General features: G+C 34.4%; 4 non-coding genes across 4 annotated transcripts; 2 read left to right on the forward strand and 2 right to left on the reverse strand.

The window, feature by feature from the left end:
• Positions 1–36,735: 36,735 nt before the first annotated feature.
• Trnas-cga lies at positions 36,736–36,817 on the reverse strand. Its single transcript has one exon. It is a non-coding gene; the product is annotated as a tRNA-Ser (tRNA).
• Positions 36,818–40,027: 3,210 nt separating this feature from the next.
• On the reverse strand, positions 40,028–40,109 carry Trnas-aga. The gene has a single exon. It is a non-coding gene; the product is annotated as a tRNA-Ser (tRNA).
• Positions 40,110–40,332: 223 nt separating this feature from the next.
• Trnas-aga lies at positions 40,333–40,414 on the forward strand. Its single transcript has one exon. It is a non-coding gene; the product is annotated as a tRNA-Ser (tRNA).
• A 539-nt stretch (positions 40,415–40,953) lies between these two features.
• Trnas-aga lies at positions 40,954–41,035 on the forward strand. Its single transcript has one exon. It is a non-coding gene; the product is annotated as a tRNA-Ser (tRNA).
• The last annotated feature ends 31,054 nt before the right edge of the window (positions 41,036–72,089 follow it).

Here is a 72,089-nt window from a genome sequence, read left to right on the forward strand (position 1 = left end):
TGTTATTTTCAATGAGGCTTTTGTCATTTTTTTCTTGAAGACACTTATAATCAAGAAACTTAAGTCAATGTATCAGCTACCTATAATCTATTTAAGCAAAATCTATTTTTCGTGCGTATCTAAGTATTTTGTATTTGTTGTGAAATTGATTCCAGTGAATAGTAATGATTTGTACATTTTGTATTGGAATATAAATAAAAATAGTAAAAGATAGAAAACAAAATTAGTTTTCCGATCCAATTCCAATTAAATCGGATAACGAAATAGTGAAACGGGCGATGGTAAAGTTAAAACGATTCTCGTTACAAAAGGCTGCGTGTAAAAGAGACGTAGAATCTGACAGAAGCGCTTCATTAAATTTAATTACTGTTGACAAAATTACTTTTTTGCTTGATTGGATTAAATTGAGTAACGATTAGCGGCTCTTCAAGTTCAGTCATCTGTCAATTTTAGTAATTAGTCATAATTCAAATTGAAAGGGAAATTGGACTTTAAAAACCACTGTTTCCAACATTTCTTCTTTAAAGTTTCCGCTTAATTAGCTTAGAAGTCGTATGTTGTATGTGATATACAGATCTAAGAGGTACATTTGCCGATCTTGAGTAAACATACTGGTCTATATTTTGTCAAATATGTTTTTATTAAAGTTTGCAGGAAAATCCGGCTCCTTAATACTGTTATGAAATTGACTTTAACATTCCTTCTTGCCCTTTTTGTTCTTTATCTTTCCAGGACATTTGACGGTGTTTGGGTTCGACCTTTTTTCGGATGGAAGAACACTTTCTGAGTGAATCGTTATTTTGTTCGAATTGATTCATTTCTTTTTTTTAATTAACTCTATTTTATGTATTAACACAGTGTCAAGATTTAATACTTTTTTTTCGTTCAATTGCCATTTGGTAATCCAAATTAATTGATATTTAAAAACAAGTTCACTCTCTACGATGAAAGAATTAAATTACGTAGTTTTAAAAATAATATTTTTTTTTTCAGATTATGATATTGAAGTAAGTGAACTAGTTTAACGTAATAGGAGAACATTCGTCTTGACATCAAGAGGTGATCTTGAGAGTTGGCCGTCTGCGCTGTACAGCGACCTCTACCGACAACTTTAATTAACTCGACAGACTTCTGCGTACAGACGTTTCGGGTATAATTCATGGAATAATTAAATGCAGCATTTTATCTTTTAGTTTATATGACTGACTCAGTATGTTTTTTTCGCATATATATTTTCTATAAATGTGAGTTTGTATGTAAGTTCCTTTGTGAGTTCCTATAGCCTAAAAGATTGAACCGTTTTTGGTGGGTGAATTGTCTTTCACTTAGTTTTCTTACTCTGAGGGTTACAGGCATATAGTCAGTCTGTTTTTTTAGGTTTTTAATTATCAAATAATCTCTACATTCGTTTTCGTCCTATATTAATTTTATTTACAAAATAAAATAAAAGTAACATGTCAATAAAATAAAAGTGCTTCATTATGACTTACGATACTAAGTAGTCAATGCTGAAATTGCAATAGTGAGAGTTACTAAGCATTCAGCATTTACTGAATGTTATAAAAAATGGTAAAAATCAATTATGTTAAAAACACATGGTATGTACAATGTAACATCGTCTCCACACGACCGCCGCGCCGGCTACTGCAAGGCAGTACCACACTCCGATAGCTTGCACGCATAAAGTTGCACATAAAGTTATATGAGAGCAGGGTTTAAGTGGCATCGCAGGTGCTTTTTGTTTCCCTCCCGATGAAATTGGTTGTTGATGGTAAGGTACTCGTGAGTTGCACTTACATTGTACCCCTTAGTATGCTGTAAAGAAAGAAATCTTTTTCTTCTTGTGAAGTCTTCCGATAGAAATCTGTACGAATTTCTAAAGAAACTTACTTCTTTTTATTTAAAACATTATCAAGCAGCTTTGCTTATAAGCATTTTTGTAGTTTTGTTGCATTTTTTTTACCAACTTTGAAGAAAGTTATATCTCATCTCAATATCTCAACATCTTCAGAGTTAAAATTCAGTATTTCATCACTTTGTAGGTCACAATAAAAGGTCGATCGAAATAACTGAGCTTTTCAAGGCATCAATATCAGATGTATAACAACTTGCAATTGAGTGTGTAAAGTATTTCAAATATTCACCAAGAGCGCTGTAAAAGCTTTTAAACATCGGCGGAAACAATTGATACGGCCTCGGACTTCCGGGAACTGAAATAAAATTCTCTCACATTCCTTTAAACAGAATATTGTGGCCGATAAAATATTATGAACGGACTCGAACTGAACACACAAGTAAGCACTTTATAGTGCCAATGAAATACATTTTATTTCAATGCATTTGTAATTTGTTCGTGTTTAACAAAAAATCCTTTTATAAAAAAATACAACTGTGAATTTGTGAGTATTGGAAATTTTTCACCCTTTTTATTTCACGAAATAACTTTTATTACGAACACGACTGAAGAGGTCCGTGGACAAACGCTGGTAGTTTAAGATGCTTTGTAAAATGTGATCACTTCAGACTATGTAACTATAATGTAACTTAGTGTTACTACGAGTTACTTGTTTAGAAGAATAATTCCAACACAGTTGCTTGCTTGCGATGTTTGAGCAACAGTACAACATTGCATACGATATCTGATTCTGATTGCAATATACTAAACTATCATCTCATGCGTCTGTCATGAATAATGTTATTGCGTTGTGTCATGAGTACGGTTCAATACTCAAAATGATCCAAGTCTTGGCCAAGTCAATTAAGGCTGCACACCGAGATCGCACCGGGGGGAGCAATCACAAAGGTCGCTACTTAATTAGAACGTGCAATTTGTGGCGCTTTGATGACAGCCCTACTCTAAGTTACATAACTAACATTATATACTACATACTATCTTATGTGGCGTTTAGACAAGTTATTTATTATAAAACATTTTTTTTTATTTAGAACATCATTTACAGAGGCTCATATCTGTTATGTATTTTTTTGTACTATTACGCAACGTTCTTTATTTACATAATTACATAAGGACATGTTTAAAAAAAAAACTAATGAAGTTATAAAAAAACGATTCATAAAGATTTAAATAAAAGTAGCAGCGTCGTAGGAAACTTATCGAAGTTGCTTATTAGATGTTCGGACGCAGTTGGACGCCAATTTAGTCTGAGTTCGGAAGCACCTGAAAACTCGCTGACTTCGTAACCAACAAAACCCTAATCGGTAATTAAATTCTAAAACTAGGCGTCGAGAAATTGCCGAGTAGCTTTGGTCGCTACGAACTTTCTTGTGGCTTAGCTTCCGGCGAAGTTATACCTCAGATTGGAATAGATTTAGAAATTCATTCAATGGTGTGACCATAGGAAATGTAGGGATGAAATACGACATATACTAAAAATCAATATGAGGTTATGTGTCTATAGTTCAGTTTGTTCTTTCTTCGGCTATTTTTATTCATCTTAAAGATAAGAAAAAGTATAAATAAGAATTAATGAATAAGTACATTTCGTAATACTGTGGGAAGATTTTGCTTAAATTTGGTCATAAATATAGGCAGACGTGGTGGGGCCGGGGGTTGCGTGGCGGGTCGCGGGAGTCGCGGGGGCGTCATGCAGGTCGTTAGCATGCTCGCGACGTATCGCGTTAATTCTTATCTAATTCGTAAAGCTCGACAGGCACGAGGTGCGGGGTGCGGGGTGCGGGGCGCTGCACGCGGGGGGGGGGGACGCCTTATCGCAGTTCCGTGCGCAGGATATCATTTTGTAACCGTAAATTTTACACAAACACGTAGTGCCGTCGACTAAGTACGCTACGATAAATGCACTTTTGGGAAACATAATTTTTGTTCGAGTGTCATGTAATTTTCATTTTTTTCATATTATAAATCAAGGTAATAATAGGTCCTTACATATGAAATTGGCGTTTTTCGTACTGGCCACTTTAATCACGAATTTCTCCTCTTTGGTAAGGAATTCCAAATTCAAATTTGTACAGCTATAGACTCATGTATTTGTGGTTCGATGACCGTCATTCATTTGTTTTTTTTCCTCTGTTTTTTTCTGTTTGCGTCACTCATTTTACAAAATGGAAAACTTAAAATATCGCATTATTTACGAGTACGAGTTCCGCTGTGGCACTAGTGCTGCGGAAACGATTCGAAGGGTGAATGATGTGTATGGCGGTCGTGTTGCAAAAGAAAACACAGTTCGTTTTTGGTTCCAACGTTTTCGTTCTGGAAATTTCGATCTGCAGAACAAGCCCCGTGGACGGCCTGAGACTCAAGTTGATAATGAAGAGTTGAAGGCTATTGTGGAAGCGGATCCATCGCAAACCACGTCCGAGTTAGCTGCAGGCTGCGATGTTAGTGATAAAACTGTTTTAATTCACTTGAAGCAAATTGGGAAGATTAAAAAGCTTGAAAGGTGGGTACCTCACGAATTGACTGAAGCAAACCGGCAAACGCGCGTCGACTGTTGCGTTACATTACTAAACCGACACAATAATGAAGGTATTTTAAACCGAATCATTACCTGTGATGAAAAATGGGTTCTTTACGATAATCGGAAGCGCTCAGCGCAATGGTTGGATCCTGGCCAGCCAGCCAAATCCTGCCCCAAGCGAAAATTAACCCCAAAAAAGTTACTTGTAAGCGTTTGGTGGACTAGTGCCGGTATTGTTCATTACAGTTTTCTCAAATCTGGCCAGACTATTACGGCTGATGTCTATTGTCAGCAATTGCAAACCATGATGGAAAAGCTAGCGGCTAAACAACCTAGGCTGGTCAATCGCTCCACGCCACTGCTGTTTCACGACAACGCTAGACCACACACTGCGCAACAGACGGCTACTAAATTAGAAGAGCTTCAATTGGAAAGTCTAAGACATCCTCCGTACTCCCCGGACCTTGCTCCAACAGATTACCATTTTTTTCGAAATTTGGATAACTTCTTGCAAGGGAAAAAATTCAACTTCGATGGGGCAGTCCAAATCGCCTTCAAAGATTTTATTGATTCCCGTCCGACTGGTTTTTTTAGTAAAGGGATCAATGAACTACCTATGAGATGGCAAAAGTGCATAGAAAATAATGGTTCATACTTTGATTAATTAAATATATTATATTAAAAAATATTCGACTTTTTGTTCCTCCCATACAAAACGCCAATTTCATATGTAAGGACCTAATATATAGATATATAGATATTATATAGGCAATTATATACAGTAATGTCGATAAGAACGTTACATTAAAAATTAATCACTCTATTGTTATCCATCAGCCATTGAAATACTTTAAATGATATAAAGATAAAAATATTAACATTTAGAAAAAGCTAGGATTTTCGAATGAAAATTTGTTAGCTTAATTAGTGAATACTTTAAATATAAAATTTATTTTTCATTCGCCTCAATAACACGGGTCCTAAAACAAGGTTAGAAGGAACTCGAGAACACAATTCATTAGAGTAAATAGGAGAAGTCAACAATACGCTCATTAGAACCGCCTCAAATTTTCCGTTTTAATTAACATCTGTAAGTAAAATAAGCCGTCAGCTGCTTCTCTCAATTATATTCATTAAAACATCACGAACAAGTTATACATGTATGTATGTATTTATTTTTGTCACTGATCTAGTTACGGCTCGCTTTTTACAACTCGTAACATAGTTAAAAACAATCCTGTCAGAAAAGACAAAAATAAAGAAGAAATATGTCATATTTTTTGTACTTTTACAAATTAAGCACGCATCAAAAAAAAAACTTTTCAACACGATTAAAAAGTTTTCATTAATTGCAGTGACTTGCAGTGACAAGTGACAAGTTTGCAGTCTGCCTTGAATCCGGAACTTTGTTAAGTCAATTAAAGTTGCACGGCGCTGCCCGGGCCGGCGTGGCGTGGGCGCTGGGGACCGCTTACCGCCGAACTGACCTTCTTAAAGCTGCCGACTAACTTCCACAACTGCCGCATCCCACTTCATTATGTATTCAATTAAGTTCTCTATATGCTATACACAAGAACACATGGGGAAGTACAGAAAGTTCCTTAGGACCGTGCATAAAGTAAATATGTTAAAAACAAAATCATAAGTGAAATCCGCATACAGAATAAACTACGACTTGTTTTATATACAAAAGAATAAGTAAACGAAATCGAAAAAGCAATATTTGAAAAAATAACAAAGCCAAGAACGTTTACAACAGATCGTGGATGCCGAGCGAATCATTAAGATTAAATCTATTGCATTTTCAACAGTTCGAACCGTTACCCGAACCGTCCATTTGGAGGCGAGTGCAACCTCGACACGGCTTAACGATTATTTCGGTCTGTGTGGAGACGGCGCCGAGGCCGGGACTAACGCTGCAGGCAGTTACCAGCCCGATAGCTGACCGAAAATCATCGCTTCTATTCGGTTATTGGCCGGATAAATTGTTTTATTCATAAACAATGACTGCTTCGGTATTTAGTCTTCAGTAAAGTGCTCTGTGGTACTGTGGATATCAAACCCTTTTCATTTTGGAAAAGACTAACACAGATTTTAGACACTGTATAAGATGTTTATGTTCTACGGCATTCCTTAGAATCAGAGCTCACATCAAAAAAGTTAGATTGTAGGATTCGAATAAAATCGAAAAAAAAAAAAGGATTTAGAATTGCCCCGGTCTAGCAAACTAAGGTTCCAATTAAAGCGATTACAAATTAGTCAAACGGCTGTCCCGATCGCCCGCGCCGTGGTTGAAATAATTGCCGTTAGAAATGACTACGGTGCGATTTCTAAAGAAAATTTGACAAAAGTGTCTCATTAAATTTAATGGATTTTGCCCGAATTCCTTTTCCAGTTGACTGGAATTAAAATGCCTTTTCCTAAAAAATAGCTTTTATTTGGGATTAACCAAGTGTGAGATATTTACTAATTTGATAATTCAAATTTTAATATCAATTAGGGATTGAAAGCGAAACTTTTGTAAGTGATAAAACAAAATTTATAACCTTTGTTTGGGTGTTTACTTTGACAAAGTGCCGGGAAAAGATAATCTTTAAGTAGCCGGCACTGATCGAAGGCTTGGAGCAATGGCAAAGTTCGGCTAAAATTGAAGTTTGGTGTTTGTATGTTGCCTTTGTTTCATGGTGTTAATATAATTTAAATTTTAATTAAGAAAACGTGTGGTTCTAAATATTGTTTTTCCGCTGCATAGATATTTAAAATTGATATTAAAAAAAATCACGATAATCTCTTGCAAGAGCTACCAAAGTCCACACCGACGCATTAATTTCGAGAAACAAGTTCCAGTTAAAGAGTTTTTCAGCCTTTAGCGTGAAATGAAACGTTACTAAACGTACGTGTGATTAACAGTAACTTCTTTTTAATACATACACAAGCTCTTTTAGATTTCGTGTTACAGAAAATTGGTCACTTAATAAAGCTAGCATACTCGTACAAAATGTGGTTTATGTTTTCAATCTTTGGAAAAGCGTATTTGCTTATTGATTGAAAATAAAAAAAAAATCAAATCCCTTACACGTAGTTAAAATTCATGAGCGATAATAAAATCGAAATTCTTTTATGCATATTTCATTGTGTTCGTAAAGCATTAAGTTATTAAGACAGAGTAGGTGCGGCCGGTATTCTGAATTAATTGCTGCGCTCTCCTGCCTCCTGCCTCCCGTCCCTTGCCGCGCGAATTATTTCACCGTATTTAAAGCGAAATTAATTTCAACTATCTGCCAGCGCTAAGAGAAGTTCTAAATCGTTTATATTTATGAAAAAAAAAAAAACAATTAATGTTCAACAAAAAAAAAATCATTCGTTTAAATTAATGTCAAACTCAAACAAATAAAGATAGCTTAATGTATTTTATTGGTAAAACAGAACTCTGTAAAAAAATTGAATTGCAAAAATTTTGTGGCATCTCTACTTTCAGGAAACTTCTACATATTGTAGTGTCACTTTAAAAATGACAGTCTTTTTTCATTCTAAAATATATACGTGTTTTTGGTCATCGAATATGGTATTGAATATTAAGTTATAATTCAAATAGATTCTACTAGCTTTTACCCGCGACTCCGTCCGCGCGGAATAAAAAAAAAAAGAAAAGAAAACGGGGTAAAAATTATTCTATGTTCGTTTCCTGGTTCTAAGCTACCTGCCCACCAATTTTCAGTCAAATCGATTCAGCCGTTCTTGAGTTATAAATGGTGTAACTAACACAACTTTCTTTTATATATATAGATCTTTTATATATATAGATATAGATTACTTAAGCTTATATAAGTTGTATCATATCTTAAATTAGTTTGTCTTAAAAATTAACTTTATTGCATTCTTTATCTTAGCTTGATTTATCAAAGTTTTTAAAGTTTTGATTGTTTACTCTTGTTTTCGTTTGCTATAAATAAACGTCCCTAAGGCGGACCATTAAGTAGTTCAAACATAGAGTGTCAGAGGAGTTGCGGGCAGGATCGCAATGCAAACTGCTTATCTAACTTTCCAGCAGACCGTGCCGCGTTACTCCTACTTTATTACACTAAGCTGGATCAAGTTATAAATTCTGTTTAGTACTTGGCTATCTATGAATATATAACACACCTCTATAAGCACAATTTAACTTAACATAAATCTAATATCTTCAACAGTTAATAAAACAACCAAGTGACTGAACCTTTATGTGTGCATTTAACAAACAAAACCAAATGAATATTTTTAGTCAATATTTCCTTTGCAAAGTATACACAATATGATAAGAGTACATTAAATTCGTATTATTATGACGTTATCGCATCGTATACTTTCCAATGTACCGGTGTCCCTGTTTAGTATTCAATTTACTTGTTCGTACAATAAGTATAGAAGCCGCCCCTCATTTACATGTGCTAGATTGAAATTGAATTCCCAAAGTATCGACAAAGAACACTTGTTTGTGTGTTGCTATCTCTTAACGATTTCTCCGGCGCGCGAAATTGAATTTTCGCATACGTAATAAAAACATAACAGTTCCTAAGAACGACTTCTCCCTTGCTCCGTTCGTATTGTTTTCAAATTGCCGCAGCTGAGCGTAGAGGGCGCCACAGACTATAAATTCGACAGATTAAAAATGTAAGTGCGAATGCATGCGCGGCGGCATACAGAGAGTATCGTTATGTGGGCGCGTATGTTTTGCGTCATATAGAATGTGTCATAATGTCGGTAGTGTCATAACGGCGCAGTACGAGTCCCGCGGCGCCCGTACACCCGATGCCAACGAATTACTTTTGCGAACGGCGATATCGTGTGATCGGATATGATTGAGATTCTGGACTTGTGACATTGCGATTTATTTTATAGTTCGCTCTTGTACATTTCATCGAAAAGCTTTTATTTTTATTTTTATTGATTGTATTCCGCGGTGATTATTATTTCGAGATTATATAGCTTAACATATTAAACTCCTTAAACAAGTAATAGTTTTATATCAATAAGTAAACAATAATATTTGAATGTGTTTTTCATTAATGACTGTAAACGAAAAGTTTATTTAGTCTGTTGCCAGATTTTTATTAATTATCTGTGAACAGTGAGCGCAGTCGTGAGCGGAGCGGACGGCGCGGCGGCGCGGCGCCCACCCGGAGGCTTTGAAAATTTAATTAGGGCATTCTTCTAAAATGTTACCGTTAATTCAACAAATAAATTAAACTCAGCTTGATTTAAATTCTTTTTGCATACCATACATTTAGCAGGGGGCTGTATTAAAATTAATATCCAAGTAAATTTTACAAAAATTGTATCGCGTGGTTTCTCTTCATCAACACTAGGAAAATAGGCGGAATGATAGTATTAGAAACAGATTTTCTTTATACACCTATTTTTTATGAAGCGTTTTATAGTTTTAATATGAAACCAACTGCAAATTATATTATTTTATATTATACTAGCTTTTACCCGCGACTAAAAAAAATAGAAAACGGGGTAAAAATTATCCTATGTCCTTTTCCTGGTCCTAAGCTACCTGTCCACCAATTTTCAGTCAAATCGATTCAGCCGTTCTTGAGTTATAAATGGTGTAACTAACACAACTTTCTTTTATTTATATAGATTATTTTTAATACGAGTGTAATACGTCGTTATTAAAATACTAGTCCTATAAGAAAACAAAAGAATTCACTTTCGTGTGAAAGTAAGTTAGCGATGTCTAATTTGCGGCCGTGGTTGTGAAAATTTGGCTTAGGCGTTGCTAAATGTAGCAGAAAGATAAGGATTGTGAACGGCAGCTCTGCTCGAGCCAAATCATTTGTATTGGCGCCGAACGGAAACTTGCCGACCTCAAGCTACAAAATATTGTAGTTTTATCTTTTTAATTTAAAGCTCGTGGAATTAGAAATCGATGTTATGATTTATATTTAATAAAAAGTATTTTTATGTCACCATGTTTATTCAGAACTAAGAATATTTAAAAATTTCAGTTAACCCATTTGTTGTATTCTTTTTTTCCTACGGCTATAATTCTTAGACATATTACTTTTGTAAATAAATAATTTGTTTCGCTTCTGGCAGCGGGTTTAAAATATTACACAAAACAGAATCTTAGGATTTCCGCGATTTATCTAAACGGAGGAGAAATAGGTGTAATTTTTCTTGTAACCTTGTGGAGGGAAGGGAGAGGATCGCCGCCGACGCCTCAAGTGAACTATAAACACTGGCCGTGTCTGCTGTAATTGACAGTGTAAAATGCCATGTTGCGATACAAAGAGAAAATATCGCTTAATACTGCACAGTGGTGTACAACATAAGTGACATGTGTAACGTAGCACATTACAAATCTTATACAAGTATCTATTTTATAGTTCTTTGACATACATGTTCTTAACAGAGGTTTTTATAATCTGTACGATTTTGCTTAACACACATGAGACAGATCATCGATCAGATCATTGTCCGCCGCGCTAGTATCTCAACCTTAACTTTCATGTAAAACAAGTAAGTCCTAATCACTCCAATATTCACTAACGTCATGACAACAAAGTGTGCTTGTTACAGATTGCTATCTGTACTATAAAATATTTAAACATACAATAAAATCTGTACTATAATACTTATATCAAAGCGTGTGATTGCAATTTGGACTATAAATTGTAAGTCAGTTGGAGCCTAATTAAGTGGACGTCCATCTAATTGTATTAGGGGCTGCAGTGTGGGAGGTTAGGAGCGAACGGCAGTTTGTTACCCGAGTGTCCGCTCTGCTCTCTTCATTGCTCTGCGCTCTTCACGTCATTGCCCGCCATTTACTTGAACTAATACATCACTAACTTGTTCAATGTTCTAAGTTATGTATGGAACGGAACGTTAACTATTGATAAAATATGAAACATATTTACCTAAAGAATCGAGGATATCCAAGTCCATATAAATGTTTATACTTCTAACCTAAAGGCCCTTAAATAAACTTTGTTTTGCAACCACTGGGTCCCTTTTATTTACCTTGCAAGTTGCTTGTAAATAATTTCGTGCAATTGTACATTTTATTTTACAGAAGTGTGATTACTATATTCACACAAGTGAGAATATTTCATTAAATATTTTCAACAACTTTAATTAAATAAACGCTGCAAACAAATTTAATGTAAAAATATTTTAATTTGGTATTTTTGCGGAATAATGTTAAGTAGTCATTGTAATAACATGTTTGAATAATTATTTAACTATTTAATATAATATAATTACATAAATTATTGTAATTTGTAAGACATGTAAAAATAATATAAACTAATAAATACAGTTAACTTTTAATAGTTATGTTGTGATATCTGGTGTAACTTCAAATGTAACTTTGAATAAGTAAAAAGATTTGTCTAACCATGGGTTTCTAGGACCAAAATCCCCGTATAAAAATATTGTTATCTTTGTTTTGTCAAAGATAATGACAGGGATGACGATATGTTTTATACAGAGATTTTTGTCTCAGAAACCCACAGTAAATGCAGTAGATAGGTAAAATACGAATTATGTAAGAGTTTAACCTACATCGAAAACCGATGACGATTTAAAATAAAGTCCTCGTTGTTAGCGCAGTTCCGAAGTAGTTGTATGAATATTCATGAGTCCGAAGAGTTCCTGCAAAGCTGCTCCAAATCTGTGCTCTCGCTTACTACTGGCCCGCTGCAATTCCTTGAGACACGAAAAATTCACAAATTTAAATATTTTATTTTTGTCGTTTTCTTATGTATGAGATGGCACACGAGCGATCATCTAAATTCACCAAAAACGAAGTAGAATAAAATAGATATCCGTGTTTGCGTTGCCTACCTTTAATCGACAGAGAAGAGGAGTCACAGAAACAAGACATTTCCCCTTAATATGCATCCCTTCCCCTGTCAAATTCATATAAAAATAGGGTGGCAAGGGGAAGACGAACAAAATTAGGCCTCCGGTAGACACACTCATCAGACGAAACATGAAATGATTACACTTCACGCCTGCCTTCTATGTGTTGTCATTGTATTTCACCGGTCGAGCCCAAAGATGTTGTTTTGCAGTCTACCACTGTTAAATAAAAATGCTTATAACTGAAGAGAAATTATTGCTTAGTCAGCGTTTTGTTACTGAAAATTATTAAGATTAGATTTGACAGAAATAAAAATGGATTATTCAAAAGAAATAATATAAATGGGAAACGAGTAAATTAGAGCAGCAGCATTTAGTGCTTTAAATGCAGTCGTAAAAGCAGTTAATTGGAGCATCAGAGTCCCCGGGGGCGGTGGGCGGAGGTGCGGGGTGCCGGGGATTGGGGGGTGCCGGCTCGCAGCGGACAAACTGATCAAAGTCAAGCTTAGACAATAGTGCACTAAACTGTTGTTCATACAGCTCGTGTCTACATTTATATAAAGTATTTTTTTTTTTTCTAATAAAAAGCATCAATTACAGGGTCCATTATTAAGTTACAGACTAATTTCTTTCCGTGGCTTTGTAACAATTTTATAATTAAAATTAAATTAATATAAACAAAAAATGGAAACTTGTAAATTCCGATTTAAATGAGATGTAATATTCCAAATAGAGAAGTATTTCAAATTAATTTCGTATGAAATCATTTAGGTACAAATTGCTATATAGAAGCAGACTTACAAGTAATTGCTATTAACGTAATTTACTTATCTAAGTAAAATGTACTAATCAAGTAAGTATTATGTTATGAACATAATTACGAAAATCATTTTTGCTTTTTCTATGCTACGAGTATATATTCGGTAATGAGATGTACAAATTACTATGTATTAAGTCATCAAAAGAATTCTCTTTTTTATAAGTAGTAGTTTGAAGGATTTACTAATTACCTAATGTTTCATATAAAATATTGCGGGACTGAGAGTTTCAATAATTCGTATTTTTTTATATTTTATACTTCTATTGTGTTATTTTATATGCTATTAAATTACACTTTAACACTATCAAGAGGCAAGTGTACAATTAAAAACACTTTACTTCAAGAAGTGAAATTAATACATCCGTTGTTATGAACTAAGAGCTGCGCTTCGCTAACTTTGTTTCGCTTAGCTTCTCACTTACGTTACTTGAAAAACAATTTAAACTCGAGCGATACTTTTATAATATTTAACTACAGATAGTATTGTAAATATCAGCAGGTCCAAGATATTCTTGCTGAGTTTTAGGCGTTTGGAGAAAACAAGCCTTCTGAGAGATTTTTTTTTCTTATACGAGTATGAATGTGTTTAAATTTTACATTGAAGGGCAGTTTTCCTGTTGGTTTTTTCGAATATTCCATGTACCAAACTCTGCTTAAAAATAAAGTCATCTGTGTTTTGATATCGTTGACGGAGCCTCTGCTTATTTGAGGTCCTAAATAAACAAATGTAAAGTCTTGACAAACTTGGAAGCTATTTGTACTTCCGTGATATTTATAAAAAAAAAACAGCAAAGACATGTCTTTCGTTTTGTTTTTTTTTCTATTTGAACAATAGCGCGGTACACAATAGGCCGGCTATTTATTTGACCTAATTCGATAGCACGTGCGGCGCCGACTAAGTTTGCCTCGCCTCTACTTGTGCAAACTAAATTCAATGTTTTTAAAGTGGTTCATTTTGTATTTCGTTAGTTGTCGATGTCCATTTTTATGTTTGATCGAGTTAATCAGCTACAATTTTTCATGTTTTTCTTTAAATAACACGTTGCAATTATAGTTACAACGCAGCTTGAATGGCCGCTCTCAGTCCGGTCCGGGCTCAATTCTATGTAATTTCCCGGTGCACGCTCCGTTAACTTTAATCGTAACTTTTTTAATCTCACTTTTTGATTCCGATGAATTTTCAAGGCTCTCGGTTAAAGGAGTTCCTGGAGTTTAATCTAAAAATTTGGTTACAATTAATTTCGTTACCCCAACAGTCGTCGTCCAGTAAAAAGGAAAAAATGAGTTTTTTAAGATTTATCATAGTTTATTGCGTTAGACCTAAAGGTTTAAAACGGATAAACTTGATTACTTTTGTCATTTTGTGCCTTCACGATTTGCAAAACTTTTTTATAATTGCAAAACAAACACAACTCAAATTTTATTTAAAGTCTGTTTTTTACGTTTAACAAATTGATTCAAATAATAATTACTGATGTTTGTGAACTTCGCGTTAATGTCTGAACTTTGCACTGTATATTCGTTGGCTGCTTAAGTAATACCGAGTCAAGAAAATTTGCGACTTCAAACAATTTCATAACTTGAATTCATAATCCTATTTCAGTAAGTTATCTCTAATGTCACACCTGCGCCGGGGAATAAACTGCGCGGCGACGGCGGTGCGGTGGCGAGGCGAGGGCGATGCGATTATATGAGAATTATCGAGTCATCTGGTTTGTGACGGTAACATTCAGACGACTGTATCTCTCCAACTCCCTCGCCTCCCTAATCTGACTACCCTCTGCTCACTCGCAGTATTTCATACGATAAAAACAATAAAGCAAAAGAAATTCTCTACTCTATTATTCTCAGTTTATAACTATTTTTCTTATTTTAGTATAATGAAAGTATTCTTAAATGACGCCTTATTGTTCCGCAATTCATTTGGTAGCGGAGTAATTACTTGAGATGTACTGAAATTAATAAAAAAACGAAGTCAAAAGAAATTCTAAAAATCTATCGATGCTTTTACTTCAAAGACTTTGACAAAGTTTTAAATGACCTAACCCATAAATGACCTTTAGGGAGCATCTCTGAAGAACTCTTCGTAGTGATGCATATTCATGAGGCTTTCTTGAAAATTGCATATTAATTAGGCGAATAAGAAAGTGTAATTTTTCCATTCATATTGAGATCATGTAACACCAAGTATAAAGGCTTTTCAACATTATAATTTTGATTTAATTATTTAAAAGGAAACATTTGTGTACACAACTTTCGTCTTCTATCTTACTAATATTATTATCTGGAACGGATTAATGGATCTTGATTTAATTTGATACAGATGTAGAATGTAGTCTGGAAGGAGATAGGCTACATTTACATAGGCTTTTTAAGTTTATTTTTTTAATTTCGTGCGGATGGAGTCGCGGGCGACAGCTTGTCCATTATAAATATTAAAATTGTAAAAATCATTTTCCTAGGTTTCTTTAGTAACGGATACCATATCATATTAAGAATGTAGCTTATTTATGATGTTTATAATATTTTTAAGTGTTTCTTAATCTAATAGTATTATTTTTTTCAAGCTCGACTACATCAATAAAAGTGTATTCTCATATTTTTGTTTCTGTATGTCAAAACAATAGTGTCGTTGTCCGCCGCCGCCGCACAGCCGCAGTGGTGCGCGGTCGCTCCATTGCCAAACGCAGTCGCACGTTACGAATCGCCTCATAAACTTTGCATTCGATCGCAGAATGACAAAACAAATAAAATAGAAAATCCGCACCAAAGATATCGCCGTTTCACATATATCTATACCATGATTCATTTTTATTTCTGCACTGTTTTTAATCTGTTAACAAAGCAATGTTTTGCGGCACGAATTTAAAATCCCTCGTACATTGTAATGTAACAATTTGAGTGCAGCGCCTTACCAAATAAAATATGGATGTATTAATTTTATTTCATTTACAGAATAAATTTTAAATATTTTAAAATATATCTGGAATACTTTTATTGGAATTATTGCTTAGGATTTCGGAAAAAATTTAATGCCCTCTCCTCATATTGAACAAATCAAACATGTGTATACCTATATAATTATATTATTTCAACTAAAATAACTAATATTTTAACGTAAAATGGTATATTATTAAAGCATAAATTAAAATTGAATTTATCAGAAGCTATTTTTAATTTGGATGCAAGGATTAAAATCTTTGGCGTAAAGTGCACGCTAAGAGAAAGGCGCCGTACAAGTAAATTGCATTTTTCAAACTTCTAAGTTTAATACCGTACTGTTTCTCTGTTTAAGTTAAAAATTTACCAGTGAATCAGCTTATTTAGCTCGTAACAATAGTGGCTATAAATATCTTATTAGAATGAAACAAGCTGATTACTGTTAACGTTAAATAATTAACAGTGAACTAATAATTTACTTAGTTTCACAATTATTATGATGTCACTTAATAATTTTTCATTGTTTTTTATGTAAAATGTTAAGTAGAACTGAATTAAAACATAATTTTTGTTTTGCAGATGCGTATTTTAAATTATAAAATGTTCATATTCAAAAATTAATCTTTTCAATATTGTAAGAAGTAAGTAAGCTCGAGAAGTTGTTGTTTCACTCGGGGGTCCCCGGGCGGCGTCTGCAAACAAACTCAAGTCGATATAAGCGCTAAATTATTCATCCGGATCGAACAAACAACTGCGACCCTCGTCTCGTAAATGCGTTAGTTTTATTTTGCCTTTATCCTTTACAAAAGCTTGTTCCGTAACATTTGCCCACTCCTTACGCCAGCCAGCCGAGCCAACTGGGCCGGGCATAGTATGTCTCTCTGTCTGGGGGAGATTTACGCTTCAGAGCAACCAAGCAGAACTTGCAATGTATATTTTTAGCTTTCACTAATAGTTATATTACTAGTTATTATTAGTTATAACATAAATATTATAACGGTCTACGTTTAAACGGGTAGATCACCAGTACTTAAGAACAAAGGTAAATTATTTTATGTACTTTTTTTTTGAAAAAAAAAAAACAATGGAATTTTGTAAAAATACTATGTGCGTGTCATAATGTTCTCGAGCGACTGTTTGTGCCGCTCGCTGCATGTTAGCAAATAAAAATGCAGCGATTTTTCAAAATTGATTGATTCGTCACCTAGCACGTCCGCGCAAATGCAAACAAACCATTTGTTAGAAATTTTATGTTTCTATATACATATGCACGTTAAAAATACTTTAAAAAATTTTAAACTTTTTTTTTCGTGCATCTATCAATGCTAACCAGCTTTTTTAAACATCCTACAGCCCTTTATGCAGTTATCCGTTTCTGTTCCCTCACTCTTTTTAATTTCCCGATCTTTAAGTAGCAGGAACTGCTTATCAGTCTTTTGAATTTATTTAAAGACATCAGTAAAGACTTTCAAAATATTAATCGATAGTGTATTATTGCAGGCCTGAATGAATCACGGTCTCGTAAAGCGGCTTATCGGCGGCGTGTCCGCTTGAACAGCTGTTACGTTTGAGTCAACTTTCCTGCGAGGATTTTCTAATTTTTATTATCCTTAAATTGGTGAGTTAAGATTTCACTATTATTAATTAACCGGTGAAAATAATCAAGGTAAGGTTTATTGAATACAGACAAATATATCTTATATATATCTTCGCTTCATGTACTTTTTTAAAATATTCACGTTACAAAACAGTTGGCAGCACAACGAGCGGACTTCCAAAACGGTTTTTGTTGGTGACAAGGTGGCACGCGCTGTGTAAATACGAAAGCTTCGCCTCACATATACAAAAGAGTTTCAAATAAATATTAACCTTTTGTTTATTCGCCATGTGACATATATATTGATAAAAGTGATCCTTGTATATGAAATGATTCGGTTCTTTGTTGAAAGTAGATCATTAAGTATTAAAGTTATGTTTAGATCCTAGTTGTGAGCCGAATAAAAACCTACAGAGAAGGAAATATTACAACTAAAAATACAACAGTGGTTGTATTTTTAGACCTAAAATCTCCGTATAAAACATATCTTCATCCCTGTCAATGCCTTTGGACAAATCAGGGACAAGAATTGGGACAAACAGGGGATTTTAATCTCAGAAACCCACAGTTAGTCAAAATAAAGTCTGTATTTTGAACTTAAACGGATAATAATCATTAACTGAATTGATTCGAACAGTAATTTACGAGTATAGTGAGAGTGGCAGTGTATAGTGACATAACTTGCAAAACAAAACACAGAAGAGAAAAGTCTCGTAAACAAATAGGATGACTCACATGAAATTCTAAATTCGAATACAACAAAGGCAAAACATACGACATATGAAATGGGATAAAATAGAGAGCTTCAAGTGATAAGCAAGTAGAGGAAGCATAATATTTATCACCTGGCATCTTTTTAACAGCGTCTTCCGAATAATAACTCGGCTAAGCACTTGTTTTTCAGTTTTTAGAATTTTGTGTCCTACACTGTGGGTTTCCACTGTCGCAATACTTGTATAAATATATATTTACATCTCTATCATTCTCTATAATAAGACGAGGACAACAATACAAGCCAAATCATAACAGCCCACAGTTATTTAAACACTTATTTACAACTAGCGATTGCCCGCAACTTTGTCAGAGTGGAATTTGAAAATAAAAAAATAGCCTTCGAGTAAGTCCTGTCAAAATCGGTCCAGCAGTTTCGGAGATTACCGGGTTACACCATGATTAACAAAATATCTTTTTTTTCGATATTAAATACAGAAACTCTCATTTTTCTATTGATATAGATGATAGTAATCAGAGGAACTAAGTTAAAATAATGTATTTTTTGTATTTTTAAGCAGGGAATTATGAGAGAGAATAATATAAAAGGTAGGGATGGGATGATTTTACGCTTCAATGAATTCCGGGATTCTCTAAGGACATGGTAGTTCCGCGCACGAGTCAGGCTTTATTATTGCACCTCTTTATTATGTTATGACAATTGAGTCGTCACAATATTCACAACTCCGCGATAAACAGATTGAGACATGAATTTATAAAGCGTCGAGAGGAAAAACTATCGAGTTTACGAGACGAGTCCCAGTTGTTTGTTCGATACGGATGAATAATTCAGTCTTTATCTCGACTTTACTTTGTTTGCTGAGAGCGGACTCTCATGAACTACATCTTTGCTTTGAGGAGCGGATATTGTGCGGTTTTCACTTCATATAATGAAGTCTTGTTGAGAGGGTAAGTATTGTGTGAGTTCTACATGAACTGACAAACTTATCACATTTTAATCATGTGCTCTTTTCAGATGAATAAATGTGTAACCGTTTTAATTTTGTCAGCATTATGAATCTTATTTCAAAATATAACTAATGGTTTTGGAATAAAACTTTTAAGTAATAAAACAGTAACAGCTAATAAAGAGGTACAATGTTTCAAGGGCGTTTTATTTTACATAACAATTTGTCCCTGCTCAATGGTACAAAATGCGTCGCATCTTGTCGCGAAATCCACGATATCTGCCATCTCCTGTTATTACAAGCTCATATGAATTATGCCTTAACAATAAAGGTTTAACTACTATATGAAGTTATAAAATCCAATCCACTTCGTTGCAGTAAAAATGATCACGACGTAACAACTTTGAACTAGTAAAATCTCACTTCAACTATAGAGTGTCAACAAGGGATCGCAAGTAATGGCGAGTATAAATAAGAATGGCTTTATTTTGTAGTAGTAGGAGGTGCATGTTCTGCGTCATAAATGTGAGCATAACAGTGAGCGAGCAGCGGGCGCCTGGTGCCTGGTGCCTGGTGTCGGGTGGCTAGTGCCGCGTCCCGGGTCCCGAGGCGCGACACATCATTCTGCAGCGCTTTTTATGCGGGAACATTTATTGTTTTAACGGTGCACCCCGCTCATATTTCTCCCGTTTCTTTGTTACGTTTTTTATTTATTATCACATTGGCGCAGCGCAGCGGCCGCGTGAATAAATTTACAACTATACAACCGATTGTTGCCAACCTAGTTTAATGTTAATTTTTTTTCGTAATAGGTACTATTAAATTCTTTAAACTTTTTATGATACTTTTTCCCTTTTTGATTTTTTAATTAAATATTTAATAGTAAATACAATATTAGAGTTGACCACTATCCAGAGTTTTTGTACCGAATAAGGAAAAAAACTCACTTTAAATAAGAAAAGTTGTAACGACAGCAAAGCGAGCAGCGAGCAAGCTTATGTATAAATAACAATAAGAAGCGAATGCTCGTAACTTCCTTTAGTGCTGGTAATGAAACAATTAGAGTGACGTCACAGAGCGAGCCGGCCGCCCGCCCGACCGCCCGCCCGCCCGCTCGCTCGCTCGCGTTCATTTTATTGTCATTAAGTCGCTATAGATGTTTCCGAGTTTAGTTAAAGAGCACTTTTATGTCGCAATTCCTTTTATATATAGTTGAATGCAAATCTTTTAGCGTTTCATTGACAATTTGTCAAATAATTGATTTACATTCCTAGTACAAAAAAGACAAAGGATAAGATTAAAAATATTATAATAGCAAATTTAAAACGTTGTACTAACTTTTATATCTTATCAGAAATCATTAATGTGTAGGAAGTAAGTATAAGTTGAACAAAGAAATGCCCCAAAAAAAATCCGCGCGTTGCGTTGGGCAGATACTATATAATTTGGTAGACTTTCGAAATATTTAAAAAACAAACTAAAATACAAAGTATGTACCGTAGCAGCGAGTACAGAGAAGACAAGTACAGAGATCACTCGATGTGAACACTGAACGCTGTTGTACACTGTACGCTCAAGGCTGAAAACTGAAGGCGAGCAGCGTCAGCGGCGGCGGTGATAAGAGAGCTTTATTTATAAATAACAATAACATTGCGCTCGTAACTTCCCTCAGCGCCGGCAATGAAACAATTAGAGCGACGTCGCACTGCTCCCGCCTCCGTCCTCACGGCCTCTTATTTCATTGTCATAGAATAAAATACTTCCTAGAACTGATATTCAAAGTTAAGTCGGTATAAGAAAACGTAAGTAAATTTCATAAATTTAAGTGTACTGCTGCAGTAATAGAAAATTGTACTACTTATAAAATGTTTTGTCATTGCTAATTTATTTTAATTAATTAATTTCAGATGTTTAGTGGGAGGACTGGAGGAAATTAATCCATCGACAAAGACACCTTAGTACTTAAATTTCCAACAGAGTATTATTACTTAATAAATTAAATGATGTTTTAAAGTCGATTACATAAATCTTTTTGGAAGTTTCAAACCTCATGATGCAGCGTATCGAATTATACCTATTACCACCTCTGTTGCTACACTACTCTCTGACAAGCTCGTTGTTGTTTGTCGCCTCCGAAACAGGAAGTAATAGCGTCTTTATTTTAAATCCCATCCGAATGTAGAGTGGTTCATTTTGTACCGTCCCGCAAGGCTTAAAAGGGTGTCCTTGCGCCCTGGGTCCCTAACTCCCTAATGAGGTGAGAAAAGAAACTCAGGTGGTAACAAAAGATATATATATAATATTACCAAGCACTCAGCGGTAGGCACATAAAATTTATAAGGTCGTGGGGTAACGTGCTATCAGTCTCTGCTTCCGCGGCGTTTATTACTCCCCTGCTTTGGCTGAACTACGGTGGCGTCGCCCAGCGACGGATGAGCGGCGGCAGGCCAAGGAACGGCAGGACAGGAGGTGCACGTCGACCGTAGCTGGGTGCTCCCTAGGCAGCTAAGCGGCGGCCGCAGGAATTCAGTACACGTCGGTGCTGAGGTCGCAACGGCAGGTCAGCTACCGATGTATGAAGCTGGCAAGCGACAGCTTGCTCGGAGATTGCTAGCTTGATTGTAGCTTGCAGTAAAATTCGTACAGTGCTCCTGGAAATTCAAAACACCAGACCGTTAGTTCGGTAAGGCGTTATTCCTCCGCCTGGTATCCACCATCAGCAACTCAAGAAAAGCAATACGTAGCGGCTTGACGATGGTGGAACTATCAGAACGGAGTTTACAAAGCAAAAGCGAAGCTAGCGAAAATTAAAATAAATTTAAATAAAATGCGAAATAACGTATTATAAAGATAAAGGATAAATAATGAAAAATCAGCAATAAGATCTTATGTAAAATAAAGAAAACACAAATTTAAATGTACAAAAGAAATAAGTTAAAGTTTTAAAAATGACCGTTAGCAACAAGAACAAAGAACGTTTAAAAAAATACGGTTATAAAGGACAATTAAATTTAGCAACATTACGTATTTTATTTTATGTGCCATAAAACTTACCCTAAAACGGGAACAAGTACTTAAATTGTATTAGTATTAATGTAGAAAAAAAAATAACTTTAGAACGCCAACGTTAGCCGGAAACGATCACACCAAGACTAAGACGCCGGTGACCGCTCTTCTCAGGAGATTGCAGGCAAGTGACCCGGCACGTATGCAGCGACCCCGCCGAGCCCGGGTCGCCCCTCTAACCCGCGCAGTCCCCGCGGCGCGTGCCCCGGAGTGCACAGACTATGTGACGTTTTAAATACGTTACAGTACCCCCTCTCCGCCCTAAGGATTTTGATTTAATATCAAAATCCTTGAGGTGTGTAGTTTCTCAGAATTAGAAAGCTACACGATCTTTAAATCTTTAATATGCCAGGCACCTAGATTTTTTCCCGACATGTCTTCTAATATGTACACTAAGGGAGAACGCTTCTCCGTTACCCTACACTTAATAAATTTTGGAGCCAGTTTTTTGCTAAAATATTTGTCCTTGTCGCTCAAAATAAAAGTACGTTTATATACGACGTCTCCTACGTTGAACTCGTAATTCTTTCTTCTTAAGTTATATTTTGCCGTATTCTTTAAATGGGCTCGGTATAAAGCCCTCTGTACCTGGTCGAAAACCAATTTAAGCGAACCAAGATTCTCTGCGTAAATATCGCGAGGCAAAAATATAATTTCGTCCCCTAAATCGGAGTCTACATAATGAGAACCACAAACGACTATCTCCCGTCCAAATACTAAAAATGATGGCGTATAACCCGTAGTTTCGTTCACAGAGTTGTTAATTGCAAATTGGACATTGGGTATGAACGTATCCCATGAGCGATGGTCGTTATCCACAAAGGTAGATATACACGTAATTATGGTTCTGTTATAGCGCTCAACGGTGTTTACTTGCGGAGTGTATTTTGGCGTAAAGAATACGTTAGGGATGTTATATTTTCTAAACAAATCGTTGGCTTGGCTACTTATAAACTGGGGACCATTGTCTAGTAAAATGGTTTGAGGGATACCGTGTATTAAGAAAATTTGTTCTTCCAGAATTTGTGCAATAATTCGTGAGGTAGCTTTTCTAAGTGGAAATATGTGACAAAATTTAGAAAAACAACAAGTAATTACCAAGATAAAACTATTCTGTTTACGAGTTATAGGAAGAGGTCCCATGAGATCGATAGATAACATTTGATATGGTCGAGCACACTGTTTAGGGCGACCCATTTCTCCAAGAATGCCATGGTTCTGGGCCTTATATTGGAGGCAAATTGAACATGAGCCCACGTACTTTAATACATCTCGGTACATGTCGGGCCAAAAATATCTAAGAGCGATCCGTCTGTAAGTTTTGAAAATACCCAAATGACCGGCAATTGGCTTGTTGTGATTCTCAGCTATCACAGCCTCCCTAAGTTCGAGAGGAACAACTTCTTTCCAAGAAAATTCTTTTGTAAGATCGCATTTATTCTTTGAAAGGCGGTAAAGGGTTTCATTTTTCACGAAATAGTTAGGGGAACCTGAAGGTTTAGTTAGGGAATCATTATACATTTTCCTATACCAATCATCCTTAGTTGCAGAAAATGATTTGGCCGTTGCAATAGAAGCTACCGGTAAAGCTCTAGATAAAGCGTCAGGTATAATGTTGTCAACGCCACGTCGGTGTTTAATTTCGAAATTAAAAGATGATAAACGTACACCCCAACGAGCTAGTCTACCTGTGGGATTGTTCAAGGAAAGGAACCACTTCAAAGCACTGTGGTCTGTATAGACTGTGAACCTTTTTCCGTTTTCAATATAGCACCGCCAGTGTTCTAGAGCAACTAAAACGGCCAATGTCTCACGCTCCGTGATGCTGTAATTCTTTTCGGCAGCTGTTAGCGATCTGCTCATATACGCTACTGGTCTTTCTATTCCGTTGGTAGCCTGAGTTAGCATCGCTCCAATGCCAAAGTTGCTCGCATCGGTGTGAACCTGAAATGGCTGGTCAAAATCGGGACATGAAAGCACTGGGGCGGAAACAAGACATTCCTTGAGCTTTTTAAATGCCGCATCGGCTTCCTCAGTCCACTGGAAAGGAGGAGCATTTTTTTTGTTTGAAGTTAGCTTATTAAGCGGCCCTGCAATTGTGCTAAAATTAGGAACGAAACGTCGATACCAAGTAGCCGTACCCAAGAATCGTTTCAACTCCTTCCTGCTAGTTGGAGTCGCATAAGTAAGAATGGCTTCAACTTTATCGGGGTCGGTTCGTAACCCGTTCTCATCAACGACATAACCTAAGTACTTGAGCTGACTTCGAAAGAACTCACACTTTTCCAAATTGATGGTTAAGTTCGCTTTACGCAATTTGTCCAACACACGAGATAGCAGAGAAACGTGTTCATCAAAAGTGCTACTAACAATAATAATATCATCTAAATAGGCAAAAATACGATGATCTACATCACCTAGAAGGGCATCGACTAATCGTTGTTGTGTGGCCGGTGCATTTGTTAAACCGAAAGGGGTGACTTTAAATCGAAATGTTCCTCGACCGGGAACGTAAAAGGCTGTCTTGTCTCTATCTTCTTCCGCGATAGGTATTTGCCAGAAAGCCTTGGATAAATCAAGACTAGTAAGAAAACGGGCATCGCGTAAATTGTCTAGGATTTCAGATATATAAGGCAAGTTGTAAGCGTCCTTTTTAGTAACCGAGTTGAGCTTCCGACTGTCAAGACAAAAACGAGGCTTGCCATTTTTCTTAGTAACTAGAAGAACGGGAGACTGCCAGGCACTCTCACAAGGTTCTACTACGTCTAACGCCAACATTTCATCAACTTGTTCGAGTAGAATCCTCTGCTTTTCTGGAGAAAGTCGGTAATATCTTTGCCTAATAGGAGGCGACTCTCCTGTGTCAATATGGTGTGTTATTACGTGAGTCCGGCCTAAACCTTTATGCTCAAACGAAATTTCTTTAAATTTTTCAATTACGGTATCTGCGACTATCTTTTCATTTATATTTAAATGATTGTAAGAACAAATTAAATGTTTCGGTCTATTTTCAGTTAAGTCCATTAGCGGTGTCTCTGTTAAAGTAAGAGAGCCTAAGTACTTCGGACATAATTTGAATGCACGCCAGAAATCTATACCTAAGATCAGTGACGGTTTGACTTCAGGAACAACAAAAGCCTTAATTATGTGAAATTGATTCTCGAATGTTACGGGCAAATTAATATAGCCTATACTATTCAACGTTTGTCCGCCTGCCGCAGTAACCAACAACGGCTCGTCAGTTAAAATTTTAAGGCCATGTTGAAGCAAAACCTTGTGAGCGTGATTCCCTATAACAGTAATTACTGATCCCGAATCTAAGAGTCCTGACGCAGTAATGTCATTAATCTTTATGTTAATATACGGACGGGTATCACGAAATGGTTTTTTTTGTAGAATTGTAGCAGCCTTGTAAAAACTAAAAAATCTATGTACTGTTTTTAACCATTCCTTCCAATCATTAATATCAGTTTTCGGTTTATTACAAGATCTACTACAATTCTTCCTAATTAGTTTTTTGAATTCGTATTTCGGTTACAATTTGGGCAGTCGGGCTTCTTGACACCTTTGTTGCCACATTTAAAGCATAAAATTTCAGTGTTTTTGCAATTTCTAAAAGTATGTGAATGGTTACGACATCGAGGACAGTAAGGAACACTATTATTTACGCTTTGATCACTATTATTTATAACGTGTAGATATTTCTTAACATCATGAGAATAATTTTTGTTGTAATTATGAGAATTATCCATATCGTGCTTTTGTTTACTAAAGGAGGGGTTGGGATCCTGTTTGTACGAAAACTCGGGGGCTAACGTATCATGGGATGCCGCTGGTGGTTCTCGAAAATGTGCTAAGCGAGACTGGACGTTCTCGTAGTTTCTGCATAACATTCTTAACTGTTCGATAGATGAGATTTGTGGCGATGACGCTAATATGTTAGCATAGCAAGGACGTATGTTATGCAAGATAATCTCTAGCTTATCTTCGGCTGTAAGAGGTTTCGTTAAGCGTGAAAACATACCCGACAGAATTGACAAGTATATCGAAATATTTTCTGTTTTCCCCTGAGTTCTAGAACGAATCTCCGCTAATAAACGATAATCGTAATCAGCCTTATCGAAGTCTTGTTTTAAGAGTACGGTTAATTCATCCCAGGTAGATACTTGTTCCTTTACGCTTCTGAACCAATGCAACGCGTCCCCTACGAAAATTTCAGTTCCGAAAGCTAACAACTTTGACCCTGGGATATCGCGTGCTCCACTAAATTCGTGTGCCTGCTGAATAAATGAACGTACGCAGGATTTACCGTCATATTTCAATTTACTAAGTTCGTTTGAAATTTTGCTGCCGCCTTCACACGTTACCGTAACATTGACTGGTAAAGTCGAAGGTCTGCCTGGTTCCTCAGAAAGATCGACATTCTTGGTTTTAAGAGTTAATAATTTGTCGTACGCTTGTCTAAACAAAACATGACACTTTGCATGCTGGTCGGCGAGCGCGTCGCTAACATCAATCCGGCCTAGCCTATGGTAGACGTGATGTAGGTTATTCTCAGTTTTGGCCAAAAAATAATTATCTTTAGAACCTTCAGAGAGATTTGAAATAATCCTTTCTAAAATTTCCACACAGCAATTCAAATCACGTGGAGGTTCCAAATGCGAAACAAGAATATTCTCGGATGGATATAATTGAGATAATTTACTAATCTGCTTCCGTAAATCCGCAACCGTGTTGGCGGGTATTTCGTTTCTTATAGCCACCTCATATTCAAGTTCGCTTTTATTCAGGGCAGAAAAGTTAATTGGATAAACCATATTAATCGAGATACTAAAATATTAAATAAAAAAAATGAACCGGAAGTAGGTAGTTGTAAATGGCACAAAAAATAAAGAAGAAAAGAAAAGAAAAAAAAATCGGAAGATGAAATTAAGTTAAAAAAAATAATAAAAAAATAAATACTCCGTTCTCTTACACTAAATTAATGTAACGCTCTGGTTTCTTAATAAAAATAAAAAATGCAACAAAATTATAAAAGAAAAAAAAATAAAAATATTAAATTGCAACTAGTGTGAACGCAGCCTTATATTCAATTGCGCTTACGCGCGGTAAGATAACGGCGCGCAAGACAAAAACATTTGTCGGTACCTCGAAAATAACAATGTAAACGTAATTCAAAAACAGTAACGGAAAATAAAATAAAACAACGGAAATTCAAAAAAAAAAAAAAAAAAATCACATATAAAATACCTTAGTCTAAAAGTTTTGTTTATTTGCACAATAAAAAGATGACGAATTACTACTTTCACCCTAGTTGCTGCAAACCAAAAAAAATAAAAAGCGTTTTACAAAATCACACATCGCAAAACTAACTACTAACAGCGAAAGGAGAAACAGATTAACCCACGACGAGGGCGCCAATGTACCGTCCCGCAAGGCTTAAAAGGGTGTCCTTGCGCCCTGGGTCCCTAACTCCCTAATGAGGTGAGAAAAGAAACTCAGGTGGTAACAAAAGATATATATATAATATTACCAAGCACTCAGCGGTAGGCACATAAAATTTATAAGGTCGTGGGGTAACGTGCTATCAGTCTCTGCTTCCGCGGCGTTTATTACTCCCCTGCTTTGGCTGAACTACGGTGGCGTCGCCCAGCGACGGATGAGCGGCGGCAGGCCAAGGAACGGCAGGACAGGAGGTGCACGTCGACCGTAGCTGGGTGCTCCCTAGGCAGCTAAGCGGCGGCCGCAGGAATTCAGTACACGTCGGTGCTGAGGTCGCAACGGCAGGTCAGCTACCGATGTATGAAGCTGGCAAGCGACAGCTTGCTCGGAGATTGCTAGCTTGATTGTAGCTTGCAGTAAAATTCGTACAGTGCTCCTGGAAATTCAAAACACCAGACCGTTAGTTCGGTAAGGCGTTATTCCTCCGCCTGGTATCCACCATCAGCAACTCAAGAAAAGCAATACGTAGCGGCTTGACGATGGTGGAACTATCAGAACGGAGTTTACAAAGCAAAAGCGAAGCTAGCGAAAATTAAAATAAATTTAAATAAAATGCGAAATAACGTATTATAAAGATAAAGGATAAATAATGAAAAATCAGCAATAAGATCTTATGTAAAATAAAGAAAACACAAATTTAAATGTACAAAAGAAATAAGTTAAAGTTTTAAAAATGACCGTTAGCAACAAGAACAAAGAACGTTTAAAAAAATACGGTTATAAAGGACAATTAAATTTAGCAACATTACGTATTTTATTTTATGTGCCATAAAACTTACCCTAAAACGGGAACAAGTACTTAAATTGTATTAGTATTAATGTAGAAAAAAAAATAACTTTAGAACGCCAACGTTAGCCGGAAACGATCACACCAAGACTAAGACGCCGGTGACCGCTCTTCTCAGGAGATTGCAGGCAAGTGACCCGGCACGTATGCAGCGACCCCGCCGAGCCCGGGTCGCCCCTCTAACCCGCGCAGTCCCCGCGGCGCGTGCCCCGGAGTGCACAGACTATGTGACGTTTTAAATACGTTATAATTTGAATTCCGGATAAATTACTTAGTGGTCTGAATTTATCCGGCGCCGATAATACCATGAAGAGCTTACTTTGTTACGAATACAAATTATACATTTACTTTGTATAGAGAACTTAATCTATAATTTTTCTTTCATTAACATTTGCTTGATGAAAACTCGTTAAATATGGAAACACGAATTTCTTACTTAGATTTACTAATCTCGCTGCATCTGAAATAACTTATGGCGCCTATTATAGTTTATTTACTATGAGAAGCAGAATTTTTAATTTAACTATTGCAAAGCCCATATCCTCAACTTTCGATGTCGAACAAAATTTGGAAGTGAAATTAAAAAAGTTAGTGTTCGGTTTTCTGACATCCGACTGATCATGACGAAGGAATGCCCTGACCTAATAAATTGTCGACGAAGGAAAATTATTTCATTTTGTGTATTATTTAGTAACGAATAATTATTTTGAACTTGTAAAGTAGTTTTCTAATTAAACTTACAAAGTTTCTTAATTGTTGTTAATCGAAAAGTAATACATTTGTATGTTATTTCTTTAAAGGTCTTAATTCAAAGTTTAGAAGAAAAAACATTGTTATACTAATTTAATTTAACTGTTGCGGAGTAACTCAATTTTAAATATTGACAAAATAATATTCCTTAATTCGCTTACGAAGGTAACTACTTGATTATTTATATACTTTCTAAAACAAAAGAAAAGTAAATGGTAAAATTCCATCGTAGTGTTTCTACTAATTATAAAGGGAAGTAAATGACTACGGAGTATACTGCAGGTTAACAATGTCGCGCTAGTTGTTCCAGCCTCCGTCGTGTCCCAGGAGAGCCGCTAGTTCTTTGTTCTCACTCGCGACAGGGTACCTCATCGCATATTAATTCGACACCGCATCCTGGACAATACACCGGTCTAACTAGTGTTTAACTAGAATTTTTTGGGAAGTACAATTTTTGTTTTTTGTTGCTACTTTGGCAATTGTTTTACTGGACATAACTGTTCACTGCGTCATGAGATAAACATTGGATTTTTACTACAGCAATTAAGTTGGAATGTTGAGATGGCGAGATTACGTTGAGTGCGATCTTAAAAATATCGGCATTAAGAGCTGGACGCAAACAGCACAAAGTAGACCAGAGTGGAGGAATTTACTTGACCAGGCCCAGGTCCACCCGCGGCTCAGATGATGATGATGAATTAAGTTGGAATATGTTTTATTTTATTACCAAACTAATGGCTAGAAATACATATAGGAATAATAAGCCTCTCTAACTTTACCCTACTAAAGCCGCAGAAAGAATCACGTGAACTAATGATGGGGCGTGCTTTTCTATACAATTGCTTTGCCGCGATGCACCTTTGGTACGTAAGTTTTTCTCATTAATTACAAGTCTTGAGGTCAGTGTAAGTAAGGGTAATAAAACATAACTAGTAAATAAAGTTAGACGCTTACTTTGTTACATGCACAGATGCGAATTAATTGTAAAATCCTAAACATTTTAATTGATAAAAAATTCCCTACATTTTTTTTTTAATTGTCTCAGCGATCGAACATCACGTTATCAGGTGTTACTCACTTTTAAATTTTCCCATAGCATAAATAATAAGTATTCTAATATAAGATTTTAGGAAGTCCTATGCGCAAGGTACACTGCAGCACAGTGGACCGAGTTCGTAATCAGGCGCGACACAATGGATGACATTAATTATACTCGCAAAGTTTGCTGTGCGCGACTGTACGCGCGCCGTCGCTCCTGTTTAAGGTAAAAAGTTAACAATATATGAGCTTAGTCGTGACAACTTGAAACACCTCTCCGGGTATTATCTGAATCAGGTACGCTTTGGAATTACACTTTAATTAACTAAGTAACTTTTTACATTGATGTAACAACAGAGGGGTTGTTATCCATGAAACTGTCTTTCTTCATCTACATTCTTGACAATTAACGTAAACTGTGACTTAAAGAAAAGTTCAAGACATAGCCAACGATCTCATGAAGCAGACAATTCTGTAATAAAGTTTTATACATAAATACAGCAACAATAAAAACTTATTCAATTAACATGTCAAAGGATGGATTTATCTTTGATGATGTATTGTAGCGTGCTCATTGCCATTAGGCCAGTGCCTTTCCGCAGTCGCGCCATTATCGCCGCAAGCCGCCGAAGCAACCCGTTTATAACTGGTCTAATAAACCTGGGCAAAAGTTCATGTTAATGATTAATAATTTACTTTAGAACCTAAAGTTATTTACGTTTTGAAGGTTTTGTGACGAATTAACTCAAAAATACTAAGTAAGTACGAAATAAGTTCACTCTTTTAGGATAAAAATTAAATCAAACATTATAACTAATTATACTTGTCCTTTCTTTGCTAAAAGTACAAAAATGTAATATACAAAAGAAACAGGAAAGGGTGAATATAATTTGGAAAGACTTCCTTCTTCTAAGTTCCACTGAAATAATGAGTTAAAAAGTTCCGAGTCGATTTGGGAGCTTACAAGAGCTTTTAATATTCGAATACTTCCTTAAGCACGAATATTTTCAACTTTTTAAGTTTATTCTTCTTTCTTAATTTATTTTCACCGTCTTTATGACGTCATTGGTGTTTGGAAAGAGACCGTATCATGCTTTTTATATAGTACATGAGAAAATTAATATCTTTATAAAGAACTAGCTTTTGCCCGCGATTTCATCGAAAATTTGAAATCGGTCCAGTAATGTTTCAGTTTATGTGAAATATGTATGATAAATTTTAATGTCATTGGACATTAATAATAACATTAACACCATATTCTGTGAAAAAGTTTATCGCATTGTTCGTGCGGGAAGCTGTAGTTGTGCTTTATTGTAGCTCCGCGCGGCGCCGCGTCTCGGGAATTTTTCAATTTCTTTCTTACCACCACAAAATGAAAACTCGCTGCATATTAATTTGACTCGACACAGGGAACGGTTCCAATTTACTTTTCAAATCCCCTTATTCTTTCAATGACTTTTTCCATTATGCTACGGCTGAGAAACTATTGTTTTATATTTGCATTGGTATAATCACCTAAACGTACAAATGGAATATTCGTCTCAGTCAGAATTCTCACATCCTGTAGTTTCGATGCATTACGTTACTCGAGATAAGTATTTAAAATAAACAAATTATTATAACAACCAAAGTATTAATTAAATAAGTGATACCTTTTATTTCATTTTGACAGTGATTGTTAACCGAAACTTTATTTCCTTAAATAAAATCCATGTTAAGAAATAGTACAGGGTAGTAATACCACAGTGCAGGTCGTGCTTTCCTTGTCACGACCTATGATTTATTCGCGCCTGTTTCTTTCATGTTAGCTAACACTACAATTAACTTGTAACGAAACTAACAATTATGCGCCAAAGGCCATTCATTATTGCTATCGGCGCGGGCAAATAGAAAGAGCATCCTAGAGGGCGCGCGAGGCGCGATCGCGTGCGCCGACACTGCCCCCTATCGCACTATCTCTTACAACCCTAGCACCATCTATCTTCACGAACTGCACTCGCCATGCTCTATGATAAAATACATGTTTGCTGATACAACAATTTAAGGTGGAGTAAGTTTACACAACACGTTAACACAATAGTTAAACCCCTGATCGTTGTAATAATAAATAATATCTATTTAAATACAGATTATTTTATATATAAAAGGTAGAAATCACCAAGCAATATTTACTAGTGCAGGTATAATGAGTTTAGTACGGACTTCGTGAATGTAGCGTGTAGTGAGAACTCGGATAGTTGAAGTGGTCGCAGTGTTATATTCAAAAAGAAGTTAGATCGATATGGATTCCTATCTCATTTTCCACTCTTGCAGCATCCAGTGATTTCGAATACAAATGCGTTGAAAAATCGAGAGTTTATAAAGTAAATCATTTTAGTTATGTAAAGTCATATTTTTTATTGTCTTCTTTTGGTCATTAAGGTTAAGTTTTGGAATTAATGTAAATTTTATACTAATTAAATTTACTGTTAACGAACTTGGTGTCTTCATGTCAATTTAAAAGTCTTGTATTTGACGAGGACTTACCTTTTGCAAAGAGTTTCGTGATAATATTAACTTTTTATTGAAGTTTAAAATTTATATAGTTTATTTAACGAAGAGCAATTATATAACAAAAGTTACGAGACTTCTTTGGAATTCTTTTATTTAGTTTGTATTGATGATATAAATGTTAAATTAATAATTATTCAAACATCAATGTGTGATCAAATTGACTAATCCAGTGGTCCAATTGGCAAGACTGGTTTTCAAATTACCGCGTTGTCACGTGCCGATTTCTTAGAAAGCCGTCACGTGACTAAACCCAGCACTTGATTTGTCACTTCGGGCAGAAAAGTACGCTTGTACCCTAGGACCAAGTATATAATACCAAGTCTATTCTTTATCTTAGCTTGTACCTGATGTCGTGCCTAATTAAATGCCGGGCGCTTTATATATGTCTAAATTTAAACTTACTTTGAATAAACTTAAATCGCTAGAATTCTAAGTTTTAATTACAAAGGAAACAACCGTAGCGCGAGAACAAGCGTTGCGTTGTTTTAAAACTACAATTAATTTTAGCTATTGTCCGGCGCGGACACCAGCAATAACGTGAAGACGGTTTTTTTAAATTCTTTGTTCGAAACTCTTTTAACTGTTTGCTATTTTGTTTAAATTTTTGAAGTTATTTTTCTTTTCTTCGTTTATATTTAATTAATAGTTAACAAAGGAGAAGTCTGAATCATTAAGAGGGTATTACTAATTTAAATTTAGAATCCTCTAAGAAATTTCATTTCTCTCTCTCTTTTTCTCACTCTCCCGTTACTTTTTACTTTATTGTTCCATCTTCGAATGCCAACAAACATTAAGGCTATAATAACCTGTATTTACATTATAATTGCAATTGCAAGAAAAGACTGCGTCTATTTATTTGCGGCACAATGGCGCTGGCGTGTTGGTGATAATTAGCGAGGTGAGCGGTCGCGGAGTGCCGCCGCGCTGTCTGGTGTACACCCCGCCCGCCCCCAGCTGTCTAACGAGCAACTCAAATTTCATGGCAGCGTCTAAATGTTTCCGCAACGCGCTGTGCTGATCCGCTAAGTGTTTTTGTGGCGCAGCAACATGCAAGCCTGATTGAAAACTAATTTAATATCTCAAATTAACTTTTTTTTATTGCTGAACAATTGCACGTTTTAATTCTTACGTGATGTTCCTAATTAGGTCTTGACTACAACTTGAGTTCAAGTTGTTTAACTCAGTTTAATAGAGAACTGGTAATAAAATCTATAAAATTAGTTTTTGCTCATTATGTGTATTTTTTTAATTCGTAATCAACGAACAGTTATTTCAGCAAAGATTTTAAATAATCTAATTCAGAAAGAACTCAACAGCATAAATTATAGCAAGTTTCGTTCTCCTCACTGCTCGCAGAAGACGAGAACAAATTATAAAGCTTGAAGTCGATTTAAGACTCATACCTAAAATATATTCCATAACTTTCCAAGGCCGGTGAAACTTTCCAATATTGTTATTTGATCTTGAGTTTGCGCCATTTTTGAATATTTTCAGTATATTTGGTGGTTTTGTGTTAACCATCATTATCATTTAATTTAAAGATTTCTTCATATTCTGGGCTATCCTGATTTGGAATAAGATTTTCGTTGTCTCTTACTGTACCAAATATTTTTAATTATACTATGAATTTTTGACTAAATAAAAAAAAACTAGAGTATAACTTTCGATTTGTGTTAAACTAGAATACAAAATTATATTCTTTGCTTTTATTATTTTGTATTTCCAAATACGTAGCTTGTTGTTATGATTGTAAATTGGCTTCTCAAGCACCCCTCAGTTCCCTCTATTGTTGTCTAATTCGTGAACTTTATTTTAATTTTAATTATCGCCGGAAGCTGAGCGGCGCGTGGCGTGGTTAACAAACTTTCTTGTTTGTTCAACAAAACTCATCTTTTGTTACCGATTCCCATGAAATGTAGTTTCTAGATACTAGATGTTTATTTTCTAAAACACCTAAAATAATGATATCATGATAGGATGCCGAATTTCTTTAAACGTGCGAGTAAAACAATTAGTATAGTAATATTGCAGGAGTCGTTAAAGATCTTGCACATAAGGTATTCTATAGTTATAAGTATCTGTTTTTATATATATAGATTGACTTGCTACTATAGCAATATACGAGTAGTTTAACTTGAAATGAAGAAAAAAATTACATATTAATTAGGTTCTGAATAAAAGATCGATTTTACCTGAATTTATTTCGCCTCGCCTCAAAGTAACGCTCCAAGTTACGTCACAGATATTACTCAAACTTAAAACGCACTTGAGAGCAAAATTAGTAATGTGAAAGCCGCAACTCAGAAGCGCGGCTGCTGCGCCTGTATTAACGATATTTGTAGTCAACCCTAAAATAGTGAATTTTTAGTTTACATTTTTGACAGAAAACAATAAATAACATAATAATACAGCCTTGTATTGTAATTATTATTAAAATGTTGTCGCTTTTTAATCGTACTGATTATTTTGTAAAGCTTCCCAACAACATTACGCGCCATGAAATAAAACAAAGAAAACAAGTGTAAAATAAAGAGGTGTTCTCTGCTGGTGGTCGTGCCCGTGGCGAGGCCAAAACATCGCAATACTGAATTAATGAGACGCGCAGCTGTTCCCATACGTACGTATCCAGAGCACGTCCCAAATCTAGCGAACATTCATGAATTTTCAATTGCAAATGAAATACATTACGCCAGCTAACTTTGTCCTGGAATGCTGTACAAAACTTTGCTCTACATTGACCTTAACTACAGATATATTAACGTTTAAAACTTATAAACAAAATGTAACTTATAAAGTACAAAACTTATAAAGTATGACCTTAATTTTACAACAAATCTTTTACGTGTGAAATTATTATGTCATATGTGTATAAGTTAATAAGTTGAAAAACCTTCTTAAGAATGCAATATAATGCTTGTAACACGACAGTTTTGTGTGCTTGATGCAATAAACGTGTTTCAAAGCTGCGTCTCAGAAAATGTAATAAACTCGCTTACAGAGGAATTTTTCTGTATTTTCCATTAGTTGCGCGGCGGAAATGCACCTTAAGGAATGCACATTAAAACGTCTCCGGCAGTGACACCGTCGGGTCGCCACTCCTTCGTACCTATATTTAATTGCATAGAAATACAGCCTCATATGGATTAAGTCATTTTCTATTTTGTGATAAATTTGTAAACGTAGCTTGGCTCTATAGGATTAAACAGTACCCGAAAATAGAGCGTCCGACAGAGCAGGGTAATGTATTCCGGTTGCTATTGAAAATTCATGATTTCACCTTAGACGTAGCACGTGAGTGGCACGTTCACAGATGCGGTGCGACCGTTGCGATCTACCAATACCTCCTACGGCCATCGCACCAATAACTCCCACTGCTATGTAAGTACTTATATAAAATAATAAAATGAATACCTCTGTTTTTTGATACCTAATATCTAGGTATAATACAATTCAAATAAAACAAGATCAATAATAATGCGTTGTTACAAATGAAAACCACAACAACAAATATGCATAATTTAGAAAAAGTGAACTTAAGTTAAAAAAAGTGATCTTAATTAAGTTCACTTTTTTAAATTACTTATATTACTACGGTCAAGGCAACGTTTGATAGTAGTATTTATAATATAATGTATAACAGAAAGTTACACTGTACGTGTTCCAAAAATGTCAGGCTGGTTCACAAGTAATTTTATTTTATGAACAAAATAATATTTCGCAGCCGGTAGGATTCGAACCTACGCTCCCAGAGGGAATCTGATTTCGAGTCAGACGCCTTAACCACTCGGCCACGACTGCCATACTTTATTATCTGTAAAGGTACACTGAAAGTCTCGCAAAAACATAAAGTAAGAACATCTGATTGTTGGACCACAATTTTTTGTTAACTTTTACCTTTGTCTGCAAAGATACATAATATATAAAGACTATTTTTCATTGTGATGTAACATTCTTTTGATTTTCACCGAAATTACGGATAATTTCCAGCAGAAATTTGGATTTATCTTTGTCATTTCTTGACAGGGGAACGGATGGGTAAAGAAAAGGAAATATTCTTATTTTCTGTTTAGACTCTGGCCACATAAATGGTCGCAACGTTTGGTTTATATTATAATAAATATTCTTCTAGCGTTTTTTATATATTCCAATACTTTAGAATTTTGTCACTATAAAATATGAAATTGATGAAAATTAAGTATACAAAGCGAGATCTAAGTTGAAGTCTGAGAGTAAATACAAAGTAAATTTTAAGTTTTTAATTTTAAGCAAAACCGCCGGAGCGAGAATACGAACGTTGTTTAGTTTGAGAAGTTCATTTAATTTTGCGCTTTGTAGCCCCTCACCTTCCCGCCGCGCCCCGTACAATGCCTCGCTCATTTTTACCAACTAATAACTCTTATTCATTCTTATTATAAATTTAATATTGCTTTGCAATTTTTGAAAGCATTTTTATATATCGAAAGTAATTTTATCTTTTACCTTTACAAAGATATTTTCTATTTAATATAATTTTCATAATTTACTTACATTAAACAGTGATTAAGACCAGATTAATCCAGAAACCAAATAAGGTTTTAGAAAATTAAAAATCGCTATTTTTCAAATGGGAAAAGTACCTAATGTTGATGTAAAAACGTAGGCGATAAATTTCGCTCTATTACTATCTTGGAACTAAGCTAAGCGGCCGCGGCGTGGTGCAATGCCGACATGCCTTAATGCCGTCGCTACCACTCTCTTACCTCGGTCCTTCGCCGTCCTCATCCATGATACTTCCGCAACCTTGACCAGATCATCGGTCAATCTTGAAAAAGGCTTACCCACGCTGCGTCGGAATTGGCAGTCGCGTCGCCCCTATTCTAGGCCTTTGCAGGGCAATTTTTTTTTCTAATAAAGTTACTAACATATTTTAATGCCTAAATGCATTTTTACAAACAAACATAATAAATTAGTAAAAGTTCAAAAGAAAAGAAGAAATCAAAGCAACAAACAGCGCTGATATTAGAATTTGTTTAAGTTTTCTTTGTGCCACGAAATTAATTAACGTAATATCTCATTCGCCAAAATGCTATAAAAAGTTTAAATGTGAGAATAAATTCCATTGTGTCCCTTCTTATTTTGAGTCGTCTCATATTTCACTTTAATGCTTCTGCTTCGCAAGACAAAGTTAATTTTCGCTTGTAATAGGCATTTCGTTGCAGCGTCGCTACGTTCGTGTCTGCTCTAATTTATTACATTTAAATAGCGACCCACTTAATAGCTTTAGCACCTGGGTTTTTGGCCTCCCGATACATTTAACACTGAAAATGCAGACCAAGCGCTATGAAAACGATGTGTATATATAGCCTGAAAACTATAGATAAAAGAAATTAAGTAGTGTTCAAATTCTGCCAGCAAAGTGGATTTAATATTTAGATTTAATTAGAGTAAAAAATAAGCTTGAATAAAATATATTTTTTTGAACGGTGCGGATACTGTACATATGCATAAATATCTCTGAATAAAAGGTCCCAGAATCGCTATAAAGGAAAATTTTATACGAAAATGTTTTTTAAGAAATGGCAAATGTAAGAAGTTGTGGCATTCCGTGTATAAGGAACACGGCGATGCACATGGCACGGAAGAAAACACGCCGCTCAGAAGCGCGCGGTTGTTACCTATTCACGACAAAGCTTGGGAACAATATGAAAAGATTTCATTCGCAAAGTGGAACATATTACGTGATACAAATTTCAAATTTTAATTCAGTTTGTAACGAATTTATTATAACAACCTTTGCTGTATTTATGTATTTGAAGAACTGTCACATAAAATTAGATAATTTTTGCTGTTGTGTCCATTAGTTTTCACTACCATTGAAGGAATTTATTGTTCGTCTAGTCGAACAATATCCATTTATCTCTGTGTAATTTCTCTTGATTTTCCGCTATGTCAACTAAAGTCCCTATTTCTCTTCTCTTCTATTTTGACCGTTAACAGTGTAAACAAACTTAAAGATGCGTATGTGAAAATAAAAAAAGTGAAGTTGCGTCAATCACGTTTGCCAGTCGACAAATCAAGCGGATAGGCATCGCCGTACAATCCACGCGCTGGTATTTTTAATAAAACTCGCTATAGCTTTGATGCCGCGCCGAGGACAAGTATGCCTTTGTTCTCCATTACATCAAATATTTCTGATAAATTACTGCGCTGTGGAGTTGTTTAAAAAGATCCGATCAAACTGTTTAGACTTTAGATAGATCGATCTATCGTCATCACTGGAAAGTAAAACCAAAAAGTAAAAAAAATGATACTGAATTAACAGACTGTATCAAGGTGTGTTACAATAATAAACGAATTGAAAAGGTTGATGTGAGCTTGATTGATAGAATAATAAGGAAACTTAGCAATTACTGCTTCAATTTATTTGTGAGTGAATGGTTTTGGCGTAGGCGTCGAACTCTGCAAACTAAAAGGTTAAAATCAATCATGAAATTCTATACGCATTCAGATTGTAAGTAAGTTGCGTTACATTACTGGCATCTCCATAAAATATCATGTTACATATGAACATTATCTTAATGTATAATCTGTAAACATTAAATGTACCAAACAATTATCCATGTGGAGTGTTTGCAAATGATACTTGTCTGGTACAAGCAGCACTACAGCGGCGGCAGCGGCGGCAGCGGCGGCAGCGGTGCAACTGAGCGTTGTTTAAACATATATCTATATATATAATAAATATATGTATGTACATCGTATGTATGTACATTAACGTGCATTATGTTCAGAGCTATTGTTTGTTAAGTTTAATTATTGATTTCCAACTGTGCGTATTGTATTATGTATTGCTGGTGGAAGTGGGTGACGGTTCTGGTAGAGTCAAGTAGAGGCTGCAGTTTTTGTATACTAGTGTATGACAATAGTAGTATTTATAATATGATGTATAACAGAAAGTTATATTATACGTGTTCCAAAAAAGTCTGGCTCTTTCACAAGTTATTTTATTTTATGAACAAAATAATATTTCGCAGTCGGTAGGATTCGAACCTACGCTCCCAGAGGGAATCTGATTTCTAGTCAGACGCCTTAACCGCTCGGCCACGACTGCTGCACATGTAATAAGTAAATATAAGTTTAATGCAATAACGTTATTTAAATCATACACGCCGAAACTTTTACATATCTTAATCACCGCCTTGTAAAACCTGTTGGAGTACGAAGCAATGTAAGGAGAAAGGTGTCTTGCGTCACACAGCATTACATCGTTCCGAGGTTAATTCGGCAGCGGTGTACGTTCGTTTAGTAACTCGCTTTGTTTTCCCATAACCGAAGCAGTCGTGGCCGAGCGGTTAAGGCGTCTGACTAGAAATCAGATTCCCTCTGGGAGCGTAGGTTCGAATCCTACCGACTGCGAAATATTATTTTGTTCATAAAATAAAATAACTTGTTAAAGAGCCAGACTTTTCATCAGATTTATTTTTAGTATTTATCAATTTATTGTCATTTCTCATTTTTTTGCTTAATCTTACAAGATAAGGAAGAACCAGAAGGTTATTAAAGATTAGTTAATTACGTTGGGAAGAAGACATAGAAACTAAAACATGATATATGTGAGACAATTAGCCTATAACGTTCGGGTTGTGTCGGAAATTATAGGAAATATTACGATTGATTGGTATTGTCCTTGTGATATACATACCACATTCAATGGTATCGTTATCGGAAACTCGTAAATTCGTACAGCACATGGAAGCTGTTAACCGAGCCGGTTATTACCCGCCTGTCACACTCAGCCGGTCGTTGACAAAAACTGTTCAACATTAAATCAACCAACAATATATTATTTACATGATATATAGAAACGTAAACAGTATTCTTAAACAATTTGTAATTTGGTGAAAGTATGATAATGTATATACTAACCGAACTCGGTTTAACATTTATTATCCGTAGCAGTCGTGGCCGAGCGGTTAAGGCGTCTGACTAGAAATCAGATTCCCTCTGGGAGCGTAGGTTCGAATCCTACCGACTGCGAAATATTTTGGAATTTTTTTTTGTGTAAATATTAAAAAAATAAAGATTTCAACGTTTTGACAGTCGTTTTCCTAAAAAATATCTGCAGTGATTTTTAGCGGCTGGTATTACGTTAAGTATATATTAAAATCATAATGTCTGTATTATCTATAAACTGTTTAATGGACGTAGTAAATAAAGACGCCAGTTTTGCTGCCCCCCGGCTATAAATACTATCAATGTACGTTTATTCTTGGAGCCACAAAAAGCAAGTTAATTTTATTTATTGGAAAACGATAAAGAGAGAAATATTTTTATGATTAAGTAGTGTATAGTGAGATAAGCTTATGTTTACAGCATAAGATTGTTTGGTATATATTATAAAAAACTTGCCTTAAAAACTAAAGCTGTGTTTTAACTTTTTAGCCGAAAAAAATAGTGTCATATCTTTTTTAAAAAAATTAACGTAATTAAAATAAAATTAGCAAAGTTTTAAACCTATTATATATTTGGTTTCATGGCCATACCTAAAGGATCGTCCTCAACAGAGTATCTGTATTTATCAATGTCCTTGTTTTAGTTTGTGCTTTTACGTTCAAGATATAATGTTGGCTTACGTTCCTGATATATTGTTATTTAAATAGAATAAAATGGCTACTATATTTGTTACATATTATAGTTGAACTTGAATTTAAATATAAAGGAATGGGGCTTCTTTTGGGATTATGGAAAACTAGCGACAGACAGGGTCCGAAAAAAGAACTCAATAAGTAGCCTATGTGTTAAATTTCATCAAGATCCGTTGAGCCGTTCCGTAGATATACAATATATCCATATCCAACCATACATCCATCTAAACTTTTGCATTTATAATACCGGTTAGATTTTATATTCAATTATACGTAATTATTTTTGCCACATTGCTGTGCTTTTTAAACAGTTTTTTTATATGTATCAGCATTTAATGGATATCAAAAATAAACAAATAAAATATTGTTTGCGAACTGCAAATAGCAATACCAACAGAAAATATCAGTTGATATTATAGCTTGTTAAGGCTCTTAACAATTGTACAGTAAGCCAACTAAAATTGTTCGCATAAGAGCCTTTTGTGTGACCACGACGAGTGTCCTCATGTATTGTTTGAGTCGAGGCTTTTAAGCGCAGTATTGACTACATAGAAATTTAAGTCGTACTAAGTTGTACAGCCAGATCTGTTCAATACACGATATCTGAGTAAGTTAAGGCTAAGGTATAATTGAGGATGTATGTTTGGATGTATATGTAATACATATGCAAATAAATTAGGCGAGTTGTAATGATCGTTTTGACAAAAAATACTTTTAGATTTTTGAGATGAATAAAATAATAATATAAACAATATTTAAAATTACATATATACTTAATTAGAGACCTAGAAATACAGATGTCTTTTATTGATAAATTCACAATTGTGTAACTAATTATTCATTCAATAAATAACCGTTCAGTTGTAGCACCGTCGAAATCTCTTCAGTAAGTTCGTATCTGCTTATTTTCAAATTATTCATTCTCATTGAAGATTCCCTTTGAAGCAGTCGCTCCATAATTTAATGATACTTGATGAAAAATAGGTTAGCCAAGTTAAATTTATGGTTGAAGCGTATTAGACATTTTTCGAGTAATCAATTTTATAGTTATAATTATTTAAGTGATTTGCTCGCTGTCAATCTTGAGGGTTCATAACAATTAGTTAGATAAATTGATCAATTATTTAGCCAAGATATTATTAATATATTAAAGTTATAAAATACAATGAAACAATCATGGCTAGAGAGAGATAGAGATAGCACTGTCAAACATCTTAATTTCAGCAACTCCTATACAATTTAGCTACTAAGTAATCTATTAATTCCCAGTCTCAGACCTTAATTAAGTTACCACAATTTAAGTGAGCCCTTACCGGGTGGCCACGTGGCCGCAGAACCTTGTGGCCGGGTGACCGCATGGCCGTGTGGCCATAACCGCGCACCGCCACCGTCGGTGTCCGCGCCGGATTACCGCGCGCAATTTACTGCTAATGTCCCCTCAACGCAACACGACGGCGCCGTGCCGTGTCTCATTAACGTGGATTATATTGAAGTTTGGTCGCCTTGTTTACTTATTTAGTATCGACATTCATTACTCCATTTAAATTTATTATTATAAATTATTTTCTGTTGATTTTATTTGGTGGTAGGATAACAAATATAAGTAGAGAGTTACGATATTCGACTAACTTTTACCTATGTTTAAAATGTCTTATCTGATGCGATGTTAGCTAACTCATTTACCCCCTTGCGCCTAACTAGGAAAAAACGTGATTTTTATGTTGATTTGTAACGTAAAATAATATTTACTCGTACATGTCGTGTTCAACAAGAGAAAATATCATCGTATTACTAAAGACTAGCATTCGATCTGTTTGTAGAAAAGTCAGCAAATGTGTAGGAGCTTCAATTACGTGTTCCCACTCGCCACTCGCCACTCGCCATTCGCCGATCGGACTCGAGTTCTTATGAAGTAGGTCACAGTTGAAACAAAAGAACACGCAGCTCACGTTGTTTTTTGTACGATAATTATTTTATTGATACTATTTGCTCCTCAAATAATGTTTTTAACATAGTTAATGTAATTGTTTTAACCCATTGACTGCCAGACATATTTAGAGCGTCTTGCCCTGGGTGCCAAGGTTTTATTTTGAAGAATATATGAAATTTTACAAAATATATATATGTATAAGTTACTAATACAATATTGTAATAGCATTTATAGTAATTTTATTGAAAAAAAAACACTACGAGATAACTCGTAGCTGGCCTCACTGAATAAAATTCCTGTGCTGGTTGCCACTTACGAGTTATCTCGTAGTGCTCTTTTTTCAATAAAAATTGCAGTAAATGCCGTTACAATATTGCAGACAGAAGACAGGCGTGAAGTGGAAGTAATTCCGCGTTTCGTCTGATGAGTGTGGTGCTGAAGGCCTAATTTTAGTCTTCCTACCCTTGACATTCTTTTCTTATTAGGAAAGTATGAGAAGGGGAAGTGGATTGGGCGGAAGAGGGGACGCATAGGAAGGGGAAATGTCCTCTTTCTGTGCGTCCCCTTCTCCGTTGATAAAAGGTAGGCAACGCATCTGCATTTGCGGATGTTCATGTGCAACGGTCGCGTCGCTATTTCGGCGAATTCAGGTGACTGTTTACTCGTTTGCCACCTTTTCATATATAAAAAAAATATGTATGCGGCTCGCTAAGATTCGACCGAAAGGGAAATCCAGAAAATGTAGTCAAAAAGAAACTGAATCAAGGAGACTACTGTAAGTGGCTCAGATCAGGATCCAGTATGGTCAACAAATGGAAAGATAAACTACAAACTGGGTGTGCTCGGCACAGTGAAGCAGTATTTCCTATCGGGCCATCGCCTTCAGCTGTATAAGGCGCAAGTTCGGCCCCACATGGAATACTCTCGCATCTCTGGGTGGGAGCACCCCACTACTACTAGCTGTTCGAATCGGCAACGACCAAGTTCTTACTGATCGGCTCGCGATCGATCGATCGATCGATCGGATCGCGGCGACGTTAGTTCCCTCTGCATTTTTTACCGCATCTACCACGGGGAGTGCTCGGAAGAATTGTTTGGAACAATTTCTGCCTCCGAGTTCTGTCATCGGACGACACGACAGACCGCCAAGTTCCATCCACACCATCTCGATGGCTGGCAATTCACAGCCGTGCGGTTTATGCGTACCACCGCGTTGTGGAATGGTCTGTCCTCGGCGGTATTTCTAAACCGCTACGAGTTTGGGTCCTTCAAGAAGCGAGTTCACCATCTCAAAGGCCGGCAACGCATCTGCAATTGCTCTGGTATTGCAGATGTCCATGGGCGTCGATGAACACCTTGGTGTTCTCGCTGCCAGTTTGTCCCCTTCTCTTATAAAAAAAACTACCACAGAAAAAAAGAAATGCCTACAAAGTCATGTCGAATGTGCACAAAGGAAAAAAAAACGAAAGGAAACTAGGTTTTGTCAGTGCATCGAGAAGCCAACACTTTGTGTTGATCCTTCTTTTAGAGTTTACCATATTCAGCAACAATTAAAAAAATATTTTTTTAATTTTAGTAATAAATTCATATATATGAATATACTTATTGTAATCTAATCATCTAAGTTATAATTTTTATACTAAAAACTGATAATTAATGTTTTTTGCACTATGTAAATTTTTAATTCAGGCATTATATATGTATAAAATTTTATGTAAAAATCTAATAGTCTAATAGTAAATCTAGTTCTTTTTTATAACAAAAATTGAAAATTAACACGTTTTTTTACTCTGTATAAATTTTTCATTCACCTTTTTAAAATATTTTTAACTGAAATGGCCATTTGTAATTAATCTAAAATTGCAGCACTCACTACGAGATATCTCGTAGCTGGCATTTTTGATACACACGCTTACTACGAGATATCTCGTACCTGGCAGCCAATGGGTTAACTGAGCTATGTTTTCGAACGTTTACACAATATTGTGTGTACAGCTGGCGATATTAAATAGTCTTGTTTCAAGTGAAAATATCTGAAGCGATTTATTTGATTTAAAAATATATTTAAAGGAATAATATTATAGCTACTTGTATTATATCTCGTAGCATATTCCACAGAACACCTAGCGTAAGCGAAAACTTTAGTAATTACGCCAGCCCTAAACTCCCGTCAACAAAATATTATCAATCCGAAGATAAACACCGCGTTAAATCTTAAGCTCCCGAGCTAAAACTTAAATAACGATATCGGTAAGTACAAATACTAAATAAACGATGTTCCTTACAGTAGGGCCACGAAACCTGCGTTTACCATTATGATATTGATAAATTTAGCTAATTTATTTAGCGCCATTTGCCATCTCATACGAATTGACTTTACACCAAACAATTTTATACCTAAATTGAGATGTAAAATTTCAGTGTATATATCCTTGTAAAAGCTTTTGAAAGATAAAGTTTTATATTCTATTTAAGTAGTTAAATGAACGTAAAAGTCAAACCCTGAGGTCTTTGCCTGAAAAAAGTTTGTGTATTTTTTTGTAAAACATTCGGGTCCTTAGAAGGTACAAGGTAATATCTTGCTAAGACAATACAGAACATGTTCAGGAAAATCACATTATCCTGTGTAGCAATTTCATTTAATGGCCAAACGTTTAAACGCCTTTGATACCTGGCGCACGAAATTCGCCTATTTATTTTATTTACGACGCCCTTTAATCTGTTTACATCGTTACAAAGGTTATTACAGTTTAAACCTTCGTCAGATGTAATCAGATACGTTTGATTGAGTTTTATTTTTATTTGTATAGAAAATAAATGATAACGAAAGATCGTGTAAGTTGAACAAATAAAATTTCTTACTTGGAAGTAGTTGCGATTTTTCTTATAATACTTTTAAGTTGTTTTCATGTATAACTTGATAGAAACCTTACACACGATATAGTAAGTATAAGTATGGCTCATAATGGTCTAAGTTGAGTCAACTCTCAAGCTCGCTTGCGGGTCACATCACTAACGTACTCGCCGGCCTCATGAAACTTAGCTATTTAAGTTATTTATGATGCCTGTTAAACAGCTTAGGTGCTTATAATGACTTACAGAGACCTTGACCTACTTATACTTTAGAAATATACAGTGTATATTCCTTAAATGAGAAAGTATCAAGACATTAATTACATTGTTTTTATAAATTACTAGTTGCCGCCCGCAACTATGTCCGCGCGGCATAAAAAAATCTTTATAAGTAGTCTATGTGTTCTTCCAGACTATGATCTACATCTATCGCAAATTTCATCGAGATCCTTTGAACCGTTCTGGTGATACCTTCAAATAAACATCTATCCATCCATCCAAACATTCGCATTTATATTATCAGTAAGATTGAACTTCAATTTCTGTCTGTTTGTCTGAATATACGCTATTTTAGTTAATTATCTCGTAAATTTTATTGCGAATTTTGAGGCCAGCGCTAATAGGCTGGCTTCTTATAATAGAATCAGAAAAAGACGATCACATTCTTTTCCTGTTATTCTTATATTGTTATTCCTTAACGTTAATTATTTTGGTGACAGGTTTGTAGTTTGAAACCGGCTTCAAGTGACATCGCAACAGTAAATGCTGTGCCAGCAAAGAGCGGTCTAGCATCGCGATTTATCGGTTCTGTGTCGCAGTCGCAGGAGCCCCTCCACCGCCACTGCAGTACATTTAATTTACTTGCGTTGCATCCCACGCGCTTTGGCTAGCACAAGGCGTATCTTAGTGAAACTGTTAATGTTTTTCTATTCCATTATTCGATAATAGATAAACGAACAAAATAATGTTGGTCAAGTTTTAATGCTATTTTTTATAACGCATAAACTAGCGGTTGACCAAGATCCCTCCTTGTGTCCGGTCCCGGATTTAATGTCTGGCAGATTTTGTAAAAAAAAACTACCTTAAAAGATAAACAAAAAGCTTAAAATGTTATTTAACTGCTTTAAATATACCCGACTGTTGTTTCATATCAACTTTGTACGAAATAAGCATCAATCGATAATATCAATAGAAGTTCAAAGGATTTCGGGCCGCCTGCTTTTATTCCGCATTTTGATGATTTTATTTTAAAAACATATTTTTAATGAACGTAAATTGAGAAATAAATTACATTTCGTTTATTTCACAGGTATCAATATCAATCTTATTTCAGCAAGCTCCTTAAATAAAACTTTTTTCTTATTTAAGTTGCGCATCATCAGAAACAGACAGACGGACAGAATGATTAGCAGCTAAGCAATTGGTATTAAATTGAAAAAAAAAGTGTGCAACATTTATTTAATCTAATACTTTCAAGTAAATAGAAACAAAATATGAATCGTTTATTGCACGAAATGTATTTACAGTTTAGTTGTTCAATATCGTTAGCCGTTTCCGGTTTATCTATCTTCACTTTCAGCTATATTGCGAAAACAATATTGCAAATGCAAACGTACATAGAGAGCGGAGTTAATCGAGTGAGGCGCTGCGCTCTCCGCCCCGGTGATCACCATCATTTGCCAAATCTAAATGTCCGGAAACGTCCATACCTTATGTGTTTAGTTAATAGTATACAGTTTTACAGTAAACAAATACTTATAATTATAAAACATTATTACTTTCGGATATTATAGGCATTTATCCGACGTTCTTACGGCGAAGGAAAACATCGTGATGCAATCTGCACATATCTGAGAAATTCAATGATATGTGTGAAGTAAACCAACCCGCATTGAGCCAGAGTGGTTGACTATGGCCTAGTTACTCCTAACCTGGGGGAGGCTCCGAGCCCCTCAGTGGGGACGTTAAGTGAGCTGATGATGATGTTAACGATGACTGCTTTCGGTTGACGTACAAAAAAGTAAAAATCCCCTGATCTGTATCAACGCACTTTATTGGTAGCCATCTGAAGACTCATTGTATGTACGTACATGTCTATACATAGTGGTTACTTCGCAGTTTTATTACGTTCACGTGACCAGTCGTTCGTCTGTCACTTTGTACTAAGTATAAAAAGAAACATCAAATTGCGTATGATATTTAAAATGATTCAAAAGTAGATAAAGATACGAAGAAGATTTGAAGTTTTACTAAATATACTCCTATCTTTGTATAGGTATCTGTGTGGTCGTGATAAAGAGCGTGAAGTTAGTGAATTGGTGTCGACGCTCGGAGGACTTGTAACGAGTTGAGGCACAGTTTATCGCTAGCAGCTGCTGCCTGCTGTCTTCTATCACACTTTGAAAGGGAAGCTTCCCTTATTACATTCACTTCTTGTTCATCATTTATCTATAAATCAAAAGCGTTTTACATACCAAAGTAAAACTGTTTGATTGGTGACAGCGAGAGCCTTCATTCTTCTTTTTTTTGTGGTGCTTGATTCGCTTTTTACAAAACATTTTATACTATCTTAATATAGGTCATGTTCATTTACAATAACATGATATTTTATTCCGCCACTTTTTTTTTTTTTTTTTATATGAGAAGGGGCAAACGAGCAGCGGGAACACCAAGGTGTTCATCGACGCCCATGGATATCAATATTCGTAAGAATCTTAAAATCTCACGAGATTTATGTGCAACAATTTAACATTTGAAAAGTATTCTTTTAGATTTTAGAACACGTTATGAAATTTTATTAAATAAGCAAACAATCAGAGAAAAAAAAACATTATGAAATATTTTTTCTTAAAAATGATAATATTTTTAATGGTTTAAATATAATGCAAAGTCACGAATCAAACAAAGTTAAAGCTGTTAAATTTACGAGAGACATTAAAACGGCTCGCTGCTAACGGGTTTGATTAAAGCCAATGCCAATGACTGAGGCTCTGAGTCTCCGGCATCTGAGTCTCCGGCATCTGAGGCTCCCGGCATCTGAGGCTCCCGGCATCTGAGGATAACGCCGCGCCGAGCAGAGCGCGTAAATTATTATCTAGTTAGATTTATTATTCTTACCAAGTTGGAATTTCACCAGTCAAAGATAAAGTTTACGTCATAAAGCGGGCTTTAATTTGCAATCCCCTTTATTGCAAGATTTAATTGTTCAATGATTATGAAGGAGGAGTGTTGCTACAGACAATGCTGAGGGAAATCTACGATAATGTTAACTACACTTTGGTTCAGATAACAGTAGTAATGTATTTGTTGGTATAAAGTTTTAGTTACAGAATGAGACATTCTCGTCTTTTATGTCGTCTCATTCTGCTAATGTGTATTCGGATTTCTTAGTCGTTTAATTTCTCTTCAGTTTTTAAGAAGACATTCCTTATTTAAATGCTTTAACGTGATTGGTCGTGCTGCCATCACCATACCGAATAGGAATCCCATTTGTAACTCATACTGAGCTCATTATTTTTTAAAGTACAAGTTAACAAATCTGTTTACGATAATTCTTTATCGTCAGCGCGTTGTTGCATCTAAAATAAAAGTTGCATCGGTGTTAGATATCGGCGGGGCGGGGCGGGGCGGGGCACGGCGTGGCGAGGTGGAGGCGGGCAATCAATCATCTCTTCGGCCATCAATACGGCGCTTATCTGGCCCCTGCAGCGTTACAACTCGCTATTTTTATTTGACGCTGAGAATATGAATAATGTCACTTGTCAGTTTCATTCCTTTTATACGAAAATGCTTTTATATCCGAAGACGCACAAGTAAACATGTATTAATTATGTCAATATGTTTTGAGCCATGTGCATACTGATGTAAGCGTTCGATGAAACTAAAGTTTTTAACTTTAACCAAACTAGAGATAGATACCTTCAGACCTCCCGCAAGATGGACCCATGATCTGGTTAATGTTGTAGGAGGTAACGTGAAAATATTCTATATTTATTCTTACTCCTTCATAGATTTCCGTTATTCTATTAAATAAATAGAAAACTTGTCTTGATCATATTATACTAATGTAGTCGTAAATATAAGATCCATCATGTGTGTCGTCTGAAGTCACTTTTCATCACAGTATGTAAATTCGATATCCGAGATGTGATCTAATATTTCTTTTGAATTCTCGTAGTGACATCGTTTTATAAAATTATTGATTTACTATTATTATTTAATTATTTTTATAACTATGTAATTATTAGTTCTCGTGTTAAACTTTTAATATGTTCAATTAAATATTTTTCGTGCTACTGATGCTTAAAAAATCTGTCATCAATGTCCGACATACTGAGATAGGATTAACCCCTGTCACGTGCGGGATTTAACGAGCCTAAGGTAAGCGATGCTTCCCCTAACACTGTCAGCCTCGATTGAAACATGATAACGAAGAAACGTTTAAATTTTATCTTTAAGGATTTCAGGATTTGTTAAGAGCGACTGACAGTATGCCACACATTAAACTGGGATACAAGCACTAGTTAAAATACTATTGTAAAAATTACCCAATGACAACATTTGTAATGCATACTTAGGCAGTAGTAAATTAGTTAGGAGGCTGTTTGTGTTGTCCGTGTTAACACGCGCTCCCCTCCCGCTACTCGCCGCTCGCCGCTCGCCGACAAACACTGATTAGTCATCAGGCAGCAAACATATTATTACTTGACAAGTTTGAGCTCCTTAATATTCTATTTCCGAATGCATACCTTTTACTATCATAAAATGTTTTAAAAATGGAACAAGAACATGATCCAAGACTCAGCTTTCTGTTGACAACGTTCCAGCTTTGCTGAAATTACTTAATTCTGTTCCCACTTCAACTAGAAAAGTAAGTAATGGTTCACCTTTAACATGATTCACCTTATCAATTAATATTTGTACATTTTTTTTATATTTTGCTTTTACTTACATTGTTCTACATATTTTTTGCTGGTATGAGCTCCGTGAGTTCGTTGTGAGGAGGTTCGTTGATTAGTTTTTCATGGAAAATCCATGACAAAAGTGTCCTAGTCTCATCGTGAGAATATTGTGTTAAAAGGTTTCGTTGCTAACGGCAGAGTGGAGACGTATTAAACCTGTATCTTGTTAACTGAAAAAAAATTCAATAACTAGGAATGTCTTGAATTTTTATTTTAATTTTAAAAATAACTTACGATCCCTAAAGAATAAATAGAAACAACCGTAAACAATAAAAATCTACAGTTTGATTGCGTATTGTTTTTAGTTTTTCAGTTGGATTTTTATTCTGATATTTTGATAACCGATTCGATGGAATGTATTTGATATGCAACTTTTTTCTGGTCGCTGCACACATGGAAACAATTGTAAGAATAGTAGATATAATATACATTGAAACGATGGAAATTTCTACTAAACCTTAATAAAGAATGTATAACAACAACGACTGATGAAATTTTATTGTAAAAGCTTAACTGATAAACGTATTCGAAAGCTTTAAGTTGTCCTAACTTGATACAATGCCCACAGTCTTTCTATTCCAACATATGGAGAGCACAATTCATGCTAAGTAAATTTCATAGGTAAGCTTGTTCAACAAATGTAGTTTCGAAGTCAATGAAAATTTCACATTCATGTCCATTGTTGTCATGTATTCGAAGCTTAAGCGAAGTTTACTAAACTACATGTAGTTTAGCGAATTTTAGCTTAGAAAGTGGGTATCTGTAATTCAAGAGTTTATATATTTGAAGCAGATTAATTTGAGTTAGGGAAGTATATAGACAATGTCCGGCCATATGTCTCATCGTTAGGAGCTTGTTAAATTAATATGATAATGGGCACGGTGCGTGGTGGCGAGGAGCACATCTGCATCGCGCCTGATTTACGACGCGATAAAGCGACGTTACGTCCCAACGGACACAATACTCTATTGACGTAATAACGTTATACGATAAACAACATCTGCTCTATAAGGCGACTATAATTTATCTTGTATGGAATAATTAATACAACAATTATTTTTGATAAATTGAAAGAAAAGCATAACTATTGTTTATTATTAAGCAAAAATATTACACAGATAATTTAAGCATTAATTATAAATTATGTTACTAAATTGATTCAGTACTTATTCAACATTGAATACGTGTTTGAGATACAGAGCGATTTCTTAGTAAAATTACGGATCTGGATGTAATACGTACATATGATACTGATTATACTTCAGTATTCATATACTTACTTGTCTATACTATATTATATTGACGTAAACAACTTCCAAACTTATTGCTTTATGTAAGGTACTGTGTACTTTAAAATTCACGAACAAAGAAGTTTAAAACAACAACATTCTTATTCTGAAATTTATCATAATTCTCCACAGTAAGTCAACACATTTCCTGTATTGTAACAAAGGGTCAATTATATATTTAAATAGATTTCGATGTTCTTCGTAATAATTTATACTAAGGTTATTTTAAAGTAATTTTAAAGTTATACAATTGTTTTTTTTTCTAAATGGTTAATAAATAATACATATTAGGCAGTTAAAACTTTCCATACTTTTAACTGCCGCGACGTATATATCTCTAACGTACAATTTCCACAGAAAACTTTTCTTACTTAAATGTTATTATTAGTAAGTGGTACATTAATTTCAAGTGTTGTTTCCTTCACCAACTTCTCCATAATGTTACGAACGCTCATTTTGCTTCGTATCAATATTCGAGATGTAGTTGGATGTGGAAATATTCCAGACTTTTAACTGTATATAAAAATCAAATATAAATTATAAATATTCCCGGAATAACATTGATTTGGAAAACGGCTAAAACATTCACACATTCATTCACTTCGGTGTCGGCACCGACTATTTTCGAGCCCATTGGAGGCCCTTCATCAGGGAGAGTGGGATTGGTATTATTTCTATGCTATTACGATAGGTATTAAGATAAAACTCAACATAAATAATGATATAAAAACAAAGATGTTGTGTTTAATGATTGCTTAAGCTTACTTCCTATTTAAGACAAGATACATTTCTTTGGCCACGATGTTTTAAATAATTTAAATACGATTACTTGACAATGACTGTAGTTTTTCTATACTTCGTACAGTACATTTCGTAAAAAATTGCCGATTATATTTAATTTGAAGTGATCGTTTGAAATTCAAAGATCAAGTTGTAACAAGTCGCTGAATAATTGGCACTCGCTAACAATGCTTAAGTGGCAAACTTTACTTATGAAATTGTTGGTTTAGAATCGTGACTGTTTGTAAGAAATTGTTGGGGTTGTAAATAAATAATTTTATTTTCTACTTGAATATTACAGAGGTGGTTGTATTAATTTCAATGGCTTACTATGTTTACAATTAGTAGCTGTCGTGTTAAATCATTGAAGACGAATGTTGTTTATCATTTTATCTAGAGACTCGGAATTAAACTTTAATCTGTGTTTTCTCAATAGAATTGTCATTGTAGGATTTTTTTTAGATATATTAACTAGATTATATTCTAGATGAATCGAGAATTGAATATTAAAATTAGTAATTTAGTAGAGCTGCGATACTTCCTGCTTACACGTTAACTACGCCCAGCGGACTATTTAGTTACGTGCCAAATAAAGCACATTAAGCTTTCTGGATAGCTTACGAGTTATGTACGGAGCGCCACCTACCATTTTATATGCTAAACGTTAGTTGCAGTAAAGTACAGCACGTAAGAGCGTTAGGTCGCGTCGCAGTGCAGGCCGCTACTTCCTCGGAACCCGTTTCAATACAAGTTATTCAATTTACAGTAAATACTAAATATAGTTCTTACTTAATACATTTACATAAAATTCGATTGACTTTCAAATTTTCAGCGTCAATACTCTATGTGAATATTAACTTATGTCATTTTCAACATAAGACTTGCAGTAATACTTAAATTTACATTTCTATCTACTGTGTAACGACTTTGTTTAGCGAAATATATTTATATCATTAGTTTTCAACTTATTTATAAAGCACATATCTTAACCTGATACTACATTCATTATCCAGTTATTTATTTTGATTATTACAAAATTAAATGTATTTAAAATTGGCTGTGAGACTGTGAGAGAGAATTTGAAAGGAAAACAAATGAATGTCAATACATTAGATAACGCCAGTACAGGTCAGTATACAAATCCGCCGGCCGCCAAACTGACGCAGTCCGACCGTTTAATTAGGAGCGGTGTCCCGCCAGGGGGCGCTGACAAACGACTCGTATGCAAATCAACCCCTGATTAGTGAATGTCCGCTAATCAAATTACTTCTTAACGAGGGTACGATAGTTTTAACACTGTTGACATGTAAGCGTGGACCGATGTTATCTAGTTATCGTCAAGTCAATATTTGTAAATTAACTTCTCGTTTTCATAATTGCAGTTGTATTTTGCGATATATGAATTACTGTTGGTTTCTGAGACCAAAATCTAAAAAAAAACATATCGTTATAACGATATGTTTTTTTTAGATTTTGGTTAAAGACAGTGATAGGTATACCTATCACTGTCTTTAACAAAACAAAGATAGCCATATCGTTGTTAAAAATTATGTTTTTATCGGAGATATTGGTCTCGGAAACCCACGATTAATAAATTATAGAATCAGTAGGATTTATAAAACAAATTTACTTTACATTTGACAAATTATAATCTGCTCGCGGAATAATTTGTGTGCGAGTATATGAAGATGTATTTTTACTTTCATATGTCCTACGAGTAAATCTTTAGTAGCTAAAGTACTTTAGTAATCTGAATAAACGTAATATAACTTATAGTCATAATAAGTACACACAACAAAATTTAAAATGTTAACACATATTATGAGCGATTGAAAACAAATAATAAAAAAAGATCTGTTTTATAAAGTTCTTTCACATTTATTATAAGTAAGGGTTGATTAATCATTAGTTTAAAAGCGCAGCGGTTATATTTAATGTGCAATCCATTAATTAAACGATGCACAGAAATCGCGGTGCAATTAGTGCCTGAATCATATCATTAGTGTTGTTTGATTACTAGTCCGGTCGCTATTTACCTTCATGGTTATTAATCAAACTGGCCGTAGCAGAAACACTACTACGCACCACATGCTACGAGTTGAGCTACGATCGCTACGAATAGTACTACGAGCAAGTACACTCAATTTTTAATAGGATTATAGAGCATAAATACAACGCATTAATTAGTTATTTTACATAGGAAAATATATAGTTGAAAGATACAGAAGTTAAATTGACGCCTGTGAATTGTTTTTACTTATTTTAATATTTATTTACGCAAGGTTAAATGCTTTTAAATTTATATATTACTGCCATATAATATATGTGTATTAAATTTAATTTAATTCGATCTCGTGGACACATATATTAATTGAATTTAACACAGCAATACACTCTAGTTTTTTGATGTGATTTATTAACTGTAATGCAAATATTTTACGTAAATTAATTAAAAAGGCACGAAATATTTCATTATTTTTAATGAAATTAACGTGAAAATAACAAGTATGATATCGAAAATGTACTGAAACCTAGTTGTCGATGTGACATCATATTTTGAAATTAACATTGGAATTTAAGAAAAAAAAAACTAGATATATGTACATAGCTCTAGTTATAATACCATCAAATGTAATACATTACTCGTACACCACACGTAATTATCGAGCAGCGACTTCCGGTAGCGGTCTCGTTGACACCATGATATATGAACCTGAGAATCAATTGATAAGGCCCAAATACAGAAGCGAGTTAATCCTAATCAGTAGCGGCAATAAATCATTGTGGGCGGGCAACGAATCACGTATCTAAATACAAACAGCAATGAAGGCAGTAAATTGGCGCGGGCGAGCGGCGCGGCAGGCGGGCGAGCGAGCCGGCGTTGTCTCCGCGCAAACAAATGACTGTGTATGCAAATGAACCGCTGATCACCCGACGCCGGCCAATCGAATCACTGCCTAACGATGTGGACTGTGCACACACATATTTTTGACTACTTTAATCGATACCATTAGTCTATAGTTTTACAGAGTGTTAATAGAATTTAAGTTGGATATTTACTGATGTTTCATCATATCGTGAATCTACCAACGATCCTGATTTCCTTAACCAATTTCCTTTAATTTTAAGAATCAAATCATTGGTATGAAAGCAAAAATATTTATAACATTAATATTGTCTGTTATTTGTAATTCGTTTCGGCCAGATTTTGCGTCTGCTAAAAAACCAGCGACTTGGATAAGGGAGTTAAATTACTCCATAGAGCAGTAGTGAGCCTTATCGTTCTTGTGAGAGAGGAACAGTAGTCAATTCTGTAAAGTTTGCCAATGGATTACGGGCCGGAGGACAATCTGCAGCAATTATCTTAAGCTTAGAGCGCCGCGTGGGATGCGGGGTGCGGGGTACGGGATGCGGGGTGCTGGGTGCCGGAGTTCTTAAACGTTCGCTCTGTGCAATCCGGGTTAATTGCTCGGGGTGACTTTTCGTTGACAGATACTAATCGGTATCGTTAGGCCGGCTCGTGGTTTTGTAGACTTAAGATATAATGACACAAATATATCTCACAGATTACATCCACAGAGCAGCCTTCTTCTTGAAATGGATTCAACTGATTTTTTTAAATAATTTCATAAGAGATCTTATCACTTAAGACATAGGGTGCCGAAATATGTGAATAAGTTAGTCCTAATTGAAAATATTAAATAACCAGATATAAGATGTTTTGAAATATTCCTACGCATGTTGTATCGCATCATAATTTTTATCTATAAATCAAACTACACAACTTAGATTTAATTTAAATTTAAAATATATACACATATTATGCATATATCATCTAAGAATACATATATGTGCTAAGAGGAAGTCCGCATGTTGTGTTAGTCTTTGGCAACAGAGATCATTTTAGGAAGATTGTAAGAACGGGATCTGCAATTATTGTGAGCTTAAGATGTTGAGTTCAAGATCAGCCCTTTCTCTTGTTCCAATCCGCTTTTAATTGTTACGAGGGTACAGAGTTCCGACTCCAGATGGAACTAAATCCCTACTTATCCTCTTTCGAAGTTCAAGATGTACCGACGTTTATGTTACAACTTCCAATATAACAGGAAAGTTTATACCATTACATTAACGATGTATTAATACAACAACGTTAGCTGGTAGGCTAATTCTTACTTATATTTATACTACTTTGTTTAACTGAGTAGTACCATTTTAGTCAGATATTTACATGTCATATTATGGTGTAAATATTTTTACATATTCATTAACAACATGTTTAGTTATAACTCAATAATTTGATATTTACATGTCAGAATCAACTGTTTGATACACGTGTATTATTTTTTTAATTTAAATTGTGAAAACAAAAATAAATTTTATTTCTCGTGTAAACACAATTTGCTTGATAAAATTTAATTTGAATACATTCTTTAGAAGTTTTTAATGAGCTTTCAACGACAATAAAAATGTTTATAAAATAAATTAAATTTATTATATACAGTTAAAGAACTTAAGTTCTATGTCAACATATATTAATATGTCAAATTTATATCTTTTATTATCCACGTTAAAGTACATACATACATAACTTATGTAACTTTTAATAACTAATTATTTAGTTAATTGTTAACAGTGGTATTCGTTTTATCCATTCATTAACTATCACGATTTAAATAAACAAAATATGAACTCACATTTGAACAGGATTACTAAATGTAATGTTTTTTCGAAAATAGAGCATTTATGGATTTTATCTTATTGTAAAGTTAAAAACAAACCAAGCATTGTAATGTCTATCGTGCATATGTGAGTCACTTTGCCCACTCTGAACATAATTATCCTATAGTCATACACGTTATGCGCCGACCATATTTCACTAGCTTGACAATGAACTAATGAAATACAACGGAAACCTGTTTACAATTATTTGAGTAAAGGTGGTTATAGTTTTACGTGAGTGGCGGCGAGTGACAAACGACTGAGGGCGCGATGAGTAAGAACCCGCCGCGCCGACAGTCTGCGATGGACGCATTTCCCGGTGACGAAGTGGCCGCCTTACGTTTTCACGTCAAACATATCGTCTCTCTCCCCTAAGCAATAAGTGTCAGCTTACGTCATGACGTATTGACACACGATATATGAGAGTCACAGTATGCGATGCTTCAAATTTGTACGGATCGTTTGTCTAATTTTATTGTCTTAACAGTGTTACGTTTTGTATACCAGGGTAATTTCAATTTTGACTAAATTGTACACTCGCGATTTTACTTCACCTAAGTCTCTCAATAATACTGTTTGGAAAAAAAGGGTCGGCCACCGTCACTAAGAGTATAAAGTCATACAAACTACAGTAAATGATACAGATCCCAAATCACGACATATCTCGTTACATTTTTTGCATCGTAATGGAATAATAGAACTGATGTAAATCTTACATATATTAGCAAGGTTTTAATTTCTATGATAAAGCTATAATTGAATGTTGAATAAAAGAAAAGCATGTGCAATTATCGCGAGCTTAAAGCTCGTGCGACAGATCAATCTGTTCATTTAGTACAATCCTCTTTTAATTGTTACCATTGTATTTGCTTTAATAATTCTGCTAGCTATAGCTGCCATTGCTTTATAATAGAAATAAAGGTATAGCACAGTGAAAAATAATCTCCCATTTTTAAAAGGGGTCATATTGCAACATAATTTCAACAAAAATATATCTATCTAATTTAGCACGTATATACCCATAAGGTATGCACTGTATTTGGTTAATTTTTAAACACGCTGTAAGTTATATACGTTATGGAATAATTAGTGCACGAGTTGGAAGCAAGTACGCGTTGCGAGGAAAAGATTCAGGATAGGTCGATTTGCTCCTCTTTAAGATTGGTTTGCGAGCAACTAACTAATAGAAACTTCGCTTTCTTTTTTTACCATTTCTGTTAATATCTCGACTTTCAATGAAAACATATTTTTTTAAATACTGTAATCAAAACTTCGTTGCATTCAAAGCCAAGAAAGAGTAAATAGAACAAAAACTGCACAGTTCGTTGGATATAATTACGGAGAGACGGATATTAAAGGCTAAACTGAAGGAAAAACTTATATTTTTAAATCTAATATCGCGACTATCCAATGAAATTGTTTTGCAGCGAGATTAAATTTCTTTAAAAATAATATTTCTCGAGGACACTCAGGTTTCTTTCAATATTACATTCAATATGATGAAATGTAAATCCAACAACAGTTAACCTGATTCATATTTTAGGAAAAAAAATTGAAAATAAGAGGTTACAAAGCGATCAACGGATATATATTAAAGGTTCTAAATAAGCTTAAAGCACTTCCGTTTCAATTTGGTAACTGTACGAAACCATATGAGGTTGTGTCAGGCTGAGTGAAACTTCGTCGGAAAGTAGAGCCGAGGCTCGTTATTGTCCGGTGGTGACTACTCTGTGCTACATATTGGACACTCACTAAAGGCTTCTTTTCACTGGCCGCAGTCAGTCAACGCGGCTGACGAGGACGCCGCATTCTCTTATGTAATAGAAACAGCTTTATTCCACCATGTATCATAGAGTATTATATTTCAAAGGTCACCTTTACGTGCAATGATAACTAACTATTGTATGACATAGGATGGTCTTCTCAAAATCATTTATTTACTAATTAGAAGTAATACGAGTAGGTGTATTGGAAATCTTACTGAACATTTAATTGATTTGAATCTAAAGCAAAGATTGATGTTTTATTGATCTAAAAATTACAAGCCTTTTATGATTTGTACGTGTCAATAAATGAAGGATAAATCTTGAATAAAGTTCTATAACTTGTGATAAGTAACTATTGTCGTCAGGCTTCAATTGTGAAAGGTTTAATGTTGGAAGGAGCAATTAAAGTTGCTGATCCTCGGCCCCTTCAGTGGAGGCTAAGCTCTCATTCGATCGCCGAGATTATAACAATGAACAAATAGTAGATTGCGGGTCGAGTGCTGACCGACTCTTCTAGGGAAAGAATTGAGTACACCGGACCTCATATTTCTTCTTAATTTTATGAAATATAAAACATTTCAAGGAACCAGTGCATGGTTCTATAATGTTTTTTAATTGACTTTATTTTTATTTTAAATCATTATTTATTTCAAAACAAGGTCAACAACAACATAAATTAAAATAAGGTTAACAACAACATTGCTGTGTTCGTTATCATCCACTTAAAAGATAAACAAAAACGAAATAGGATGGTAACAAAATAATACAGGCCGAGAAGAGATTCATTAAGTTGGGATAAACATTTGCCTTTTAGTATTTGTATTAAGTTCCGCATTCATAAAACAAGCGGCAAAATCCAAACAGAATATTGTTTTGATTGTAATCAAATTAAAACAATCAACGTTTTGGCGTTGTTTTCACTGCCAATTTTGTGGCGAAGCAGGTTGAACGTTTTGTTTGCTGATAAATTTACATATAATATTTATGTATTGTATTGTTTGAACAAAACCTTACCAACTTGTTTTCAAAACTCTAGGTTTGCACTGTTCTTATTTTGAATAAGGAGTTTAACTTATTTAATTAGAAGAAGTAAAATAAATATAATTATTTGTAAGCATCGTGTAGTCACATTTGTAGTAAAATAGTAAATATAATTTGAAAGTTTCATCTTATCTTACCTATTCTCAGACGTAAGAACAAAACTTTGGTGAGGCAAACTTGCATGCAGCCGGCAACTGCGATTCAGTCCACAAATGAAAAGTTTCACTTGCTCGCTATAAAAGTTGCAACACACTGAGAGTAACTGAAGAATAACATCTTAAATCATAATAAAAAGCACTGCCAATTGTTGCAATAAAAATTTAATAACTACAACTCAAATGTTTTGAGGACTTTGATATAATTGAACTTAGTTTCACGATGTTATGTCTGTTAGTATTAAAAGAAACCAGTCTGTTGTTCTTTAGTTAAAGTGACAGAAGTTTATAATAGAAGGTCATTCGTACCCGTGTAAAACGTGATCTATGCAAATAGTCTTAATGTTACATTCATTTATAACAAATTTAAATCTCGGTACAACCCCGACCTTACACGAACCGGACAGCTTCATTCCGAGCGGAAAATAAGGGAAATCATTGCACAAAGTTTGATATGAGATCTAAATCCCATCTCACATTTATTATATGTCAACGTCAATTGTTGAACATCCGAGGTGACCTCTTGTTTGAATTTAGATTAAAGGTTTCTGAGCGTTTCTACTGAAGTGAAACGACCATATTCAAAACTTTAATAGTAAATCTTAGTAAATAGATATTTATTTAGGTTTTGTTTTTAGCGTTTTTTGAGTTTAAATTTTTAATGGATCTTTACGTCAAAAAGAGACTACAATTAAAATTTATGAAAACCTTTAGTCGTAGTTTTAAAAGGGAATATTATTGTTAGATAATTATATCTGCGTGGGTGGATCTAGACGGGGACGAATTATCCTTTGTTAAATGCTAATAGCGCCTTCTTTCTTTTGCGACCACTTGCTTCCTTTCTTTGTATCGTCTCTTCCATTGTCTTTGAATTTATTTTTAACAGTACCGGTTTCATTTTAAAATAAAATGAATAATTATTGCTAAAAAAGTATCATAATTTGTCTAGTTAATTTTTTTGCGCGTTAATTTATTAATTTAAATACCGGTTACGATTCTTGTATAAAAATAATAATTTGCAATAAACACAAATGTAAAATTGACGTCTCATCAACTGATGCAAATGTTCTACTTGTTAAATAAAAAATAAACAATCGCTAAAGAAATAAAAGAGCTTGATCCCGGCCCGTCCTTGTTGAACTGTTTGCGTTTAATCCCCGATACGACCGTATCATTTTAAAACATGTAAAAATTGTATTCGAACAAAGTTTTCAAATCGGGATTATCCAGCTTTCAATACATTTTCATTGCTTTAAATAGTTACGCGATAAGATTTTTTTTATTTATTTAAATTAACTATAAAGCTTTAATGCTAACAATTAATCTTTGTTTGTTTCTGAACCACAAAACGTGAGATCTACTCGTATTAGGTGGCCTTTAGTTCAATAATTAGATATTCACTTTATAAGAATTTTGTTTAGTGAATGAAATATCAATTTTAATTTTCTTATAAATGAGTCACATTTATACATATACGAATGTGTGTTTAAACTTTTCGACAAGTCTTAACTTGAACTCGTGACTCAGTCAACTCTAGCTGCGGTACTTCTTAGGTATTTTTATTATTATCATGTGATAATTTGTGATATTAAAGTTCATAAACATGTCTCCTTTTTTTATAATAGCTTTATAATTATTTCTAAAGAATTCTAACGATTGATAATTAGATTTCTTTTTGTGGATTCATCTGATGAGCGCCGGAACGAACCTTTTGTTAGTCCTTAGCGTCTCGTTTCCTTTGTGACCGTCTCGTTTCTCTTTAATATTCTATTGTCTTGTTACTATCATTTTTTTAATTGCACAAAATGTGTTTTCTTCGTTTTTGTTCATTACATTGGGTGAATGAATAAGGAAATTTTAAGTGTATATAGCATATAATAATAGAAAAGAGTTTGAAGTAGTCATCACCAACTATACACTCGTAATACTAGTAGGTATTTCATTTTTTTAGAAATCATAAATTCAGTTCTAGATATATTTGTTTGCAGAAACCGATACTTTCTGCATAAGAGTGAAACTTTTTCGTTTTCAATCCTTTTTAAAATTGCATAGATTTATATAGACTCGTAGGCAGACAGTAGGTTGAGCAAACTTTTCAAAATACAAACTAAAGAAGGATTGTGACCATTTAAGTATACCTGAATTAAAATAAAAAGTTACTAGTATTTTTTATCACACAGCCAAGTAACTTGACCAAATTATTAAATTTCACATGGAAAAGAAAATAAACGAAAAAAATTTTAGTTCTTCTTTTTTCTGCAAGTTAGAGTTTCAAACAAGTTACCTTCTTTTTAAATTTAGACCTTCAAAATGTTATATAAAGTTATGATATTTTTCATTCATTTCCTGTCAACAGTCGTGGTCACCCTACACGTCGCAAGTAAGATATGAGTTCATTGTAACAAATCAAGAACTTTTCTCCGGCGCATCGAATAAAGTAGGCGCTGTTGCTTCCTTTTTGAAAATTTAAATCACCACTATAACTTGAAGAAAACTACTTTACTCTACAGGGAATCATTTTAAAAAATACCTATAAGACGTTGTATATTACATATATACCTATATTCAAATTATAATTAAAAAATACACTATATCTTAGTGAAAAATTTGTTTAAAATGTACCTATATATAAATAGTAACCATAAGAACTATGTGGATATTTCAACTTGAAAAATTATATTAATACAATGGTATAACTGCATACTATTTTTTTTTCATCATCATCTCACTATACGTCTCCACTGAGAGGTTCGGAACCTACCCTAAGTTAGGGGTGACTAGGCTATAGTCAACCACACTGGCTGAAGTTTTTTTTTTTTACAAAAATACAAAAAAGAATGAAATATCTCTGAATATTAGTTCCACTTAATTCATTTTAACAGAATCCAGAAGCGGACTTTAATAAAACCATTTTGAAAATAGAACTCGATGCAGGAGTTTAGAATGTGAGTTTTATGAAACCGCAAACAAAGGTTCGCGGATCCGAGACGCGGGCAAAATGAACTCAATATCGCCACCTTCCGTGTTACAAAGTTTGTTAAATTCTTGAGCCAATTGAAAGTAAAAACAATACAATTAAAGGAAATAAACAAGCTTCTAATGGTTTGTAAAAAATGCATTGAATGAATAAAAATTATTAGATTACTGTATTATTATTAAAATAAATTTAAAAGCAATGTTTTCATTCAATTAAAATTTAAATAATGTTGCTATAATATTGCAGATAAATTCATATTAATCCCGATATAATCGTATTAATGACTTCCATTATTTCATGGTAACAATTGGTAATTACTCGCTCGTAAAAAGCAATATGCTTGAAGTAGGTACTCAATATTCCATTCCATGAATACATACCACACATACCATCGCCAACTCATGAAATTCAGGAAACTGTTTTTGATAAATTAATTAGTCAATTGAGTGTGTATAATTATAATGTAAAATAATGATTATTATTATTTAAAAAAGTTAAGATTTCTTACGACTGTCTGTAATTTTATTTTACAGCGGTCTCGAGCTGTGTATCAAAACGTGTATCCTAGAAAATGTCTACTGTTCACCCTATTTATTATTATTTTTTTGTTGAAATCAAACGGAAACATTCGATATATTTTGTAATAAAACCGTTGCTTTCCTTTTAATTATAAAAATATGCTCCAGTTTTCGTTAACGAGGATATAAAGTGTTCGAAGTAGATAAGTTTTCGTTTACGTTGTTGAAGTTTATCCGCGGTAATATTATATTATATTTCTTTCCCGTTATTAATTTATGTATTCCTGAACGCAGATAATTCAAAAGAGTTTAATAAAATTTAAAACATTGACTGAAAATTTAGTTTAAATATACAAAAGTATTATTCCTTTCTATTTTAATGTTCTTATTGTTTATAACATTTTTAGTTGTTTTGTATAATTACGAAATTCACAAAACTAAACTAGTTTATTTCTCTAAACTAATTCAACAGCAAATAATCCAAATGCTTTCACAGAAATATTAATATAAATTTTAATTATAAATCTAGAACTACGCAATTTATATTTCTATACAAAGTTTCATTATGTTCGCAGAATCGGTACAATAATTAATGTTTTAATTGTTGGAAAACAAGAGTTTTAAATATATATATATAAAACAAAATAGACTTATATAAACGATATACTATGAATACAATAATGAAACTTTTTGTAGACATTAACACAATAACGCTGGAGCTTGCTCTAACAATCTCTATAAATATAGTACCAGAGAAACTATCACTACTATGTTCGTAACGCATTTTATTTAGTTCATTCAGTACATTTTCTGTAGAAAGAGCAATTTATGTTTCTAGGAGTTTCGTAACAAAGTTTATTATTTGAAAAAAGCGATAAATATAATATGTATTTATAATATTGAACAAACACCCACAAGTTATTTGGAAAGTTGTCGGCAGTCGGCAACGCCTGCGCCTGCTGCGCTGACCCACAAGAGTTTAATTGCTTTGTACTCACACAACCCATGGATGAGCCTTATTGCGAAGTTAAACTGAAGGTTTGAATTCAATAGTGTTTAAATATAGACCGCTAAACCACCTGTAAATAATCAAATCAAAAGAAAAAAATTGTGCAGCGCCCCCTACTGGATACAAAGTACACTAACAAATCGTGTATATACTTTGGCACATTTTGTCGATGACATTACGAAACCGTGTGTCGCAAATGTTGATGCTAAGCACTCTGTTGTATTTTGTTGAGAACATCACACCGAAATCCTTTCTCGATTTTTCGTATGATTTTTACCACAAAAAACCTACCCAAATTTTTTTCGTAGTTGCATCTAAACTTCTTCATCGAACAAAAGTAAACATTCTTTGGTATTTGAATTGATATCATTGAGTCCTTCCTAACTTACCTTTCTATTTCTGCATACAAAGATATGAAAAAATCCTAAAACCAGAGTGAGAGCAAGTGGCGTATGCATTATGTAGCGACAGTGCGGCTGCGTGGTGAGGTTTTCGGGGTGCGGGGTGCGGGGTGCGGGGTGCGGGGTGCTTGGTGCGGGGTGCGGGGTGCGGGGTGCGGGGCGCGCGCTGCGGCAGCTTTAAATGACTCCAGGGATTTTATGAGCTTTTCTATTAAAGTATTCATAACTTGGTGTCACAGAAATTTTTCTGATAATTTTGCTAGCGATATTTCACAGCAAAAGCTTTGAAACTATCAAATATTTACTTTGTTCTCAACGTAGAATAGTTAAAATCTTAACTAGTTTTTTAAGACGCTGTAGCGAAAATACGCGATAAGAGGAGAGGAAGATCAAGATCGAAGTGAAGAAGACAAAGAGAGATAGAGTTTGCTTTGAAGGAAGGTAAATAAAAATTAAGTTTTCCACAAATTTAAGTGAGGATTTATCAGCAACTAAGGGATATATTACAAAAGTTTATAGTTGAACCATGTGATAGTGAAATTTTCTGTTATATATGTTGTAAGTTTTCACATACATTCTCAGTTGAGACATCGGTTGGTACTGGGACCGAACGGGCGAACGGGCGAACGGGCGAGTGCGGGCAAGCAGTTAACTTTTATCCGTCGGATCAGCGCAAATACACTCGTAAAAATGAAGGCCCCGTGTGCCCCGCGGCCGCAACTTAATATCTCATACACCTATCATAATAAATCTTAAGGCCGTTTCCTCGCACTTCCGGGCTTTGGTTTAGCAACGGAGATTTAGTAGAGATGTGATTACAGAATCTAATGATCTATAAGTCATGAGTTCGTCGAGAACAATAAATAGTGATTAAGAAAACACGAAAGTTTAACAGTAATAAACACTATTTATTTCTCTAAGTTTATTCATTCAAAATAAATAAAACTTTTCAATCCCAATAATTTTACAAGTCTAATCATAATGTTTATATACTAATGACATTTCTGATTCTGACATCTTGTTTTTATGTAATACAAGCTATATTATAAAAGCTCATATACAAAACAAAATCCGTTTTCAAGCTTCAAATGATGAGAACAAATATAAAGCGAGCTTAATATTTAAGAGGATGTTTCAGTCAAATTCATATTATACTTACTCCACTAAGCCGGATGTACTAAAAAAAGGAAAATAAAACAAAAATAATTTGCCAGCGGGAAGGTTTTTATTATTATTAAAGTTAAAATAATCGTGTTTGAATCATAAATTATAATAACTGGCATTCATTTGTATCTGATGAGAAATATTGTCGCCTCAGCACTTGTAAGTAATATCCAATAAAGCGAGCCGGTTACCAGAGAAATTTCCATTAAAACTTTGATTACAAATCTAGGGATTCCGATTTGGAAGTTCTCACAGACTGCCGATTAGCATACTCGCGCCAATCGTAATAACTTTTTAATCCGCAAACCTGTCATTATACGAGTATGTGCTCCAATGAATTCCCAATTTTATGCGCTACTTCGGAAGGTTTAACCCGATATTTTTTTTTTTGCGATCGAACTGTTAAACTCTTGTAATGATACCAATTTAAAGGATTTTATGTTCGTAAAATTTGACTATTAGAAAGTTTAATGGTTTTGAGCTTTGTTAACAATCACGAACTACGAACGTTTTCGTTTTATTTTAATTTTATCTATGTTACGAGTATATTGCTAATGATAGCCACAAGTATTTTTTTATTTCCCTACATTAAAGTTCGAGAACAAAACAACAAGGAAGAGTTGTTATAGTGTATGTCAACATTTAAACCAAATAATTTGTTAACAATTAGACTTATATTTAAAATTTTAAATTACAAAATTAGTTTTCTTTAATAGATTCTATTGTGAAAGTTGATTTCCATGATGATTTAAAAAAACAGAGAATTCGTTAAAATTGTACAAGTTTGATGTTAAAACAGCCTCTAGTGAGTGTTATTTTCTTTGGTCTGAGATCGCGAGCTTTAGCCTGTCTAGATTCTGACAGATCGTTTTGCTCGTTCCTTACAATACATGGATTTGTACCTAGCTTTTGTTCTCTCGATCTCACAACGAGATATCTGAGACTGTCTGTTAAGACAACATCTAATAAACAAGCTTTATCTTTATCGGCAGTTGGATAACTAATTGCTAAATTTGTAGCTTGAAATTGACTTTAAAAACAGCTCCAATCACAATCTACAGACGTTACATTTTTTAGCCGACTTCAAAAAGAAGGAGGTTATCAATTCGACTGTATTTTTTTTTTTTTTATGTGTGTTACCGCGATACTCCGCCCCTGGTGGTCCGATTTTGATGAAAAATATTTTAATCGAAAGGAAGTGCTTGCAGGTGGGTCCCATTTTTTTGTTTTTTTTTTAAAATAACTAGAAGACTAGTAGATTTTGAATATAGCTTCAAAATTTGTTGCGAACATTAGGGACATTTTTGCTTTCAGCGCTTACGTAGGCTAAATTATAGGACCTACATAAAAATGATGTATGGCGAATTGTAGCTCTTTAAATGTGCTAAATAAAAGTCCGCGATAGCATATATCTATCTTTTATAGTTTTCTCACAATAACCATTTTTTTCTTCAGAAACATCAATTAATTTCATGCCCTATTTCCGACGCTATTATTCGAGTTCAGTATTAACCCTTATGTAAATAAACATGTTCATTATCAAGAGAATTTAATGTAGATTATATTTGCAATTGAAACTATTTCATTCTGTCTAATAGTTTAGGAGATATCGTAAGAATAAAATTACGCGGAAACGAAAAATGCTACACGAAAAGCACAATTTTGCTTTCTGGGCTTACGTAGGTCAAACTATATGACTTACATAAAAATGATGTATGGAGTAATTATAGATCCTTAAATTTGCTAAATAAAAGTCTTCGGTGGCATATATCTATCATGTATGGATGTCTCACAAAAACTATGTTATTGTTAACAAACTTCGATTAAAATGCACACGAAAAACAGCGTCGTAAGCTTACGGCGCTATTATATTATATTCGATATGAAGCCTTATCCAAATAAATATGTTTGATGGCTAGAGTATTAAATGCAGATTACATTAGCCTTTAAACTATGTAATTCTGATCAATAGTTTGGGAGATATTAAATAATTAAAAACTACGCGCATTCGAAAAATGCTAGTGCGGCGCGCGGCTGGACAAAATTAAAGGCACGCTACGATGTATTAGTTCGGTAATTTTCAATTTGTATACCGATTTTGATAATTATTTCATTGTTTAAAGGATAAGTGGTTATCTGCTGCATTCTAAATTAGTTTTTGAATTGAAGTACACACATATCAAATAGGAAAGTCCTTTTCTTTATTTGTCTTATTTATGTCTTTATATGTATTAAGGAAATTTGTAATTGAACTTCAAATTCACTAAAAATTGTGAAATAAAACAGTTAAACAAGTAGGGACATAAACGTAAGTATGTCTAATACATCTCAAATATAAAATGTCACCTATTTACTTCGGCCGACACCGACTGCGAAATAACAATAATTATACAATATAGACATGTTACAAGAAAGAAGAGAACTTTCTTTAGAGTTTAGAGACACGCAAAATACGCGCTTGTCGTGGAGTTGCGGAAAACTGAGCCCCTACTACTAACTACTAGAGTTTAGAGAGTTTTCATGACATTATTTTGTTTCTTTTTAGTGCATTTTGTTTGAATTTTTTTTATGTTACTTTTGAGTGCATTTTGTTTGAAATTGGTTTTTTTAGGTTACTTTTGAGTGCATTTTGTTTGAAATTGGTTTTTTTAGGTTACTTTTGAGTGCATTTTGTTTGAAATTGTTTTTTTATGTTACTTTTGAGTGCATTTTGTTTGAAATTGGTTTTTTTGTTTCTTATCCTGCTTATTTATCAACCACAACTCTATGAATACTTCAAACAAGTTTGATTGTAAAGATTATGCTAAGAATTTGACGTCGATTGTCAATTTGTACCACCCCGGAATATGTTGTTGTTTGTTGTATGTTATTTGTATTGTATGTATTGTATTGTATGTTAAAATGTTTTATTATTTAAACATCAGTGTTTTTTCATTACATTACCTAAAATATTTCGATGTGCTAGTTAATATTGACATAGAGTGTACACTCACAGTGTTTTTTTGTAATATGATTGATCATTTGATAACATACCATTAAGATATTGAAAATTCTCATAGTAAGCATACATATGTGTTATTCCGTTCAAAATAAAACATTAATTTCCTCGATCGAATAATAATTATAATTATTAAGTTATTTTTATAGTTAAATAGGTATTTATAAGCATCAAGGATTATTTCTTTAATTTTACATTTCTTTTCAACTTAGAGAATTATAATGGTAAAAAGTGAAGTAAAAATTGTTACATTTCAAAGCATTAGATAAAGTCATTACATTTTATACGTTTTCATTTCGCAGGTGTAATGGATGGATCAAGATGTAATTCGTTTGTGAAATAAAAAAAAAATCTCGCAGCACATTTTGGTCGTATCCGACATTTTTATCAGATAAAATCTCTTAAAGGTGTTCTTTAATGTAATGACATTATATGCTTTTTATTGCTTTTGTTTTATCGTCCTTTTTATGTGGATAGAAACTATTGTAAGTACTTAATATCAAATGGTGGGCGATGCTTATCAAACCTGATGTCTATATGAAGTTGTTTTCAACAATAGCTTACGTAAATACGTACTCTACGTGATGGCAGAACCTTTCCCGTCTGTTTTATTGTTCTAATAGATTTTAGTATTGTCTGGCAAGTAAGTGGACAAAAAGCGACAATGATATTATACACCTTTAATCATTTTACTAGAATTGTAAGTAAATCGTCTTAGAAGACATAATAAAGATATCAAATGTTGAATAACGGCTCGGTGCCTAGACGATGTAGGCGTAGGTGTGGATGTGGGCGGTCAAATTAATTAATATAAAGACTAAATGATATTATATTGAAAGTTTTCCCTGACTTAGATAGAAATAACTTGTATCAATGTTAAAAATACTTATCTTTTAATATTGACAATAGTAAGTAAGGATGCTTACTTCGATCAAAGCACAAGTCGTACACAATGGAAACCTCCGCAACAAATACGTTTTCTAATATCCGACTTCAACGTAATATAAAATCGGATTTCAGCTGAGAGTCAACAACATCGTAATATTGGTTTTCATGATTGACATAAGCGTTACAATTTCTGTAAATATTTTTCTTCTCTGAACAAATTAAAGAGAATTGTTATATTGGAAACTGCTTCGCAATTACTTTGCAGTGGAATATTGTTTGGTGAGAGTCTGTGCGGGGACGGGGACGGGGCAGGGGGGCGGGGGCGGGGAGAAGACCCGTCTTCGCCGATCTTAAATATTTCATATTGCTTTCTTACTACTTTATTAAGAACTTTTTGCTTAAAATCATTATATTTTTGCGTGAAATAGCACATTTCGTGGAATAGGTAGTTGACGTAAAGTATTAATTTAACAGACCTCTTCATAAAAAACATTTAATAATAAATCTCAATATTAGAACTAGCGGTGATTTTGTTATAAAAACCATCATCAACTCACTAAACGTCCCCACTGAGGGTATTGGAACTTACCCTAAAAATTTGCGAAGATTTGGGATTTGGATTTGGCCACAGTCAACCACCATGGCCCAGTGCGAGTTGACTTCACTTATATCTTAGATTTTCTTCGCAGATTTGTGGAGGTTTTTTATAATTTACAATTTTGCTTAATATCTAATTAAAAATAATAAGAATAATAATGCTAGGTCCTTGACGACAGGCAGACGACCGGCCGTAAAAAATTAAGCCAAAACTTTAAGGTTTGTAAAATCTTGTGTGCCAACCCCAAGTTAGTGGGAAAAGACCAGGGAGACGATGATCTAATTAAAAATAATACAATGCAATAAAATACAATTAAAGTGATGTATATAAAATATTTACTAAATTAAAAGCAGTAAATATTACAAACTTAAGTATTATGTGTTAAATATTGACTAGCAT

This window comes from Papilio machaon, chromosome 1 (genome assembly GCF_912999745.1).
Source record: "Papilio machaon chromosome 1, ilPapMach1.1, whole genome shotgun sequence".
Classification (NCBI taxonomy): Eukaryota; Metazoa; Arthropoda; class Insecta; order Lepidoptera; family Papilionidae; genus Papilio; species Papilio machaon.